Here is a 60,948-nt window from a genome sequence, read left to right on the forward strand (position 1 = left end):
ACTATAAGAAAAGGTACTCCTCACTTCTGCAAGTTTGACTGTTTCTCTATTGTACACCCATCCAAAACAGGGTTGCAGCTCTGTGTTCTCATTTCTATGTTTATATATTAGAATTAGCAAGGATATTTACTACTGTTATGAGCATGCGTGACAAAATTTTTCATTATAATTATGTATAATTAACTTTTAACATTTATATAGGTATATAATTTGTATGTTGTAGTTCATAATTATAGAAATAATATAATTAATTATTAATTATAATTAATACATTTAATGATAACAGGAAGTAATTAGTATTTTATAGAACCATAAATTCCCATATCATATGTGTTTTTTTCTTTTACACATTTTTTGCTTCCTAATTTGTATACTGATTATTTATGTATCTCCTCAACTGTATTATAGGAACTATTAGGTAAGGACTGTAACCTAATTGTAGTCCTAGTTTTTGTGCCACAGTGGTATTTATCCTAGTTACGCTGAGAAGTTGGTAGTCTTTAAATTTTATACCTGAAGTACAGTACGTTTAAAATAGTTTTGAGATACATATCTGAGTTTCTCTATCATAGCAATACCTTCTATTGTTTGTTTTTCTTCCAGGGCCTTGTAAATTGCTTCAGAGAAGGATTTTCAAAACTAGACATTGTACACCTCTTCCATAATTTTTGCCAAATATGTCACTTGTACTATTACCTAACTGAGTAATATTTTCTTCAAATAAACTCACGGCCTTACCTAGAATGCTGTCTACGATGGAACTGTGGAACACTTGCAAGTGGATATCTTGCCTTAAATAAGTATTGGTAAAAATTAATACACTGAAAACAAAATTCTAGCTTTATATTCTTACCCGCCCTTAACTGAACTAAGGGGAGAGAGAGAGAGAGTAGAAATTATTAGAGAAACATGAAATACACACTGGTACTAATATGAGACTTTATCCTTCACATAATTAGATTAATTGAAAGAAAGTTTTAAAGGGCGTAACTTTTAAAATGATCTAATGTGCACTACTTAATATCATTTTGCTTACTATCTATAATATTGCTTACAGCCATGGCCCACTTTGGGAAGCATGCCTTATCCCATGACCCCCAAACAGAACACATATCAAACCTGAGTTTATATTGCCTCTTCTTAACTGTTTGATCTTTGGCAATATACTTAATTCCTTTAAGCCTTGATTCTTCATAAAAGACAGATAATAATATTTACATTTCAAGATCACTTTGAGAATTTATGAGGTAATAATCACACCGTGTCTAGTCCTGTGCCTGGAATTTATTAAAAAACATGAAGACCTACTATATGCCAGTCACTCTACTTGGTACTCACGGTACAGAGGAGCACTTGACCGAGAAGAGTTCTGCTTTTAGCTTCTTTTGAGGGAAAATCAACTATGAACATCTCAATAAACAAGCAGCCATTTCAGATGTGATAAACGCCTCTGAAGTAAATAAAACCAGTCTATATGAAAGAAAGTGACTGCTATTCAAGAAATACTCATTTCCATCCTGACTCTCACCCTTATATGATTGGTATTTAGTACACCGGAAAAAAATGAAGACTGCATTAAGAATATGCTTGCTTATTTATGTCAGGCAGGTGCAAACAGTGAGTGCGAGTAACAATGGCAGCTAAAAACATATATAAATACATGGCCCTAATATTAAGCTTCTGGATTAAGAAATTTAAGATCTTCCTTCTGAAGTTATTTTCTATAGAATGTCTGATCTTCTCTTAGAAAACATTTAATTGTTCATGTCATGCAAATTAAATACAGTTAGAGGTTTATCACCTACTTTTGTCATGGCTGTGTGTGTGTGGGTTTAATCTCTAGAAGCTATTTCATTATGTTTGATGGGTTTGACTTAGGAGAGTTGAGAAATTTTTTTCACGTAATTTGAGCCGCTAACATTCTTTGGAAAAAAACTGATAATTAAAAAATTACCCATATTTTTATTTCTACACAGATTAATTTCACCAGGTAATTTCTCAGAACAAATATTTTTTGACAAAACTTCTAAAAACCTGCAATGTAAGAAATAGTAAGCCACTCATTTTAAACTGAACTAAACTGAACCTTCTATAGGCTGTATAGAAGTAGGAACTTATTGCCGAATTCAACTATCAGAAAAAGAGTCCCTTAATGGTCAGGGCTCAGAGGTCAGGTGTAGGTGATGACAGAACGGGTAACTGAGATGGAATAATTTGCTTTTGTACCTGAGACAAAGGATAGATTTATTTAGATAAAGAGAAACAAGTTCTGGGATGCCAAAGACCTATGATTTGACATGCGGAAGATAAATTAATCAATTCGGGGCATTACACACTAATTTTGGAGGGCCAGGAAAATGGTTATTCTCTTTTAATTTCTTCATTACTTAGCCACTCTAGTCATTTGCAATGATTTTGAGTTTTGTTGCTTTGTTAGCATTCTTCTGATGTCTAAATGGCATAATTATTGGAATTAAGATTTTGAAGAATCAATTAGAAGAGTCTCTAGTTGGATACTCAGTTAACAACTATTGCCAAGGCAGCTACTCAGCTCTCACTGTCTTTCATCTCAGCCATAATTGAATCCTGCTTTCCTCAGATAACAATGAATCTTTTGATCTCTGTACAGAAGGAAAGATCAAGCTGATCCTCAGAATCCACAAATGCATGTCTTTCACCCCCCAAATCTTCTTCAAAGATGCAGTTAAATTTGAGTTGCAGTTATGTTTTCAGTATAATTACGAGGCACAAAAGAAAATTACTTCCTTTATTATCATAACTAAAAAACACATTTCTTTCTTCTTCCAGTTTTTTTTAATGTTACATTTTAAATCAATAGTTTCATGTAAATTTTACTTTTTCTCTGGCAACTTACAATAAAAGCCTTTCAAAGTGATTTCACATGTTGGTTTTGTTTTTTTTTTCCTGTCAGAACTTTTACCTCTAAAACAAGTAGTTCAGTGCCACAGGCCAATAATTTACTTTAGAAACATAGTGTTTTCTGTTCTCCAGAACAGCAATTATGAATGCTTAACAGACCAGATGATATAGTTCTTGTCCTGACCCCAATATTTACTATTTGTTCTTTAGCAAGTGAAATTTGAGTTCTGAACTCCCAGTTTCATATCTGTAAAACAACAATATTTTGTCTATAATGTTATTTGAAAGGAGAATCAAATGTAAATGCACATGTGCTGCTTTTTAAACATTGCAATAAACTCTACAATGTTAGTTTTATTACAATAAAACTTTTTACTATCATGGCTTTAAAAGGACTCAAGCAGCATGCAAGGGTTCATAAAGAGTTGCAATGGTTAACTTCGTTTTTTTATTGCTCACTTTGTGCAGCCACTTACATTTGTATGGCAGCTGGCATTTTGAGAGCTTGAATTTAGTGCTGAAAGCCTCAGTTCTGCTCTAAACAAACCCGTGGAGAGGACCACCGAGATTCCAGAGGTAGGAATTTGGACAGGTCCAGATCTACCCTTACTCATACTCTATCAGGCTTGATGTATGTATCTGACCAATGGACTCCTCAAGAACTTCATGAAAATTTACTTATAGCAATAATGACACAAGGGATACTCCATCCATAATAACATCAATTTAATGACAAATCTGTGTTAATATTATCCTCTTCTGTCGCTCATTACCTCATTCACCAAACCTTTGACAAACAAAGCTACTCTAGAATTTACTCTATGATTTGGTCCAAATGGCTCTCATCTGGAGAGTTCTCCAAAATACAAATCAGAGATTTCAGTTCTGCAGAAAATTGGAGACCCCTTAAACAAATGTCTGAGATCATGTTGCATTTTATTTCATGGAGTAAGCTGAAACTGAGCAGAGCTGATTGAGAAGATGATGTCAGAAAAAGGAGCCTAACAAACAATAAAACACTGCGATGGTAAATTTAATGTGTCAACTTAGCTAGGCCACAGTGCCCAGTTATTTTAGCAAACACTAATCTAGATGTTGCCATGAAGATAATTTTTAGGTGAAATTAACATTTAAATTAGCAGATATTAAGTAAAGCATATTAACCTCCATAATGTGGATGGGCCTCATCCAATCAGGTGAAGGCCTGAAGAGCAAAGACATGTTTTTCAAAGAAGAAGAAATTTGGCCTGAAGACTGGAACATAAAACCTTATCTGAGTTTCTTACCTGTCTGTGAAATTCGGACTCCATACTGCATGATCAACTCTTACTTGAATTTCTAACCTGCTAGCTTGCCTTACAAATTTTATACTTCTCAGCCCCTACAATTTAGTGAGCCTATTCCTTACAATAAACCTTTCTCTCTTTCTCTCTCTCTCCATACATATATATATATATATATATATATATACACACAATTCCTAGAATGCATGGATTTTAGGTGTGTATAATGGATATATGTATAATGGATATATACACATGTATCTCCATCTATGTGTATGTACATATATAAACACATATACACACATGCAGACATGTGCACACACACATTCTCCCACTACATATATATGTATGTATAGTGTGTATACATATATGTGTGTGTACATGTGTGTTCTATTGATTCTGTTTCTCTGGAGAACCCTAACGCAGGTCTGCTGTGATTGTTCTAAGAAAAGACGTTTTCTTCACTTATTTTTATAATCCAACAAAATGAAGTGGAGAAGCAGACAACAGTTTAAATTGTAAATTCACTCACTGAATAGTCCTTTCAAACTCATCTACTTCCAGTTTTCCAACATTTATTTTTTCCATTTCAACTAAATGTCTAACTTGAAATCTTATAGCAGCAGAATTCTGTGTTCAAGAAGCCATAAAAGTTTTCTTTCCTGTCAAATTCTAATGTTATCTCAAAGATAATACCTTGTGATCTTAAATTATAGCCATTTACAAATATCATTAAAACTCATTTGTGTACTTTGGAAAGAAACCTAAAACTTGCTATCTAGAAAGACATAATAGAGCTGTAATTCACATTCATTCTGGAAGGCCCAATACATCATTTTTTAAGAAAATAGAACACAGAAAGGAACTAATATTTAGAGAGTAGCAAATAGTTGTTTGAAAAATTAAGAGAAATGATCACTGTAGATGTAGTCTGCATGTTTGCACACAAACCAATCAGGAACAAGCTGACTCAATTATCTAGTCATAACTGTGCCAGGCCCTTTGGGTGCGGAAGCTGTAATCTAATGAGAGAGACAAAGCTAAAATATTAAGCATTTATGTCAATATTTTCAGGTTCCCAAACCTTTTGTTTAGATCTGGAAATAAAATAATAAAACAAAAATTACCCAAAAAGTTAAGCTGATTGTTCAAAGTCATAGGAATGACCAGAGCGGGCCCCCACTAGTTTATCTCAGTTTTCCACAGCTGAAGCCCTGCTCCTGGAGCTCTAGGAACACCGCCCAAAAACCATCGAAAAGTCAAGATTCCCTATTTCCTCAATTCCTAGAATGCATGGATCATAGGTATGTTATTTATTTAAAAATAAATGGAGCACAGAGAACCACTAAAAAACCTGTGTGTGTGTGAATACATATGTGTGTATACACACACACACAAACACATGTATATGGAAAGAGGGAGACGTACTTGAATTTCAGAAATTTTTAATTTTTAAAAAATGCATGCTTTAAAAACCAAATTTCATAGATAATATGTGTAAAAGGTCATAAGACTATAGAGATGCAAAAGAGAATAGCAACAATGTGACTGAACAAATCGAGATGGATTTCAAAGGGAAGGCGACAGGAAAAGAGGACAAGAGGGGGAATTGTTTGGGAGCGGCAACAGTATGAGCAGAAGTGCTGGAGCAGAAATGACTGATATTGATTTTGGGAAATTGACCAGTGTAGAATGAAGAACCTGGGTACTGAGCAGTGTAGAATGAAGAGCCTGGGTTGTGAGTAGCTGAGATAAATTTAGATTGATTGAGAAGCATTATTGTGGGCAGAACACCTGAAGAGTTTGATCATCTCTGTACATCCAGCGTTTAGAACTGTCCTTGATACATTGGATGTTTACAATTAAATATAAAGTGAAATTTTGGTAGATATAGGAGGTAGTGGGAGGGCAATTTCTTTTTTAAAAAAAATCTGAAAAGTACCTTGTGTTATTTTCTCCCACAGGCCTCATATTTAAACCGTTTATGCAATTACATTCTTAAACAATCCCATACTGATTCAAACTATTGCGTTCACAATATTATAAAATCACATATTCCCCAAAACTCAAAACTTTGTAACAATTATGATGTTACATTGACTAGAACTAAGCAAGCACAGAGACATGTTTTCCAGTAACACGAATCACTTTATTTTGCTGTCATTCAAGTAGTACATCACTGTTTTAATGATACCTGGGATTTGCCTTAATTGGGTATAGTAAGACACACATGCTCAGAAACGACTGTCGTGAAGGAAGAAGTTTGTTACACTCATAGATCCCTAGAAACAGGGGGCTGGCGACCATGCAAGGGGATTGGTCAGAAGGCAGAGGGAGTGGGAGAACATGGGGGTAGAAGTCTTTACTGTGGTTTCCTTGGGAAAGTATAGGCCAGGTAGTGTAAATGGTTTAGAATTGGCTAATTTGAATACTTTCAGCAGACTCTGGGGCATGGGCACTCTCTCTAGTTGTCTGATATCTGGCCCTGGGGTTATTAGGACAAGGGGAGAGTGACCTGAAGTACAAGGGCCTGATAAGGGAGGTGGCTGAGTTATGGGCTCTGGATTGGTTGGTTTGCATTTGAAAGTTGTGCTCAAGGGAGAGTTGCATATCATCTCTAGGAATTGGCTAATCCTGGAAGGAACAGTCCCTCCAAGCTCAGCAAGCCCTGCATGTCAAACGGTCATAATACAGAACATAAAAAGGCATGGTTCAATCACATAGACGCAATAACTTCAATTCAGACGCTGTGGCTATGCGGCACATAGGTCTGGTCTACTAAACATAGCCCAGAATATCCTAAGATGTTATCAACAAACGTGAAAGGAGGCCAAAAAGACCAAAATACTACTTAGGGAACGAATTATGAGGCAAGAAGCAGACTAAGCCTTGAAGCACTGGGACTGACTCCATGACATCCCAACATCTGTGCTGAATGAAACTCAAGCTACTCATACAAAAACCTTTCTTGAGAATAGTAGCTTCAGCGGGGCAGATGGGAGCAGCTGAAAAACATTAGATGGAAAGGATAAGAGCACAGAGAGGGGGAGCTTTAAAAAATTTCCCACTTGAGAAGAGCCAACAAATGAAAATAACAAAATGAGAGATTTGAAGATAGCTGGCCAAAAAATAACTACTCAGGAGATGAATTAATTCCAGATAAAATTTTAAAATGGAGCAACCCTAAAATGAGTTTAAAATAAGTGTTTAAAGTCCTCAGAGAGGCAAAGGAAGGAATGTTCTCTATTAAAAAACAAATTATATGAATAGAAAAATAGTTACTAATCCTAGAAAATATATAGGCATCTAAAAACACTCAAAACTGAAAGGATAACTATAGAATCAGCAAAAGTAAGGAAAGAATTAAGAAACTGGAAGAAAGAACTGAGATCTGGAGAGTCCTTGAGAAACTTATTTAATAGTTTAATAGGATACCAGCAAAGGATAATAGAGGAATGTTGGAACAGCATATTCAAAAAGATAATGACAAAGAAATTATAATATGTATAAATAAAAATTGATAAGGAAGGAAAAGTGTAACCCTTAGTTTACCAATCTAACAAAAATTAGAGGGGAAAAAAGAAGCCAGGAAAAGTCTTTGGTGAAACAAAAGCATGAACCAAGATGATTCATGTAACTCCAAATACATTATAGTACAATAATGTAAATGGATTAAATGACCTTATTAAAAATCTGAAATCATTGGCTTAGGTATAAAAACATCACTTATGAGCTGCTTATGATAGACAATTGTACGTACACGCACACACACACACCAGAAAATGTCAAAATTAAAAAGACTAAGAAATATGCTGGCATATATGAACCAAAAAACTTGATATATCAGTATCAGTCAAAATAGGAAATGAAGGAAAAGCATTAATATGAATAAAGCATATAAACCAAAATCCTTGAAAAGACTATAAAAATTATAAATTTCTATATCTTTAAACAACATGAACTTTAAAACATCAAAAAACTGTAAAACTCAGATTAAAAAATAAATTGACAAACTCACAATTATAATGAAAGAATTTAAGACCTCTCTCAGAAACCATATATTCGGAGAATATGTAGCAGATTTGAGTAACACATATAACATGCTTGGGCTATATATATAGTATAATGTACATACATAGTACATATAGGTACATAGGTACTATATATGTATGTATGCATTAGTATTATATATGTACTCGATATAGTATTGATGAACACATATATAGTACCTATATACTATATAGTACATACATATATAGTTAATACATCATATATAGTACCTATATATACATATGTATATATACATGCTTATATGTACTATATATGTATATTTAATATAAACATTTGTATATATAGATTACATATGTATGTACCATATATATAGTACATATATATGTATATATTTTCCTGCAACAAACAGAGAACCTAAGAAGAATGCATATTCTAAATCATGCATGCAGCATTTTCAAATATTTATAAAATTAAACCATAGGATTTTGGATTTCAAAATGGCGAAATAGAAGCAAACTGGCTTCACACCCCCAGTGTCTGGGGATGTGAGGCTTTCTTCCCTTTTCCAGTGGAATACACGCAGAACATCATACTTCACCATTTTGTCTCTTGGTGCACATGCCCAGGAAGTTTCTTTTTCCTGGTAACTGTATTCAATTAACACTTTAAGGGCCGGGCGCCATGGCTCATGCCTGTAATCCCAGCACTTTGGGAGGCCGAGGCGGGCGGATCACGAGGTCACGAGATCGAGACCATCCTGGCTAACACGGTGAAACCCCGTCTCTACTAAAAATACAAAAAATTAGCCGGGCATGGTGGCGGGCGCCTGTAGTCCCAGCTACTTGGGAGGCTGAGGCAGGAGAATGGCGTGAATCTGGGAGGCGGAGCTTGCAGTGAGCCAAGATCTCGCCACTGCACTCCAGCCTGGGCGAGAGCGAGACTCCATCTCAAAAAAAATAAAATAAAACACTTGAATGTTAGTAGCTGTGGATCATCAGGAGATGATCCCTCCCTGATGCCCTGGCGCCTGTCTGTTATCATTATTAGAGAGGCAGTGTGATCATTGATGAACCTTCACCTGATATTCATAGTGGGAGGTGGGGGATGGTGGGGGAGAGCCCTCTCCTGCCCTCCTCATGCCTATGCAACTATCTGTAACATAGATATTTTCCTGCAACCAACAGAGAACCTAAGAAGAATACATATTCTAGATCATGAATGCAACATTTTCAAATATTTATAAAATTAACCATAGGACTTTGGGTTCCAAAATGGGGGAATAGAAGCAAACTGGCTTCACACTCCTAGATAGAGAACCAAAAACCAAATATAAAGTAAAAGGAAAATTGGTAATATAAAAATATGTCAACTGAGACAACTAAATGTCAAAATGTGTGTGTGAGGGGAATAACATTAAAGTTATTAAATTTTTTTTAGTTTTTCTTTTGTTGGTTCTATTTTTTTTGTGATCTAAGATACGTTGTCATCTCTTTAAGATAACTTGCTCTATCTATAAGATGTTTCTGTAAGCCTTATGGTAACCACAATGCTAAAAACCTATAATAGATACACTAAAAATAATAAGTAAAAAAGTGAGGCCAGGCGGAGCGGCTCATGCCTGTAATCACAGCGCTTTGGGAGGCCAAGGCGGTTGGATCACCTGAGGTCAGAAGTTCAAGACCAGCCTGGCCAACATGGTGAAACCCCGTCTCTATTAAAAATACAAAAAATAAGCCAGGTGTGGTGGTGCACTCCTGTTTTCCCAGCTACTTGGGGAGGCTGAGGCAGGTGAATTGCTTGAACCAGGGAGGCAGAGTTGCAGTGAGCTGAGATCATGCCACTACACCCCAGCCTGGGCGACAGAGTGAGACTCCATCTCAAAAAAAAAAAAAAAGAGGGAAAATCACTTAACCACAAAAGAGGCAGTAAGAAAGAAAAAAGGAAAAGAGGAGTTACAAAGCAAGCAGAAAACAAGCAACAAAATGGCAATATTAAGTCTTTACTTATCAATAGCCTTGAATATAAATTGACTCGATTTGTCAATAAAAAGACATAGAGTGCCTAAAAGGATAAACAAAGAAGACCCAACTAACACAGAAACGGAAACCCAAACACCGCATATTCTCACTCATAAGCAGAAGCTGAACAATGAGGACACATGGAAAGAGGGAGGGGAACAACACACACTGGGGCCTGTCAGGGGTCATGTGGAGGATGGGAGGGAGAAAATCAGGACAAAGAGCTAATGCATGTGGGGCTTAAAACCTAGATGACAGGTTGATAGGTGCAGCAAACCACCATGGCACATGTATACCTAGGTAACAAACCTGCACATTCTGCACATGTATCCCAAAACTTAAAGTAAAATAAAAGTTAAAAAAAAGAAGGCCCAACTAGATGCTGCCTGCAAGAAAAACCTACTTCACTTAAAAAAAAAATACACATAGACTGAAAGTGAAGGAGTGGGAAAAGACATTCTGTGAGATTGGAAGCAAAAACAGAACAGGAATAGGTGTACTTAGTAAAGCAGATTACAATTTAAGGTTGTAAAAATGAGATAAAGGTCACTATATTTGTAGTTCAATATAGTTCATCATATTCAATCCATTATATGATGAAGGGGTTACTTTTACAAGAAGATATAACAATTTTAAATATCTATACACCCAACATTAGAGCTCCCAAATATACAAATAGACCTAAAGTGAGAGTAGACTGTGATGTAGTAACTGTTGAAGACATTAACACCACGATCTCAGTAATGGACATATGATAGACAGAAAATCAACAAAGCAGCGTAAGAATTAAACCACACACTAGACCAAATAGGCCTAACTGACATTTACAGATTAATCTACCCAACTGCTGCAAAATACACATTCTTTTCATCAGCATGTGGAACAGTCTCCAGAATAGACCATATCGGAGGCCACAAAACAAATCTGAATAAATTTTTAAAAGTAGAAATTATATTGTTTATTCTTGACCATAATGGGATAAAACTATAAATCAATAAAAAGGAGAACTTTGGAAACTACAAATACAAGGCAATTAGACAACATGCTTCTGAATGACCAGTGGGTTAATAAATAAGTTGAGAAGGAAGTTTAACAATTTCGTGAAACAAATGAAAGTGGGAATATGACATACCAAAATTTATGAGATAATGTAAAAGCAGTACTAAGAAAGAAATTTATGTCAATAAACACTGATATGAAAAAGTAGAAATACTTCAAATAAACAGTCAGATGATGTACTTCAGGGAAGTAGAACAAACCAAACCCCAAATTAATGCAAAATTAACAATAATAATAATAATAAAGGCCAAAGGAGAAATAAATAAAATTGATACAAAAATATAGAAGACTGACAAAATGAAAAGTTGTTCATTAAAAAGATAAACAAATTAACAAAGCTTTAGCCAAACTAAGAATAAAAGAGGGATGGTCCAAATAAATAAAATTAGAAACAAAAAAGGAGACAACTGAGACCATAAAAATAGAAAGAATAATTAGAGACTATTATGAACAATATATCACAACAAACTGGAAAACCTAGAGGAAATAGATACAGTCCTGAACTCATTAACCTGCCAAGGCTGAAATGTGAAGAAATAGAAAACTTCAACAAACCAATGATGAGTATCGAGATAATAACCATAATAAGAAGTCTTCTATTAAAGGAAAATCCAGGACCTGATGGCATTACTGCTGAATTCTACTAAATACTTAAAGAAGAACTAATACCAATTCTACTTAAAGTCTTTAAAAAAAAAAAAACTGAAGGAAGGGGAATGATTCCAAATTGAATCCATGAGGCAAGCATTACCATGATACGAAAACCAGACATGAATAAAACAAAAAAATAGGTAAATATCACTGATGAATATTGATGTAAATTTTCTCAAAAAATGTTAGTAAATGTAATTCAACAGCACATTAAAAATTATAAGTCACTATGATCGAGTGGAAGTCATCCCAGGAATGTCAGGATTGCTCTACATATCCAAATCAGTAAATGTAATACAACACATTCATAGAATCAAGAACAATATCATATGATTATTTCAATAGATCCTGAAAAAGCATTTGATAAAATTCAACATCCCTTTATGAAAAAATTCTTATCAAACTGCGTATAGAAGGAACATATCTCAAAATAATAGGGAAAATTTTGGCAAAACCACAGCTAACATCATAGTGAACAGAAAAAAAATGGAAAGACTTTGCTTTAAGACCACAAGAAGACACAGGTGCCCACTTTCACCATATTCATTTGACACAGGACTGGAAGTCCTGACTAGAGCAATTAGACAAGGGAAAGAAATAAGGGACATTAAAATTGGGAAGGAAAAAATCAAATTAGCCTTGTATACAGATGACATGATTTTATACTTAAAAAATCATAAACACATGGACAAAGGGGGTCGGGGAAAGGGGATGGAGAACATTAGGACAAACACCTAATGCAAGCAGGGCTTAAAACCTAGATGATGGGTTGGTAGGTGCAGCAAACCACCATGCACATGTATACTCATGTAACAAACCTGCATGTTCTGCACATGTATTCCAGAACTTAAAGTGAAAATAAATTTTAAAAAGTCCTAAAGACTACACACAAAAAACTATTAGAACTGACAAATGAATTTAATTTAGCTGCAGGCTACAAAATCAACATCTAAAAATCGGTAGCATTTATATACACCAATAACGAATAATCTGAAAAGGAAATGAAGAAAGCAATCAGGTTTAGAATACCTACAAAGAAGATAAAATACCTACAATTCAATTTAACCAGATATGTAAGAGATCTATACAATGAAAAGTATAAAACACTCATGAAAGAAATGGAAGAATACATACAAAAAAGTGGAAAGATATTCCATGCTCATGGATTAAAACAATGAATAGTGTTAAAATGACAGTAGTACTCCCAAAATTTACAGAAATGAAATCTCTATTCAAAATACCAATTACTTTTTTCACAGAAACAGAAAAAGAAATTATCCTAGGATTTATATGGAACCACAAAAGAGCCTGAATAGTTAAAGCCAGCCTGAGTAAAAACAACACAGCTGGAGGCATCACTTTACCTGACTTGAAAATTTACTACAAAGCTGCAGTAACGAAACTAGCATGGCACTGGCATGAAAACAGACACATAGGTGAATGGCAGAGAATAGAGGACACAGATAAAAATCCACACATTTTCAGCCAACTCATCTTTGACAAAGGCACCAAAAAGAATACAATAGAGAAAGGACTGTCTCTTCAAGAAATGGTGCTGGGAAAAGTGGGTAACTATATGTAGAAGAGTGAAACTAGACCTTTTTCTCTCACCATACACAAAAATCAAATCAAAATGGATTACAGACTTAAATCTAAGACCTGAAACTCTGAAACTACTGAAAGAATCTTTGGGGAAACACTCCAGGACATTGCTCTGTGCAAAGATTTTTTTTCTAACACCTCAAAAGCACAGGAAACCAAAGTAAAAATAGACAAATGGGATTATATCAAGCTAATTTGGTACAGTAAAGGAATCAACAAATAAAAGATGGGCTACAGAATGACAGAAAATATATGCAAACTACCCATCTGACAGGGTATTAAAAACCAGAATAAATTCAGAGTTCAAACAACTCCATAGCAAAAACAAATAATCTGATTTAAAATTTGGCAAAAGATCTGAATATGGATTTTTACAAAGACATACAACAGCCAACAGGCATATGACATAATGCCCAACATCACTAATCATCAGAGTAATGCAAATAAAAACCATAATGAGATATCCTCTTACCCTAATTAGAATGGTCTTTATTAAAAAGATCAAAAATAACAGATTCTGGGAAGGATGTAGAGAAAGGGGAATTCTTGTCCACTGTGGGTGGGAACATGAATTATTGCAGCCACTGTGGAGAACAGTATGGAGGTTCCTCAGAAAACTGAAAATAGAGCTACAATATGACCCACCGATTCCACTATGGAATATATATCTAAAGGAAAATAAATCAATATATCAATGAGATATCTATACTCCCATGTTGACTGCAGTACTATTCAAAATAGCCAAAATGTGGAAACAACCTAAATGTCCATGAAGGAATGAATGCATAAAGAAAATGTTGGATATCAGAAGAAAAAATATTCAGCCATAAAATAAAGAAATCCTGTCATTTGCAGCAACATGAATAGAAATGGAGATCATTAGGTTTACTGAAATAAGCAAAGCACAGAAAGACAAAAATCACATGTTCTCACTCATACATGGGAGCCAAAAAGTGAATCTTCTGGAGATAGGCAGTAGATTGTTACCAGTAGCTGGAAAGCAGAGTAATAGGTGGGATGATGAAGAGTTGATTAATGGGTACAAATATATGGTTTGATAGAAGATATAAGAGCTAGTGTTAGATAGACCGGTAGGGTGACTATTGCTGACATTATTGTACATTTCAAAATATGTAGAAGAGAATAATTTGAATATTTCTAGCATAAAGAAAAGAAAAATATTTAACATGATAGATATCCCAAGTACACTGATTTGATCTTTACAAATATATGATTGTATCAAATTATCACATATACCCTAAAAAATTAACTGTATATTCAGTCACAATCATAATTATTAAAATGTATTATCTGATCACTAGGCAATTACATTAGAAATTAACTATTACAAATAGTAATAAAAGGGTAACAGTTTAGAAAACAAAGCCCAAACAATAAATGGCTTAAAAAAAAATCCCAAAGAAAACTATAAAATACAATGATTGAATGACTGAAAAATACTAAAATACTAATAACATAAAAAGCAAAATCAAAAATTGTGAGATGCAGCTAAAACAATATCTGGACGTTATTAAAAGTTTCAATATCTTTATTACAAATAAAGTAGTTAAGCATTTAATGCAAGAAGCTAGATGCAATGAAAATAACAGTAAGAAAGTTGAAGATAATTATAAAAACAAAACACATCTTAATAACCGAGAAAATCATTGATGAAAATGATTTTTAAAACAGTTCCTTTGAAAGCTACTTTTCATGCGCGTCCCTGTGAAGAGACCACCAAACAGGCTTTGGGTGAGCAACATGGCTGTTTATTTCACCTGGGTGCAGGCCGGCTGAGTCCAAAAAGAGAGTCAGCGAAAGGAGATAAGGGTGGGGCTGTTTTATAGGATTTGGGTAGGTAAAGGAAAATTACAGTCAAAGGGGAGTTGTTCTCTGGCGGGCAGAATGGGGGTCACAAGGTGTTCAGTGGGGGAGCTTTTGAGCCAGGATGAGCCAGGAGAAGGACTTTCACAAGGTAATGTCATCAGTTAAGGCAAGGACCGGCCATTTACACTTCTTTTGTGGTGGAATGTCATCAGTTAAGGTGGGGCAGGGCATATTCACTTCTTTTGTGATTCTTCAGTTACTTCAGGCCATCTGGGCATATATGTGCATGTCACAGGGGATGCGATGGCTTGGCTTGGGCTCAGAGGCCTGACACTACTAACCTAGGAAAGCCTCTAAGAAGTTTTATTAAAAAAATATATATATACATGCAAAGATTAATGCATTATTCATATAATGGAATACTATTATGCATCAACTAGACTGAGTGACTCATATCTACATGTAGCAATATAGAGAAATCACAAAAACATGTATTAAGAAAAGAAATAAAGTTGCAATTAAAATTTCTGTAGTTGTTGAATTACTAACTGAACAATGTTTTATATGTTTATATGTAGCAATACAGAGAAATCACAAAAACAAGTATTAAGAAAAGAAAGTTGTGATTAAAATTTCTGTAGTTTCCTTCTTTAGTTACTAACTGAACAATGTTTTATATGTTTATATGTATATATATGTGCATACATACATATACATGCATACATATGTATGCTGTAGATATTCATGTAATAAAATTGCCTATAACTTTTTATTAGTAATTGAACCATATGGCATAATGTTAGAATTTTAAAATTTTTTTAAAGTAAGAAAATAATACATATATGCTTGAAGTTTTTTTTTCCATCTCTTTTCCGTCATATTGCCTTTTCCTCCCAACGGAAGTAGCCATTATACTGAGGTCAATATTGTTGTTTATTTTTCTTTTCCAGCTAGTCCTTTATTTTGAGGAAACAAAATCTTTTATTTTGAATGTTATCTGAAACAAAATACTGAGTAATAGCATAGAAAAGTGGGGATTTACCTTCTTTAGAAAGTTTTTAATTTATCCTTTGTAGGGCACAGTATAATATAAAATGTTTAAATTGGGCAATTATCTAGATTATTTAATATGCAATTATTTTTCAAATTAGGAGTACCATAAAGCACGGTTTAATCTTGGCCTAATCTTGATATCACAAAGCAGAAAATATAGCATGCTGATTATTTTTAGGCATCCAATTATACAAGCTTTTTGAGAAAGGTGGGGAACTGGACAAAACTTGCTAATAGTTGAAAGAGTAAGTACTAAATAGTCTTATTCACAAAGAAGCCATAGTATCTAGAAATGACATATAAAATAAGGAGTATTGTACATTTGTATTAGGTATTACTTAATCAAATACTGGGCAATAATCAAATGTTTCACTGCTGGTGCTTTTATGTTTTGTGATATTGGACACTAAGATCAAGTGGGCCGAGATTTAACCTCATTCTTTTTAATCAAGAATTTTTGGAGATCCTTCCCTTACATTCTCAGTTATCATTAGTCTTCTGAAAAAAGATTGTAAATAGAGTAAATTTGTAATTTAGACCATATGCCTTCATTTTCTATACTTTTTCTCATTTTTTGGTCCTTCCTAGATTCCCCAATCCCACTGTGGACAATCCAAATTATTTCAGAACTCCCATGGAGCTCTGCTCTTTGCTGCAGAACTAATAGGGTGATGTTTATTAAGATACTGATAATCACGTATTACCTCCCAAATGGATTTGTAACTTAATGTTTGTGAAAATAACTAACAATATAGTTTCTCTTTTTCTGTTTTAGGAAATTATAACTCTCTTTTGACAATTTTATATTCCAGCATTTTCTTTTACTTGTCCAAGAAGCTATTTTCTTCTTTGAAAGGATTAAAAGCCAGCAAATTAATGCTGGCATTGAGGCCCAAGGCCAAAATGAAATCAGTGTTTTCATAGTACCAATAATATTATGGACAAGTAAAGTATGAAACAGAAATGGAAAATGGAATCACCATTCACTACAGATCTTGAGAGTACTGGCTCATTTGGCAACGTGGAAAGAAGCGTGGAAAGGCAGTGCTCAGCGAAAGTCAGTGCCCAGTGCTTTCTGAACAAAAGGTGGCTTTTTGCACTATTACATACTCCATACCCCAAAGTCTTACACGCTGCTTTTATGTAACTGAGTGTGTGCGCATATATATTCCACTCAATAAATATATCATAGTAATTAATCCCCACCATCGATGAAAATTCGTTTTCTGACACAGGTAGCCTATGAGTGTTTTCCCTCTGGAATAAAATAAGATATCCATTTTATGTACCGTTCCCCTGTTTTTGGAAACCTTTAATCTTAATTACAACAGTACATACAGACTGATTAATGATTACACAATCTTACTCCCAGCTGTGGTAAAGGCCACTATCAGCCAGTCTAATTGCCTTTGACTCACTCTAGATTACACTGTCGGGTCCTTTTACAGTTTATCAGTCCCTAGGATCTTTCTTTAAAATTAACAACTAAATTACCTTTCTCGAGGAAATACTGTGCTTGAATACCCTGAGGAGAAAACTATCATTTACTAAGTACAGTATTTCCATATGGCAAGAATCTCCTCTATGAGTTGCAACTGACAAATCGATGGAGTCTCAGCTTTTCTTTACTTCCTTTTTTTCTATCTCCTTTTCACGTTTCAGAGAATTCTGTATATCTTCCCAACTCAAAAACTCAAAAATATGCAAAGCATATTTTTTGCCTGTTGTATTTTAGATAAGATAGTCTAAAATTCTTTTCACACAAATGCAAAGATATTTAAAAGAATTTTCACAAAAATGCAATTATCCCCAAATATACCACATCAGTATTTCCATTTTTTGGAGGCTGAATACATATATTATATTCCAGTATGTCCCTGTGAATAAATAAAGGCTAAGTCACATTTTTAAAACACATTAAATTAGTCAAATTAATGTATTACCACTCACTGAAATTTTATATATGCTCTTCTACCTCTTCCATTTTAAAGTATACAGACATTACTAATCCATGTAAAATCTCTGCATTCTTAGAATGTGCACATATTTATTAATATATTTTTAGCAGACATTAAGCAAGCCTTTAAAAGTAATATATTTTAAGTAACATCTTAGAACAAAAAGTAAAAATAACATAAAACTAATACAAGATATAGTCATTTACCACAACAACTTTATTGTGCTGGACAATGTATAAACATACTAATATATTCCTAGTGGTACAAAGCAGCATGTAAGCCATTGCTTACTGGGGTAGGGTGCTCATGTGTTCTATGGGAACAATTAATTTGAGCTAGAATGCTCAGGGAAAACATAGTGAAGAGAAGAGCCCAAATAGCTTACCCTGTGTGCGGATATATAGAGACCAAGTGGACTGGAGGATTATAGTTAGAAAATAGAGTAGGTCTTGTTTAGGGAAGAGTAAAGTGTCTGACCTTTACTAAAGCAAAAGATCTACACTGGGAAATAGCAAAGTTAAAATTAGATTAAAAGAGCAGGTTGCATTGTGGAGGATCTTAAAAAGGACATTTTACTGGAAAAAAAAAAGCAGAGATCCATTAGAGGTTTTGAGTTGGTAAATGAAATGGTAAAATCTGTGATTTAAGAAATAAATTTAGAGCAATATTTATTCATGTATGTTCTCAGGAGTAGTAATTAATGGTGTTACTACAAATGTGTCTGCAAGGTCAAATACATGTGAAAATAGAAAATACTGCGAGTTTTCTCTGCAACTTTAAGATGTTAATAGACATTTTGACTCTCCTAAACAAAAATACAGGATTTTGCCAATGTGACCAGGGAACCCTTTCTAGGCAAACCATGCATGGATCAAGGATCCCATATGTAGTGGTACCAATCTAAGTCTATAAACTGAGATATGTAAGAAATGTACTGTTCCACTTTTTAAGTAGCTCATTTAATTTCTACTTGATCCTCCCTTCTCAGATTGTAGAACCTCAAGATTTCTTCTTTTTCCCCATGAGGGTGTGCTCAGGAGTCTAATTGTGCCAAGGAATTAGAGAGTTGTAGAATAGTAGAGTGGCACTTATCTGGTCCTCTCTGTCATCTACATAAGTTGGCATCTGTGAGATGGTCTAACCACTGTCTGGTCCCGAACAATTGGTCTGTACAGCTGTTGCTGAGACATGTCTCATTCAAATCCACTGGCTCTCTTTACGTCCATACTATTCTTGGTCTGATGGAATAATTGTCCTGATTTGTTCTATGATGAGGTATGAGAAACTCCGTATGAATGTGCAGAGCTCCATCTTCCTTAGACATGTCATTTAGCTATTTATTCTATGAAGGCTTCTTGCTTCCTTTAGAAGTCTATTGAGGAAGTGGACACATGTCTCATAAACCTAATGGTTTTCAGCTTTTCCTATGAGGCTTTTACCTAAATCTTTATGCCACAAATAGATTTTATTTTCTTAGGAGACTACATTTTTCAAACTCACAAGCCACAAGAGCTCTTTTCTTCTCATATTTCTGCTATAACTTCTCTTCTCTGAGCTAAGGGCCCGATTACCATAAAGGAAGATGGATGGGGGCAAGAAATACCTGAGAAAAAAGTTTGTTATTATTTTAAAGATATTTCCTTCCACTCAGGGAATACTCTTTAGGAAATGCTAAAGAATGGAGGGTTACAAACTGATCAGTAAAAGGATGTGTGTAGTAGTGATGCTGCCTTGAATTGTGATTATTATATGTGGCAGATTACACTAATAGCTCTCAATAGCAATGAATGACACTTTGTTTTATAGCTTTGTATTTTCTCTTTACATCCCTTGTGCTGTCTCCTGCATCGACTCTAAGCTTGAGCATGTGACTCTGGACATTGATCAACGTGATATTAGCAAATGTGAGGCAAACAGAGGCTTGAACAGCATTTACCCTTTCTTGTTGCTGTATACACTTCTTCTAAGCAAATAAGGCTGAGATGGCTTATTAAAGACATGAGGACCAAATGAGAGCAAACACTGACCAATAGACACATAAGTTAGCCTCAGTGGAGCTGTGAGCTGACTGAAGACGCATGAAGACACAGGTAAGACCAGAAGAAGAACTGCACAGCTGAGCCTCCACCAAAACTCTAATGTAAGTTATGAACAAACAAAATGGTTGCCTAGGATATCGAGTTGCAGAGTAATTTATATTGCTTCAGTAAATACATACACAATACAATACAACAAAATGTAGTACAATAGACTCCTGGTTTAAAAATGCCATGATAGATTCAAGCTGGCTTCACTCTCAGAAACCAAATATGAGAATGCATCAGTTCTCAGAGCCACGAAGAAGTGAAAAACATCTGAGCAAATGGTAAGAATATTGGATTTTCATGTTTGTGATGTCCCTCCGCAACCCCTAATCTACCTGGCATCAAAATACAGAAAATTTCCCCTGAATCATGGTTTCTACACTGAAAAACATGAGATTGAGGTGGACACCAGCTTCCTCACCATCTTGGGTTCCCTGGCAGGAGGCTAGTCTCTGCCTCATCCCACAGGAAGCATTAGGGTGCCTGAGGAAAGAAATATCCCTGAGGACAGTTGCAAACAAAGGGAGGAAGTGGGAGTACTATCCCCAGCCCTAGAAACTCGGCTCTGTGACTTCACCAAAGCAGATGTTAAATCAGAGTCGTGGTTCAGCAGCCCCACATTGTAGGATGTATGTTGCACAGGGGCGCTGGATACAAACACTTAGCCAGTTTTTCCATGCTGCCTTAATATTCCCTTTAGGACTTTCCATGTTCAGGATAGGCAGTGCTCTGATTGTGTGCTAGAGCCAAGACAAACCGGGGCTTAAGGTGCCATCTAGTGCCAAAAAGAAGGCAACAATCTTGTGGGGAAAAAGTGAGAAATTTAACAGTCAAATTACAAAGACTCTCTAGGCAAGCATACTGAATATAAACCAAAACAAGCAAGACAGAGGAGATTAGAATACACAACCAATCCATCAATGCAAAGGCACAGATATACATCCACAAGAAACAGGAGCAAACAGGGAATCATGACCTCTCCAAATGAACAAAGCAAGAAACCAGTGACTGACCCTAATGAGATGGTGATATGTGAGCTTTCTGATCAAAAATGCAAAATAGCAATTTTAAGCAAACTCGGTAATCTCTAAGATAGCACAGAAAAGCTACTTAAAACTTATTAATAACTTTAATGAAGATATTGAAATGATTTAAAAAATGATTTAAAAAATCAAAGAGAAATCCTGAAACATAGAAATACATTTACATTTGCTGAACTGAAAAATTCACCACAGGCTCTCAACAGTGGAATGAATCAAGCAAAGAAAAGAATCAGTGGGCTCAAAGACAGATGACTTGAAATTATGCAGTCAGAGGAGAAAAAAAAAAAAAACAGAATACAAAGGAATGAAAATAGCCTACAAGAGAAAATTACCTCAAAAGATCAAATCTAAGAAATATTGCTGCCCAAGAAGGAGAGAAGCAAAAGTAAGGTGTAAAAAGCCTTAATCAAAGAAATAACAAAAAATTTCCCAAACTTGAGAAAGATCTGAGTATTAGGTACAGGAAAGTGAGAGAACACCAAACATATTTGACCCAAACAAGACAACCCCAAGACACACAATAATTAAACTCTCAAAAGTCAAAGACAAAGAGAGGATGTTAAAAGCAGCAAGAGAAAGGAAGCAAATAACACAGAAAAGAGCTCCAATTTATCTGGCAACAGAGTGACAGTGGAATCCATACAGGCCAGGAGGGAGTGAGAAGACATTTGCGAAGTTCTGAAAGAAAAAAACAACTGAGCTTGAGAACAAGATGACTAATAGCGATGACTTGGAAAAGTAAGAAATTCAACAGCCAAATTACAAAAAAATCTCTTTGCCAATATGAAAGAGAAAAATATCCCTGAAGAGAGAAATGTCAGGGTGTGGCACCCTGAATATCAGTTGTGAGCCCCAGTGATGATGGATATTCCAATTACTTTGATTATATTTTAGGAATGTATCAAATCATCACATAATGAGATAGTTTGAATATTTGTTCACTCCAAATCTCTTTTTGATACCTGATCTGAAATGTGATAGGTGTGGCTAAGTGGGAGGTGTTTGGGTCATGGGGGTGGATCCCTCATGAATGGCTTGGTGCCCTCCCCAAGGTAATGAGCGAGGGCTTGCTCTATTAGTTCACAGGAAAACTGATGGCTTAAAGTGGCTGGCATTTCCTCCCATCTCTCTTGCTTCCTTTCTTGCCATGTGACCCACCCGCTCCCCCTTCACTTTCTGCCATGTGTAAGAGCTTCCTGAGTCCTTCACCAGAAGCAAATGCTGATGCCATGCTTCTTGTAAAATCTGCACAACCTTAAGCCAAATAAAATTCTTTTATTTATAAATGACCGTACCTCAGGTATTGTTTTATAGCAACACAAAACAGACTAATATGCATATACACAATATGTGCATTTATTAATAATAATACTAAAGTAATACAACATGGAAGAAATGGGAAAATAGAAAATCATGTGGGAAGATTTTCTCAAACACAGATGCATGGGATTAGGAAAAGGAAAGTTCAAATGGGAGGAGCTGGGATCTTGGAATGTCCTCATTCAGTGAGCACAGTGAAGGAGGAGCAGATGACCTTCTCAGCAGATGACCTGTGAGCTAACCTTATAAAGAATGAGCAGATGGAGTCCTGGGTCCTGCATCATTGTGCTTGGGGCTTGCCTTGGAATCCAGGACAGCCACTGCCTAAGCATCTCTCATGACTCCTGGCAGCCCTACTCACTGTTTCTCATCAAAACTAGCCAAATTTCTCAAGGTACCTGAAGCATCACTGTTGTCACAAGTCATTGAGCTCTTCTCCAAGAGGGAAGTGATGTCTTCTCCAAATATGCTGAGGCAGTTTTCAATGAGAAATTGTACAATAGAAACCTGTAACACAAAAGGGAAAAATAGGGTGCTCTTTTCATTTGGCATAGCTATAAATCATATTTCATCTATGAATCTTGGAGTGAAAAAACATGAAATTCAGAATTCTAAGAAAAAATCAGAGTAGATGTAGAAAGATATGAACCAGTTTTCTCTAAGAAACAACTATGATCTTTTCAACAGCATTTATGGCACATATCTTAAAATACTTATCAGTGGGCTAAAGTTATAATTTATAGCTTAGCTTAATAGCTAACATTTTATATCAATGGTCACATCCTTAAAAATAGGATAATTTTCAAGCAACTCATATACGATATTTGGGTTAAGGATATATATTCTCTAAATTTATAAAGCACCCAATGGATAAAAACTTGTCAAATTCACTTGTTAAGTATCTTGAACTTGGGAAACAGACATTCTCTGAGGGTCTTTTGTGAAGGAAGGAGGCAGCTGGAGAGAAAATCTCTGCTCGTCCAAGTGCAGTCCCTCTCCACCCATTGCCTGGCCTCAGGATTGCTCTCTGGGTGATCTTGGGAGAGAGCTGGGGTCTTTTTATTAGGTACATTGTAGCTCCATTAGGATATTCTAGAATGTTTTACTAGTTTTCTCATTCCAGCAGCAGAGACAAAATGGTAGCCAAGTAGATCCCTGAATGCCAATTGTGAGCCCCGATTGACAGAGGAAGGCAATATGTGTGGAGCCAAGAGTGTTCATATCATCCAAACCGCCAATGAAGTGTCAGTAATGACCAGAGGAGCTGGGCCTTATCACTACTGCCATTGTTGAGATGAGGAAACCTTGGCTTGGAATCTTTGCCCCAGGTTACACATCCCTCAGTGATGAGACTGAGAATTGAATCTTGGCTTGTCAAACTCCAAAGAACAGATTTTTTTTTCTATTATGTCACACCACTTTCTTATCTCTGTGTGGTATAGTCAATCTAGTGTTTTGTCTCCTAGATGGGAAAGGAGAAGTGACTCACTGCTCTCAATTTCCTATTTGACAACCTACCTTCTCATACACCACCTACCTTCTACAACCCCTAGAATAGTATTAACAAAACTGCCACTTCAGAAGTGTAATTAAACTGTGCGTCTTAAAAAAGCTGGTTCCTTTGAGTTAATATCCTGAATTTCAAGTTCAAAGTGAGGACTTTGCTCCCCAGGGAATAAAAATGAAAGATCTCATTACCTTTTTGGTGACTCATTTACCACTTCTGAGCTACAGGGAGTAGGCAGGAAAATAATGCTTGAGGCTATACACACAGATAAATCATAAGCTGTCATCTGATTGGCTGAGGAATGCTGCTCAATGTTATGTAACACTCCAAAAAGGTATCACAAGAGAACAACATTGGCTTTTGGCAGCTGGTCTAAAAGCCTAAACACAAAAATATGCACTCTCAAAGCCAGAAATTTTACTCAGGAAGTTGTAAATACAGAGAAATGAAACAAGTATTTTTTTTATATAGCATTTACACAACTCAGTGAAAATACAAAAGAATAGAGAAATATGTTCTTCATATGTTGTAAGACAGCATTTTAAAATGTGTCTTAGGAGATATATCAGAAAATATTTCCTTATAACCACTACAGTGTGTTTTAACTTGGGAAAACATTACTAAAATCCAATAGCATATTTAAAACCCCTGTAACATCTCATAGTATGCTCAACAAAAACTTGCTGATAATATGAAACAATTCACTTTAAAGGGCTCCCTTCACTTTTAAAGTAGCAATACAGGAATGCTGTCTCCTGCCCAAAAAAATGATAAGTACCCAAAGCTTATCTGTTATCTAAGACTCATTCCAGGCAGGAATGCATACAAAAATATTTTATTAAATTCAATTCCTGAAGCAGATATTGATTTCTCTGGTTATTTGACTATTTGACAAAGTTAAGATTATACCACTGGTAGACTGGTCCCCTGTTATTTTTCTTGGACCAAAGAATTTCATCTCCTGTCAATGTTATGTATTCAGATGTGCAATGGTCAAAGATTCTATATTAATAATATTAGGAGAAAAGCAAGAATTCAGTGACAGTACTAAGGTATTCATTTATTTTTAAACTAGACTGTATGTGCATGACCCCGTAAACCCCTTTGGCACTGGTCATTTTTTTCAGCGCATAAAACTGAAAAAATACAACAAACCAATATTTTTTAAAGAATATGTTAGCTGGTTTTTTGAGATGTGCCTAGAATACAGTAATTATTGCTTCCTTACCTCTGGATTGCAGTTATTATCTCTTCCTTGTTCTCCTGATCCATAACACCATGCCGCTTATCAAAGAGTTGGGATGAAAATATACTTTCTCAGATGTTTCGAAGAAAATCCTTACATAGATTAAAAATTATTCTTATGGCAAATACATGTCAGAGAAATTACAAAGAAAACACTTAATTGAAAAACTCAGCTTAGTACTCTCTTCCTTCCTGACTTGCACACCCAGAAGCAAGTGCTTGGATTTTTCTCCAACGAAAACCAGCAGCATACAAACAAGCAGAGTGTGGGCAGTGGTGGGAAAGAAGATAAAGTCTCCTCCTATGGTCTGAAACTTCTTTATGCATATTTTAGTAAACTTGCACAAACTGACAGGGCCTGGTGATAAAGCACCCTAAATCCTATCAATTTCTTGAAAAGAAATAAGCATAAAAATGTTGCTTATTTAGACACAGTTTTTTAATTTCTAGCAAGAAAATTTCAGAACCGAATGAACTAAAGTCACACACCCATGTGCTCATGCACACATGTTGAGGACTGGGCCTTCTGACTTGGGCTATCTGTGCTCCTGGGGAGAAAGCTCTCTCAATAGCTTCATTCTCTCTTTAACTGTATAATACGTCACTTCTTTACTTATGAGTAGAAAGTTGCTGGATATATACAGAAATCTCCCGTGAGAAACTACATGTTACTCCTTAAACCTCTGGGCTGGAACAGAAACACCCTCCATAGAAAGGATGCTTAATCAACATTTAGATATATCATAACTTCAGTCCTCTGAGTATTAGTGCTAGATGCATGCCAGTGTAAGCGTCCTAAGTGGTGCATGAAAACGTCTCACATTACCGGGCTGATGAACAAATCTTAATACTATGCAATTGAGCCAATTAAAATTTGTGACGCTTTCATTCATGTGTGTATGCGTGTGTGTGTGTGTGTGTGTGTGTGTGTGTCTGTTAACAATGAGGGAAAGGGAAAATTGTCTTATTACCTTGCTAGCTTCAAAGGCACACCTTGTTTCCACTGCTCTCACTGAATAGCCCAACACTCCTCTTAACGCAACTAGTTCAGGAAATACCTTTAGGCAACTATCATGATTAAAATCCAGTAATTGTTCCTTCATACTAATATTTATTGAGCTGTGGTTTGTGCTAGGCATGCTTTGGAGGACTGAGGACAGAAGAGTAAAAAATGTGAAGTCTTAGTCCCCCTACGCCATCACTATGTACTGTGGTTATGTTATACAGCCATGTCTGGTAGTTATGGCTGTTCACTTCACTTCCTATGGAAGGGTCCCAATATGTTAGGAGGAAGGAAACACTCCAGCTCTGGCTGACTCTAGGAGGCTGAGTTCAGGAACACCTTTGTCTGATGTGTACCACACTTACATGCATTCAGAGCATGTGTCTCTTCTCTGGATTCCTGGACTCTGTGCAGCAGAGTCCATTGATAGGGATGAGTGGTGAAGCTAGAAGAGGAGCCAAGCAGACTATGCCAAGGGTATTTGCTATTTGATCTCTGTCTATAGACAGCACAAAGGCAGGCCCAATGTGGTCCAAGTCATATATTCATTTCTGGCTTAAGCCAACTCTCCAGTTATTTGACATAGTATTATCAAGACTAAGATTGCAAAATCTGCAGATGATAACTCTTAAGTCTTTGTGAAATATTAAATCAATTTCATGTGTGTACCTCAGAGAGGACAGCACCCAACTAGTGATTTCCATACTAGTGTATATCACTATGCTCCTACCATAGTAGCAGTCCTCCATACATCATTACAGAAATGTTGCTATTTATCACATGGCTGAACATTAATGGGGATAACGAATGACCAAAGGTAACTGAGATTCTAAGACAATTTAAAAAACCTGTTTAGTCATTACCACACTACCATAATTTTTTTCAGAGCTGTTAACATGTGCCGAAATGGACTGACTAAATTCCTTATTATTTTCCCTTGTAGAAATGTACCTAGACACTTGTGATTTTGCTGTATCTATTCAAAACTTACCTATTTTTGTAGAAATGGAATTTTCTGAATTCCAAACTAATTCTGGCTGCTGCACCCACATTAAAAGTCAGATTTACAAGAGGCTTGTGGTAAGAATTGGTGACTGCGTGACTATAACTGTGGGTGGTAGGCAATGCATAACAAATATTACCAAAGTGAGTCATAGGTGGTAAAGGTTAAAGAAGGCACCATAGTAGAGGCATTGCTACACCACTTTCAACATCAAGGTCAAAGCATGCCGTGGAGATGTCTTAGGCAGTGGGAAGTCATCAAATGTAGGATGCTTAATTTGGCAAACATTCTCTGTATGTAATTGTGTATTTTAACACGTATTGTATTATGATTACTAATCATTGTTATTATTTGGCACGGAGTGTTCAGGAGTGAAGATGGAAAGGTTGGTGTGTGATGAGAAAGGACAGCATATCTATCATATAAAGTTTTGAAAAACAGAGGAAATCAATCTTCTTAAATTTTGACACTGTCAAGGGTTTTTCAGTTTTTCAGATTCTTGAAAGACTATGCCAATTATTGTTCTCAGGCAGTCAAGATAAGAGAAACCAATCATAAAACTTCAGAGATATCCTGTGCATAGATAATGCTAAAACTTTACCTACCTTAAAGATAGAGGCCACCACGACAACAGACTCGCTGTCCAAGTTTACTTTATCTCCTGAATTGAGTTTCTCCTTCAGGAGTCTACATGAGTTTATGTTACCCAATTTTCTCTATGCATGGCCCTTTTTGATTGACAAAGGAAAGCATATCCTATGGGGAGAAAACGAAAGAAAGGTACAAGGTGTTTCATATTTACAAGCCCAAAGGACAAGCTTGCCTCCTTTCTGCAGCCAGAGCTAAGGGATCTGAGGTTACAGTGCTGGAGCTGGAAGGAGTGAAGTACATTTTGAATTCTTTGTGTGTCTCTGTATTTTCTACCCATTAATCCATTCTATATTAATATACTGAAACCTTTTAAATCCGATTTTCCTTTTCAGTGAATTTACACTAGGAAATCAAACTCCTGTACATCGAAGCCTCTGTGGAATCCTCTCCTTCACCATTCTTTTCTGATTACTCCCTAATATGGGTTCCCCAATTATGGAAATATTTTTGCACACCAATTTCCCACTTGTTTGCTCCCCTTTAAGGGTCCAAATGCCCCATTCCTACTTCCTATATTTTCTGGGCTCTGTTAAATCAGGCTTAAAACCGTCTCCTCCCTGAAGCCTTCTCTGATTACATTTTCTTTTCACCAGTTTCCACATCCTTTTGTTCTATCTTCATGTCCCCTCCTTGCAGCGTAAAAGAAAATAATGTCACAGCAAAATGACTCAAGGAACTTGTGTCTACTATTCCACTTGTTTACTGTGTGACCTTGGACACAGTACTACCAAGCCATTTGAAAATTTTTCATTTGTGAAGTGGGAGTGATGATAATCATAGCCACCCCCTGAATTCTCTGTGAAAAATGCAAGGTCTAGGGTAGTATCTAGCATACACTTAAAATGATTAGTTTCTTCCCATTAACATTCCCTACATCTAGTAGAATACTTGGAAAGATTCTATACACTCAACAAATGTCACCACAGACAATTTCAGACACCAATTTGAAGCAACACAGGCTAAACTCTGTGGCTTTAAGTTGACATATTCTGTTAAGATTAAAGGATTATTATATGCCAAAGGATGAATTTTTATGCTTAAGTACTGGAAATACAAATCAATTTATGGGAGATATTTTGAGTTGTAAGACTGAGTAGTGTAAGATGTAGACATAATTACAGGAGATTTGGGACTAGTGTGGAGTTGAAGGAAGAAGCTGAAACGAGGATGCGAGGGGAAGGGGAAGTCCCAGAGATTCATAACACAGAGCCCATTTTGATTTATCCAAGCCCGTGTACATGGGTCTCGGCTGAAACCATCGAAAGAATATCCTTCCCTACTGTCTTTTCCTTATGATCCTGCAGCATCTAAATCATATTTCTAGTCACTGAAGTAAAATTGACAAATCTTGTCCCTCAAAGCTAGGGTTTGTCATTGTCTAAAGATTTCTCCACTTTGCGATAGATTTGGATGAAAACACTTGACTCCCCGAGAGTTCTCTCTCTTCAGGAGGGCTACCAAAAAGAAGACCAGACAAAATGAGACCTACCAGCAGAGGGGCAGGCAGCTTGTCATTCTCACAAACGTCTGTGAGAGAAGCTCCAAACAGCTGTCCTGGGTTTGGGGCTGGTGGAGCCATGCACAGGTTGTCCTGGCAAGTGCTAGAGGCCCACCAAAAGGCCCAGTTTATCATAGAACATCTTCTTTGAACTCCCTTCTGGTCTGAATACATAAGTAAAAAGTGAGATTATTCGATGTAGTAGTTTAATCCACTTAACTTTGACTATTTCCATTTTACAACACGTTTGTTGTGATGTTGAGAAGAGAGAGAAACAATCATTTGTTGTGTAGATTTTCCCACATTCTGAAATTGGCTAACTGCATACTTGGCATTAATGTGTTATTCTTCCCTATATCCCACAGACTGCAGTTAAACCTGGAGGCTTGATCAGACTTATGTTCCATTCTTCCAGTAGGAATACTTCCTAGACAGTGCTAGTTACCACCTCTTGCATTCTATCGTAAGGTACTTAAGATCTAGTTGTTCAAGTTTACTGATATTAATTGTAATCAGTGGAGTCACATGTCAGATCCACTTTAAAACCTAAAAATAGCCAGCATGGTGGCTCATGCCTGTAATCCCAGCTACTCAAAAGGCTGAGTCAGGAGAATTGCTTGAGCCCAGTAGTTAGAGTCTGCAGGAAGCTGTGATGGCGCCACGACACTTTTGCTTATGTGACAGGGAGACTCAGTCTCTATGAGAAAATAAAAAGTTGAAAATACTGGATATTCAAATAAAATAGAGTTCAGTAATTATCTACTTTTGTAGTATGTCTCCTGCCACTCAGATTTCCAGTTGGACTTTCCGAATCCTCAACCATGGTCAACTCTCTCCCATCAAAAGGATCCTGCCCTTCATGACACAACCTGCCTGACCCCACTTCTCAGTCAGCCTCTGGCTTCTTTGTTTTGGAGGCTGCAACTCTTAGGCATCTCCATGGATAACTTGAGTCCACTTTCTCTAGTCAGTCCTTGGTTCTGTGGTAAGATCCCTGGTGGCCCTGGTCCTTGTGACACCCTGCCCAGCTATCCAGAAATAATTTTTACCTACCCAACGACCTTACCAAAGAAATGCTGAAGAAGAGCTTCTCAAGGAAAAGTGATCAGCAATAAAAGGTTGAGTTGAAGATTCCCACTGCTCAACTATGGGTGTTTTCCTAACAAGGTACTTTAATATTTTTATAAATAACCTCCTTATACCACATACTGAAAAAGTCAACAGAGGAGGCAAGTTGTAGAAGGATAAACAAATGAGCAATATTTCACCATTTCAATGTTTCTTAAACACCCATTCACTTGGCTTCCCTGGGACATCGAGTGCATCTCTCTGTACACGCACACAGTGGCAATACTCTTGCTGACTCAAGAGGTCAGGATGGGCTCCTGGTTCTGCTATGTAGTCAGACAACTTCCTCAGAAGTCTTTGAGCTTCAGTTTGCTCAACTGTAGCATGAATGATGCTACCTACAGCTTACTGGACTGAGTAATAGAATGGACTGCTCAGGACAAACCATGGTTCAGAGCAGTCTTGATAAAAGTAATTTTATCCCTCACTCAGATGGCCTAAGGCAGACTAGACATCAGTCTCCTCCCCCCAGAACAGAACCCACCACCATTCTCCATTTGGTTTAGCAAGGTATGCAGTCACAAAGGCATGCCACCACTCTACCTAACAGTCATGCCCCTGTTATTTTAAAAGAAGGTAAGGAAGAAGCAAAGCCATCCTTCAATCCAGAAGGATATATCTGTATGTCATCATGTGCAAATGTTTATTATAGTACACATTAATATATAGGCTAAGTTGTTGTACATAACCTGGTTTCCCTATTCTTAATTTGATTTTATTGTTTCTAGAACTATCCAAATGTATTCAGTTATTTAGCTTTAATAAGAGAATGTTCTTAGGAAGAATTCTCTAGCCCTTGATGCAAAGCTATATAACTAGCTACTCTCTGAATAAAGGCCAAGAGGAAAGTAGACATTGAATCCTGTACTTTCTCAAAAATATTTTCAGGCTTAGCTGCACCTTTTGTAATGCACATTATTTGGTGCAAGAGTTCCTATCACTTTTTTAAACAATAAAAGTATATGCTATTGCCATGAAAAAGGCAGGATGATTAAGCAAGCTAACTGGCCTTTCTTAAATAGCCCTGGAGGAATTGAGATAGTGGTTTCTGCAGGCTCAAATTAGGATATGTATAAAACTTTTGAAACTTTCTGCCCATAGGCTAACAGTCACAACAATAAAAATGCTTTATTTAGAAATTCCATTCTTGCCAAAATATTTCCCAAATTAATAACACATTTTCTTCAGAGAAAGAAATATGAATGGTAGGATACTGAAATGGTAGTGGGGAAAATGACAGAAAGGGAGATGAAAAAGCCCACAATCATAAATGTTCATGCTAGTTCCAGTCTAAACCTGGATCTGAAGCCGACTTGGAAAGTAAGCATGGTGGTGGGGAGAGAGTAGAATTGAGAGTTTAATTCAGGATAGAACCCAAAGGGCACTTCAGCGCCAGTCCAGAGTAGACTGCAGTTCAATTCTATAACTCTGCTTCTCTCTAACTCTGCCACTCCAGATGTGTTTAAACCATGCCATCATTTGATCACCTCCTGCTTTGGGCTCAGTTCAACAGCAAAACCCCGGGATAGAAAATGCATGAGTTTCCAGGCCTTCAAAAGCCATATTCTCACCAGACACACAGACTGCACACACGTAATTATGTGTACATTGTTCTGAGGATACAGAGAAGAGTGTATCTACCTACTTACACACATGAAAGAAATCTTCCTAGAAGTGAGTTGGGCCTTGATTTCAGACATTTCAGGTTTCTCTAAGCCTGATTCTGGGCAGGTATTGGCTTCCTGCCTATACTGTCCTCCTCCCTCTGCATGGAGAACGTGTCTGTGTCATGGGCTTGGTTTTAGGAATGGAGACGATCTGAGAGAAGGCACTTGCAGGAAAGAAAGGCACTCAATACTCCGCTGCTGGCCTCTGGCTGGCTGCCTGGGTTTCAGAATGAACCTGCCTTCTATGTCTGGGATGGCTGCTCTGGGAAGGGCTCCTGGAGTGTGGAAGAAGAGGTGGAGCTCCCTGGTTCCTGTGGCAGGAGCATAGTGCCTTGAAGGTGGCTCATTTCGGTTCCACAGGGATGTTCATGTCCTGCGTGAAGCAAAATCTAAATACAGGTTCAGGCTGATGGTGATGGGTGTGATCAAACCTACCTATTGTGGGTGAATGCACCCCACTGGTGCCTGCTGTAGTAATCTGGGAGCTTCTAGAATAAGGAAGGCTGCGTCTCCCGAGCAAGCATCGTGTGCACTCTCTCTGGAGAGTCCCCACATAAAGCAGCCATGCCAGGCGAAGAGTTTTTAAAAGTACAGAGAAAAATAAAGTTGGAACATGTTGTGTCACTTGGGATGCATAGATCCATCAGTACATTCCACAATGGTGACTTTTGCTCTGTTTCCATTTGAAGATATTTAAGAACCTCTAGTTTCTGTCTCGACAAATCTAGATATTTACATCTTAGACAAATGACCCCTTTACGCTTACAGTCATCATTTTAAATACTTACCCTTCCTATCATACAGACTTATGAAGATAAAAGTAAATATATTCCTTCACATTGGTGGTTAATATTTATTGAATAACTCCATATATACAATATGTGTTAAATAATTCCATGTCAAGAATAGCTATGATTGCTATTCTCTTACACATGATGTCGGTTTAACGGAGATTTTACTTCCCTTAGTCAGTTTTGTAGCCAGGGCTTCTTAAGAGCAGAGGAGCAGGGTGTTTGCCTCTGACCTTTTCTCCCACTTCTGCCCTAATTGGAGGAAGGAGCTCCTCATAGGTACCAGCCACAGGGAAGGCTGCAGGGTGTTGGGAGTCCAGAAACAATGGGCAAAACAGTTTTTGCAGAATGGAAAACCACACTGCAATCATCAGGAGTTGCCTGCCAAGGGATGTGTTTTCCTCTTTCATGTTTTAAATAGTTTCCTTTCCATAGAATACGTGCTGTAAGGTAATTTTTTAAAATTATATGATCCATTCTTTTATTTAATTAATTATTTTTATTTTTCCATAAGTTATTGGGGTACAGGTGGTATTTGGTTACATGAGTAAGCTCTTTAGTGGTGATTTGTGAGATTTTGGTGCACCCTTCAACTTAGCAGTATAAACTGCACCATATTTGTAGTCTTTTATCTCTCATCCCCCTCCCACCCTTCCCCAAAAGTCCCCAAAGTTCATTGTATCATTCTTATACCTTTACATCCACATAGCTTAGCTCCCACATATCAGTGAGAACATACGATGTTTGGTTTTCCATTCCTGAGTTACTTCACTTAGAATAATAGTCGCCAATCTCATCCAGGTCACTGCAAATGCTGTTAATTCATTCCTTTCTATGGCTGCATAATATTCCATCATATATACATACATATACACAAATATACAAATGTGTGTATATGTGTGTGTATATATATATATATAAAAAAATAGTTTCTTTATCCACTTATTGATTGATGGGCAATTGGGTTGGTTCCACAATTTTGCTATTGTGAATTGTGCTACTATAAACATGTGTGGGCAAGTATCATTTCCTCTGGGTAGATACCCACTAGTGGGACTGCTAGCTCAAATGTAGTTCTACTTTTAGTTCTTTAAGGAATCTCCACATTGTTTTCCATAGTGGCTGTACTAGTTTACATTCCCACCAGTAGTATAGAAGTGTTCCCTGTTCACCACATCCACGCCAACATCTACTGTTTTTTGATTTTTTGATTATGGCCATTCTTGCAGGAGTAAGGTGGTATCGCCTTGTGGTTTTGATTTGCATTTCCCTGATCATTAGCGATGTTGAGCATTTTTTCATATGTTTGTTGGCCATTTGTATATCTTCTTCTGAGAATTGTCTATTCATGTCCTTAGCTCACTTTTTGATGGGATTGTTTGTTTTTTTCTAACTGATTTGTTTGAGTTTGTTGTAGATTATGGGTATTAGCCTTTGTCAGATGTGTAGATTGTGAAGATTTTTCCCCCACTCTATGGGTTGTCTGTTTATTCTGCTGACTGTTCCTTTTGCCATGCAAAAGCTCTTTAGTTTAATTAGGTCCCAGTTATTTATCTCTGTTTTTATTGCATTTGCTTTTGGGTTCTTAGTCATGAAATCCTTGCCTAAGCCAATATCTAGAAGGGTTTTTCCAATGTTATCTTCTAGAATTTTTACAGTTTCAGGTCTTAGGTTTAAGTTCTTAATCCATTTTAAGTTGCTTTTTTGTACAGTTAGAGATGAGGATCCAGTTTCATTCTCCTACATGTGGCTAGCCAATTATCCCAGCACTATTTGTTGAAAAGAGTGTCCTCTCCCCACTTTATGTTTTTGTTTGATTTGTCAAAGATCATTTGGCTGTAAGTATTTGGGTTTATTTCTGGGTTCTCTGTTCTCTTCCATTGGTCTATGTGCCCATTTTTATGCCAGTACCATGTTGTTTTGGTGACTATGGCCTTATAGTATAGTTTGAAATCAGGTAATGTGTTGACTCCAGATTTGTGCTTTTTGCTTAGTCTTACTTTGGCTATGTGGGCTCTTTTTTGGTTCCATATGAATTTTAGATTTGTTTTTTTCTAATTCTGTGAAGAATGATGGTAGTATTTTGATGGGGATTACATTGAATTTGTAGATTGCTTTTGGTAATATGGTCACTTTCACAAAATTGATTCTACCTATCCATGAGCATGGGATGTATTACCATTTGTTTGTGTTATCTATGATTTCTTTCAGCAGTGTTTTGTAGTTTTCCTTGTAGAGGTCTTTCGACTCCTTGGTTAGGTATATTCCTAAGTGTTTTTTTTTTTTTTGTTGCCTTTTTTTTTTTTTTTTTGCAGCTATTGTAAAAGGGGTTGAGTTTTTGATTTTATTCTCCACTTTGTCGCTGTTGGTGTATTGAAGAGCTACCAATTTGTGTACATTAATCTTGTATCCAGAAACTTCGCTGAATTCTTTTATCAGTTCTAGGAGCTTTCTAGAGGAGTCCTTACAGTTTTGAGGGTAAACGATCATATCATCAGCAAACAGGGACAGTTTTACTTCCTCTTTACCAGTTTGAATGGCCTTTATTTCTTTCTCTTGTCCGATTGCTCTGGCTAGGAGTTCCAGTACTATGTTGAAGAGGAGTGGTAAGATTGAGCATCCTTGTCTTATTCCAGTTCTAAGAAGGAATGCTTTCACTTTTTCACCTTTCAATATTATGTTGGCTGTGGGTTTGTCATAAACAACTTTTATTACATTAAGTTATGTCCCTTGTATGTTGATTTTGCTGAAGGGTTTAATTATAAAGGGATGCTAGATTTTGTTGCTTTTTCTGCATCTAATCATGTGATTTTTATTTTTAATTCTGTTTATGTGGTGTGTCACATTTATTGACTGGCATATGTTAAACCATCCCTGCATCCCTGGTATGAAACCCACTTGATCAAGGTGGATTATCTTTTTGATATGTTGTTGGATTCAGTTAGCTAGTATTTTGTTAATGATTTTAGCATCTATGTTCATCAAGGATATTGGTCTGTAGTTTTCTTTTTTGGTTGTGTCCTTTCCTGGTTTTGGTATTAGGGTGATGCTGGCTTCATAGAATGAATTAGTGAGGATTCCTTCTTTCTCTATCTTGTGAAATAGTGCCAAAAGGATTGGTACCAATTCTTCTTTGAATGTCTGGTAGATCTGCTGTGAGTCCATCTGATCCTGGACTTTTTTTGTTGTTGGTAATTTTTAAATTACCATTTCAATCTTGCTGCTTGTTATTGGTCTGCTCAGGGTATCTAATTCTTCCTGATTTAAGCTAGGAGGGTTGTATTTTTCCAGGAATTTATCCATCTCTTCTAGGTTTTCTAGTTTATGTGCGTAAAGATGTTCATAGTAGCCTTGAATGATCATTTGTATTTCAGTGGTGTCAGTTGTAATATCTCCTGTTTCATTTCTTAGTGAGGTTATTTGGATTTTCTTTCTTCTTTTCTTGGTTAATCTTGCTAATGTTCTATCAATTTAATTTTTCTTTACAAAGAACCAGCTTTTTGTTTTATTTACCTTTGTATTTTTTGTTTGTTTGTTTCAGTTTCATTTAGTTCTGCTCTGATCTTGGTAATTTCCTTTCTTCTGCTGGATTTGGGTTTGGTTTGCTTTTGATTCTCTAGTTCCTTGAGGTGTGACCTTAGAATGTCAGTTAGTAATCTTTCAGTCTTTTTGATGTAGGCATTTAGGGCTATGAACTTTCCTCTTAGCACCACCTTAGCTGTATCCCAGAGGTTTAGATAGGTTGTGTCATTGTCATTCAGTTAGAAGAATTTTTAAATTTCCATCTTGATTTTGTTTTTGACCCAATGTTCATTCAGGAGCAGGTTATTTAATTTCCATGTATTTGCAAGGTTCTGAAGGTTCCTTTTGGAGTTGACTTCCAGTTTTATTCTGTTGTGATCTGAGAGAGCACTTGATATAATTTCAATTTTCTGAAATTTTTTGAGGCTCATTTTATGGCCTATCGTATGGTCTATCTTAGAGAAAGTTCCATATGCTGCTGAATAGAATGTGTGTTCTGTGGTTGTTGGATGAAATGTTCTGCATATATTTGTTAAGTCCATTTGTACCAAGGTATAGTTTAAATCCATTGTTCCTTTGTTGACTTTCTGTCTTGATGACCTGTCTAGTGCTGTCAGTGGAGTACTGAAGTCCCCCACTATTATTGTGTTGCTGTCTATCTAATTTCTTCGGTCTATTAGTAATTGTTTTATAAATTTGGGAGCTCCAGTTTTAGGTGTGTATATGTTTAGGATTGTGCTATTTTCCTGTGGGACAAGACCTTCTACTAGCAAATAATGTCCCTCTTTGTCTCTTTTAACTGCTGTTGCTTTAAAATTTGTTTTGTCTGATATAAGAATAGCTACCCCTGCTTGCTTTTGGTGTCCATTTGCGTGAAATGCCTTTTTCCACCCTTTTACTTTAAGTTTATGTGAGTCCTTATGTGTTAGGTGAGTCTCCTGAAGGCAGCAGATAGTTGGTTGGTGAATTCTTATCCATTCTGTGGTTCTGTATCTTTTAAGTGGAGCATTGAAGCCATTTAAATTCAATATTAGTTTTGAAATGTGAGGTGCTATTGCATTCACTGTGTTTTTTGTTGCCTGTGTACTTTGGGTTTTTTTGTTTTTTGCTTTTGCTTTTTAACATGTATTTTTGTTTTATAGGTCCTGTGTGATTTATGCTTTAAAGAGGTTCTGTTTTGATGTGTTTCCAGGATTTGTTTTCAAGATTTAGAGTTCTTTTTAGCAATTCTTGTATTGGTGGCTTGGTAATGGTTAATTCTTTGAGCATTTGTTTGTCTGAAAATTACTATATCTTTCCTTCATATATGATGAATAGTTTCTCTGGATACAAAATTCTTGGCTGATAATTGTTTTGTTTGAAGAGGCTGAAGACAGGGCCCCAATCCCTTCTGGTTTGCAGGGTTTCTGCTGAGAAATCTGCTGTTGATCTGATATGTTTTCCTTTATAGGTAGGTTACCTGGTGTTTCTGTCTCACAGCTCTTATGATTTTTTTTTTTCCTTTTTAAGAATAAAGTTTCCTTTTCTCATTTTTCACTGAATTTATCCTGGTGAGCTCTTGTTTTTTCTTTTTCATCTGGCATTGATAGTATGTCAATACTTTGTTTAGAACATGAATTACAATTTGCATTTTGTAAGGCAAAAGAAGCTTCTATGATAGCTATACAATAGAACCAAATCCTCAGGATAACCAGCAGTTAATCCACAATCAATAATTGAGAACATGTTAAAATATGCATTCAGCATGGCTACTCAGGAGCCATCATGAGTGATAGACTCTTCGGATTTCTTAGTGCTAGCCATGATGAGTGGTGCTGCTCTAGGCCTAAGAGTTATCTGTCATTTAGACACTGTTTTAACTATATTAAAGAATTTTATTTAAATAAATATATTTCCAGTATTCATTTACTTTTTTTAACTTACTTTATTGCTAATATTTTTGCAAAGATGTCAACATTAATTTCAAAAATGAAATGGATGAGTGAATTTTATTCTCAGCTAGGTACTTGGTGACACTGTTTTCTAGATGAGAATGTATATTACATAGAAAACAACTTGGTAGTTTAGATTTTTTGAATCACTTGAGAACATCCTGCATTACACAGTAATGGCCTCACAAGATTCTTGAAAGGATAAAGGAAAAGAGAGAAAGAATGCAGGTAAGAGGGAATACTTTTAGCAGAAATCATCACTATCACGCTATTGCAAGGTCAGCCACAGATCCAATACCCTCCCTCGTTTTAATCACTCTGTTTCTATTAATCACATTTACCAATGTTGGTAATCTAAGAATTATCTTTCATTAGATAAATTATCCTAATAACTGTTTTAGGATAGGTATAATCTACTCATCAATAATCTCAAGAACAAATGCTAGAAAATTCAACCTAAGAAATGGCAAAGTAAAAGTTGGTCAGTCAGGAAAGCTCTTCAGAAGTCTGAATCATGTTTTCATTATCCTGAGAAAAGTTCTGGGCATTAAGCAGGTGTTAAATAAATATTTGTACTTGGATTCAGAGGCATGACTGGATTTTAGAAATTCCTTACAAAGTAGAAGTTACCTAGTAGTTAGGAAATGAAACAGTTTTCACACGGAGAAAAAGAAATTCGAATACATGCTAATTTCATGACAAAAAATAGTTTCTTTCAAGAAAGCTGTTTGTCAAGTAAAAGAGCAGACAGTAAAAAAAAAAACAAAAAACAAACAAACAAACAAACAAAAAACAAATTTTTCTTCCCAATTAGACCATAAGTTGCTGAATGAATAGATGTTATCAGGTACCTGGGATAAAGTGTTTGGCCATTATTTGTTGAATGTATGAATGAATATTGCATAAGATTGTTGCTTTTAAGCTTGTTCAACCTTAAGATCGAGCAATGAACAATCAATACTTGGAGACTTTAGAGTTACAATTTTGAACCCAATCAATCTCATTTTAGATTTTCCTTGACACTTAGGAAAGTGGGGATGGGGACTCTCTTGCCAGAACTTACCCATAACTGGTAATCTTTCTCAGCGCCCTTGGAGACAAAATGAACTACTAAAGCATTACAACAAATCTTTCACAGTAAATATTTGAAGAGTATCACATTTCCTTAGGATTTCTACATTTTCAGAAAGCAAAGGAACTAGGACCAGTCAAAATGCAATTTTATCTATGGGGCTGGCCATGGTTTTTGAGTTAACAGGGCTGATTTCAGTAACCCCTGTTTTCCCCCCAGCTTCTAATAAACTATTCCAGATTCTTGCCTTGTCCCTTTGAAAGGCCATGGATCTGTGAAACCACAGTGCAATCAACCCCTCACTTTCTGAGTGACCCATGGAATACAAAATCACATATACACTCCCTCACTAAGAAAGAAAAGGCTAGCTGGGGAGTCATGCTTTCTGCTATCCAGACTTTTTGGAGAATGTTGAATTTTGCCTTCACATCTTCCCTCCCAGACAAGCCTGATGCACAGACAACCATACATCCACATGGAAGGCATCAGAAGCTCATCAACCCTGAGCACAAAGAGACAAATGCCCAAGAGGTCTTGAGGAGATGTGAGAGTAAAGTTAGGCCTCTGGTTTTCATTCAGATAAGCCCTACTGTGGGGAAAGAAGGGACAAACACTGACCCGGGGACCAGGCCAGATGCAAGGAACAATTACCCACAGCAGAAGTATTGCCCAGCAATACTGGCAATCTTGCCACAAACATATCTAAATTATGTAGACTGCTGAATTATTGTAAATAGTCCTTCAAGAAAGGCTAAAGCGAAAGCATGTTTCAAATGGAGTTATTCTTGATAAGCACTATGATTGCCCTTCATTCCTTAATAAAAATCATGGCTTTGTCCTTATGGAGTGTCCTAGGTAGGGATGTTCTCTGCCTTTCTGTCTCTCTCTTTCTCATGCACACACATGTACACACACACACACAGACAGAGAGAGAGAGAGTATATTTGCTCAAAATTGTATTGCAAATAGGGAGTAAGATCTAATAAAAATCTTTTAATGTAAAGTTTGGAAACGTTCTGTTGAAATCCCTTAAGTCAGGTATATATATCTAGCCAAATAACCTTTTTTTTTTTCAAACAGAGTCTCGCTCTGTCACCCAGGCTGGAGTGCAGTGGTGCGATCTCGGCTCACTGCAGCCTCCGCCTCCCGGGTTCACACTATTCTCCTGCCTCAGCCTCCTGAGTAGCTGGGACTACAGGCGTCCGCCACCACGCCTGGCTAATTTTTTGTATTTTTAGTAGAGAAGGGGTTTTACTGTGTTAGCCAGGATGGTCTCGATCTCCTGACCTCATGATCTGCCCGCCTCGGCCTCCCAAAGTGCTGGGATTACAGGCGTGAGCCAACATGCCCGGCCATAACCTCAATTCTTGATTGCAGTAGGATTCCTTTGTTGTCTAGTGAGACTGGTCATTTTTTAAAAAACAAAAATCACAAACCTGAAATAAATTAACCTGCATTTTATTTTAAATTAATCTCCCCAATCCCACACCTAAAACCACTTGCTGTCTTCAAGACAAGATTACATTCCTCTTTTTTATTCTTTTTTTTTTTTTTTTTTGAGACAGAGTCTTGCTCTGTCGCCCAGGCTGGAGTGCAATGGTGCAGTCTCGGCTCACTGCAACCTCTGCCTCCCAGGTTCAAGCAATTCTCCTGCCTCAGCCTTCCCAGTAGCTGGGATTACAGGTGCCCCCTACCACGCCTGGCTAATTTTTTTTGTATTTTTAGTAGAGGCAGGGTTTCACCATGTTGGCCAGGCTGGTGTCGAACTCCTGACCTCAGGTGATCCACCCACCTCGGCCTCCCAAACTGTTGGGATTACAGGCGTGAGCCACCGTGCCCAGCCCAAGATTACATTCTTATAGGTCACACATATCATATAGGTTAGAAAGCAATGCAGAAGTGTCTGCTTTACTTAGTACATACAAATTCCATTTTGTTTTAAATGTGTTACACAAATCCGCTAGTACAGAAATAATTGATTTCTTATGCGAAATTCTGGTTGTTGTGAGTTTTTAAGGGGCTTTATTATAACACTCAAACAAAACTTAAAATATTCACATCATGTCACCACAACAACATGTTTTCATGTTTATGGGACGTTTTGTATAAGGAGCCACGCTATATAAGTATTTTCTTGTTTCTGTCCATCTGAATGTCACTCTTCAATAAAAGTTCTCAATTATGTGGACTTACCTCTTTCCTCTTATGCAACCCTCATCTTCATCCTCAAATATGTCAACCTCTTCCACTAAAAAAACTCAACAACTTATACTAGCTCCATCAAAACATAAAGAAACAGACACTTGAAAACAAAACAGTCATGCAAACCTGGAGGCCATGGATTTGTGGGCACTGGTGGACACACCACTCTTCCTTTATAAATTCAGGAGAGGCATCAGATACCGAATTCTCAGGATCAGCATCCAGGGGATGTGGTTTCTAGCCAGGTGTTCTTTGTGCCAAACTTACAAAAAAACATATGCTTTAGGACTCTTCATACTGAGATTGAGCCCTTGGGTGATAATCAGAGTGAGTAATAAGTACGAGAGGAGAGGAATCAGGAAAAAAGATATTGAAAGAACAGTGCAGTCGAAGAGTTTGGAACTTTTTATCAAGAATTTTACAAAATTTTATTGTGTATGTGTACCCATCATAAGACAGCTGATTATTATAGATATCAAAGTCATATTTTGTACTCCCACACTTAGGAATTGAAGGCAACAAAGGTATAATGTAATATTAATTTATATATGGGTACACTTCTTGTATTTCCATTTTAAATTTGGTGTGAACTGAAAGTACTAGTGTAATTATATTAGTGCTCTAAAATTGTATGTATATATCAAATTTCAATATATATTTGATTATATAGTTGAATATATATCAAATTTCAATATATACTCAAACATATATTGAAATCAGGCTACAATTTTAGAGCAACAATAACATATATATTTACACATATATGTTAGTGCTCTAAAATTGTAGCCTGATTTCATTATGTTTTCACTTTCAGTTCACACCAAATTTAAAATATACCTTTGTTAGGCCGGGTGTGGTGGCTCATGCCTGTAATCCCAGCACTTTGGGAGGCCAAGGCGGGTGGACCATGAGGTCAAGAGATGGAGACCATCCTGGCCAACATGGTGAAACCCTGTCTCTACTAAAAATACAAAAATTAGCCAGGCGTGGTGGCGGGCGCCTGTAGTCCCAGCTACTTGGGAGGCTGAGGCAGGAGAATCACTTGAGCCTGGGAGGCGGAAGTTGCAGTGAGCCAAGATTGTGCTGCTGCACTCCAGCCTGGCGACAGAGTGATACTCCATCTCAAAAAATAAAAAAAATAAAAAAATACCTTTGTTGCCTTCCATTCCTAAATGAGGGAGTACAAAATATGACTTTGATATCTATGATAGCTGTCTTATCATGGGAGGTGCATTATACAAACACATGTGTGTATGTGTGTTCATATACATATACACATATATAGTTGAATGTATATAAATTCAAAAATCAAAGTTGGTTTTTAACAAAAATAACTTATAGATAACTTCCAGTTATTCCTAGTTTTAGTAGTGAAATGTCAATTTTGTCATTTGTTGCATCTGAATTTGTTATTGCTATGGTTATAGACCATAAAAAAGAAATGAGAAAAATTACTATAAATTTGGAATTTTAATGCATAAGATTAAATAATTATTGTCAAATTATTAGCTCTATTCCAAAGACACAGCTTGTGTCCAGGTAATGACAAAGTTAAGCACATGTAGGGCCTGAATCCTTAATTATAATTTATTTTCATTCCTTTATATAACATGAAGCCAGTACAAAGAATTTCAGTAAAACATATATCTCTCTCTTAAAATAAAGGACTTGTGGCACTTGTGAGATAATAGCACAGTCAAGAAATAGAAAGACTGAGAATTTACAGAGGGCACAGGGGCTGCCCCTCAGCCTTGGGAGGCTACTTCCACAATGGAGAGAACAGTTTAAAAAGGAGGAGCTGGGCCCTTTCTCTCTTCCTGGGTTATGTTTTTATCATATGGCTTATATCTTTGCACAACACAAATGCAGTTCTAGTAAAATCAGAATAAGAACTAGCTATAAAAGACATCTTTTAAACCCCTGTGTGGCAGGTGTTTTCTCTGTGCCGGATATCATGGTTACTAAGAACTTCATTGTTGAAATCTATTGAGGCAATTAAATAAAATTTTAGAAATTTAAGTTCCATTTCCAACTCTGCCAACGAATAGGGTATCTATAATAGCTCTCTACCGCACTTCACATTGAGAAACTGCTCCACAAAAACAGGAAGACAATTTGCAGAAAATAACCCAAAAGGATTAATAGGATTCTGAGATGACAACTATTGCACTCTGAATTTCAAAAGATATTATTTTAAAATAAGGCAATATGTAACTAAGGACATTTACTATGCATATGCATCCATAATGAGGGCTCCTTTCTCTGATAAACAGTGCTTAAAGAAGACTAAAAACATAAGTGGACTCTCATTCACCTTAAAGATGATGTTAAAAACGAAATTAGAGGAAACTCTTTTATAATTCGTTACTATTCTTTTCGTTGTATTTTTCTTTCTTATGGACTAACTGCTTGACAGGACAGATGGTCCTGCAAGTTATTAATTGGATTTTTATGAACAAAGTCATCTTATATTCATCGATTTCAAACTGTGCTGCTTGTAGATCTAAGGATTGTGAAAAAGTGTCTCAGAATCCAACAGCAAGGCTCAGAGCACCCAAACTCAGGGATATCACGGGCTGCCTACACTAAATTGCCTAGGAGGGTGCAAGCTCTGGGCTCTAGTGTGGGATTTAATTAGAAGGAAAGGTTCTACTATTTTTTAAAATGTCTGAAAGTCCTTTCATATAATTTTAAAATTCTACCATGAAATCTTTGGTAAAGTAAAAATCTCTTTTGAAATGACAATATGCATCTCTTATTTAATATGGTTTGTAGGATAATGGGTTTTCATGGCATAAGGAACATATTAAGTCCAAAATAATAATTACAAAGATATGTGTATTTCTTCCTAATGCTGTTCTCCCTGTAGACAAAACAGATAAATTCCAGTAGGTAGTGCTGTTTATAAACAAATATTTTTAAAAAATAAACTATTAAATAATTTCCTAAAAAATTGAAATGTGGCTATTTTCTTCATATGAGCTAAAGTGTTTCTTAACATATGAAAATCTAGGAAAATGTGACCAATTCCACTTGAGGCCAACTTTAAGATGATCTAGATGTTCAAATTATGAAACAAAAGGCAGTTGTTATAATTATGCTCAATTATGTAAAGAAAAATAATTTCACAAGTAACAAAATATAGACAATCTCATCATAGACATAGTATATATTTCAAAACAGACATTTTAAATCTGACAAATACATGAAAATATTTACTCGATGTGCTAAATAGCATAACTGAGATAACAAATGAAAGAATCAGTGAAATTGAAAATAAATCCATAGAAAGTGTCCAATCTGAAGAAAGAGGAAAAAAAAAGGATTAAAAATAAATGAACAGAGCCTAAGGGACCTGTGAACAATATCAACAGGTTCAATAAATGCATTCTGTCACTCATATGTGAAAGCTAAAAGAAACTTGATCTTAAGAAATTAAAAAGGAGAATAGAGGCTACTAGATGCTGGGAAGGGCAGGGGAAATGGAAGGATAAGGAGAGATTTGTTAAAGGACACAAAATTACAGCTAGATAGGAGGGATAACTTCTAGTGTTTTATCACACTGTAGGATGATTATAGTTAACAATAATATACATTTTCAAATATCTAGAAGAGAGAAAATTGAATGTTCACAACACAATGAAAGGGTAAACGTTTGAGATGATGAATATGCTAATTACCTTGATCTGATCATTATACATTGCATGTATTGAAACATCACTATTTACCCCATAAATGTGTATAATTGTGTGTCTAAAAATAAAAATGAAATTTTAAAAAGGTTTACATGGGATGGGTGCAGTAGCTCACACCTGTAATCCTAGAACTTTGGGAGGCCGAGGAGGGCGGATCACTTGAGATCAGGAGTTCAAGACCAGCCTGGCCAACATGGTAAAACTCTGTTTCTACTAAAAATACAAAAATTGCTTGGCATGGTGGTGAGTGCCTGTAATTGCAGCTACTTGGGAGGCTGATGCAGGAGAATTGCTTGAACTCAGGTGGCAGAGGTTGCAGTGAGCTGAGATCACGCCACTGCACTCCAGCCTGGGTGACAGAGTGAGACCCTGTCTCAAAAGAAAAAAAAAAAAGTTTTACATGTAACTGGAATCCCAGAATGACAGAAGAAAGAAAATGGGACAGAAAAAAAATGCTTGAAGTAATAACGGCTAAAAATTTCCCAAATTTGGCAAAACATAAAAATTAACAAAATCAATAACTTCAGAAAATGCCAACTAGAATAAATTCAAAGAAAACTGGGCTTTGACACATCATAGTCAAACTACTCAAGGCCAAAAATAAATAGAAAATATTGAAAGCAGTAAAAATGAGATGAAAAATCAAAGACAGAGGATTGACGTTTAATGATGTTAGACTACTCATCAGAAAGCAAAGAGACCAAAAAACAGTGAAGTAGCTTTAAAGTGTTGAAAGAAAAATATTGCCAAGGAAAATTCTATATCTAATGAGAATATCTTTCAAGAGTGAAGGTGAGATAAAGACTTTTTTAAATTAAAAATTAACTAAGAATATTTGTTGGCACCAGACCTACACTATAAGAAATGGTAAGAAAAGTTTCTATAAAATGAAATGAAACAGTATTAAAGGGAAACTTGGAGCTACAGAAATGAGCGATGAGCATTAGAAATGTTTCTTCCATCTAAATTGTAACTAAATAAAGTTTACTTTTTTAAATTTCAGGGCAATTTTTCATGAAAAATGCTGAATGTTACCATTTGCCGCAATGAAATCAAAGCAGGCAGACAAGAGTGTCCTTCCCCACAGGAGGCCTCTCTAGTCTCAGCTCCCTCAAGCAATGCATCTGGTATTTGGAAATAGGTCAGAACATTCGCATGGCTTTTGTTATTGGCCAGGAAATAACTTTTTTGAAATATCATTTTTCCTCCTACAGATACTATTTTGCATGATCAGAGCTGCTGTAAAGAGTAAGGTGCCATAAAAATATATGAAGAATATCTTGTCATCATTATGAACAACCTGGCTACTGCACTACAACTTCACGTATCAAAACTTACACAATATTTGAAGGTAAAAGTTTGATGTTTTTAAACCAACAGCATAATAGAAATGAGGTAGACACATACTGATCACTTAAAAGTGATGTCCCGCTCAGCTCAGTTCAATCCTGACATTCTTCAGAATGAAAGACTCAAAACTCTGTGTATTTGACATAGCAATTAACTGCATTACCTGTGCTAGAAAGGGAACATTATTTGGGTCAACTGACAAAATCAGAATGTGAATGGGAGATTAAAATATGCGACCAATGTTAAGTTTACTAAAGTTGACAGCTGAATGATGGTTATGAAGAGAATAACCTTATTCTTAGGAAATGCATAAGTATTTAAGAATCAGGGGCCATAGTGTATATAACTGTCCTTTGAAACAGGTGTACACATACACATAAATGGAGAAAAAAGAGAGAGAGACAGAGACAGACAGAGAATAAAAATAAATGGAAAATCAATCTGGTAAACTGGTATGACGCAGGTGAATCTGGGTAAATAGCATAAGGGTGTTCTTTGCATTATTTTGTATTTTTGTGTATGTTTACAATTATTTCCAAGTGAATAACTTTTAAAAATAAAATAAACATTTTTTAAAAACATGGAAACAACCAAAACTACTCTGTCTGTAAGTAGTGACAATTGGAAAAAAAAAATGTTTAATTCCAACAAGAAATTCCTGCTTGCAAAAATCACTTTACTACAACAAACCACTAGAGTCTACAGACATTTAACATGCAATATTCCTTTCAAGCTTAATCACTGTAGTTAAAATGGATCCTCTTGCTTCATATTGCCTAGCACTTCCTTTTTATACATGCAAAAGCATACACGAATATATAAAAATATAGTTTTCCATATGGTACTTTTTAAATACTCTTTCTCTCCTCCCTTTATCTCTCCTTCCCTTCCTCCCCATTCTAGCTCTGTCAAATCTGTCTCTCCCTTTCATTCTGCCTAAGTCTGGAATTTTGAATTTAATTTTTGGTCTTAAAAACACTTATAGAGGAACATTTCTTGATGTCCTCAGTGAAGATTTGAAGGGGAATGTTCTTCGGGTGGTCCTTTTCTTTGGCTAGATTTATGTACCTAATGTAATAATAAATTACATCTAATAATATTAAATCTAATAATAAATTAGATTTATCTAATAAATAAAATAAATCTAATAATAAATTAGATTTAATAATAACGCCAGAGTAGCATAAATTAGCTAAGAGCTTATTATTGAATCAATCTTTGTTGCTAATATTTTTAGTATACCTGATGTTATTTTTTAAAATGTACGACTAGACTAAACAAGATCAAATTGTGGGTTGGGAAAATACACAGAATATTTCAGGAAAATAAGACATGTCCCAGAAAAGAACAGGTTGCTCTGTAATAAAATATATGGGCAGCAGAACCAATCTCATTCTCATGCACTCCTGCCTAGATTGGAAGGCCTACCATCTTTCTGGGTTCAAGAGTAGAAAATAGCAGCTGCTTTGAGAATCACTCAGTAGAGTAACCTACATTTACGAAAATTTTTTCTTTCATTATTTTTTAATTTTTATTTTAATGTAGAGATGGGGGTCTCACTATTGGCCAGGATGGTCTTGAACTCCTGGCCTAGAGCAATCATCCTGCCTCAGCCTCTGGAGTAGCTGGGATTATAGGCACAAGCCACCATTCCTGGCTTGGAAATGTACTATATGTCTTAAGAATAGGCTGGGCGTGGTGGCTCACACCTGTAATCCCAGCCCTTTGGGAGGCCGAGGCGGGTGGGTTGCTTGAGCCCAGGAGTTTGAGATCAACTTTGGCAAGATGGTCTAACTCTTCCTCTACAAAAAGATACAAAAAATTAGCTAGGCATAATGGTGTACACCTGTAATCCGGAGGCTGACGTGAGAGGATCAGCTGAGCACAGGGAGGTTGAGGCTGCAGTGAGCCATGATCCCGACACTGCCCTCCAGCTTGGGCAACAGAGTGAGACTCTGTCTCAAAAATAAATAAGAGAATAATGTTATCTCCTATCTATAGTGGGGAGAGAAGAGAAAGATGAGAGTGGTAATCAGCACTTCCTCAAAAATAAAAATTTAAAAAATATGCAGGTAAATGAGAGAACATTATTTACAAGGCAGCCAGGATAAATTGTTTGAGGATAGTCTAAAAATTTCTATTATAAAAAGAGGAATGTGAATAGAGATTTGCATTTTTATCACAAGTTAAATATTTAAAATACGTATACTGACAGAATAAAATGCCTTTCTAGGAAAGAGCACCAGCATTCCTTTAGTTCTGAAGAACTACAATTTTTAAAAATGGGAGAAAAAATTAAACTACATAAAATATTTATAACAACATATTAAGACTGTCATTCTAGATAAAAATGTCGGCAGCTGGTTGTTACGATGTGGGTACATGTGTAAATTGTAACTTCCTCATAACTAGGCCTTGATGGGCCCTGCTCTTTCACAGGCAGTATTACAGTGATGGGAAGTAGATCCACCCAGAGTGGAAGACAGGTTGGTTTGGAAGTTAAACACTTAGTTATAACTATGTGATGCAAGCTATGTCATCACAAGCAAGTCACTTAACTGCTCTGAGCTCCGGTTTCCACAACTGAAAAGCGGGTTAATTAAACCTCCAATTGTTCTTATAGCTTGAAGTGCTATTCAAACATAAAGAATATTATTTTTCAGGTTAAATCAGACAAGAAATTTGGCATTTGGATGGAACACTCTTGGCCAAGAAACAATACATTTTTTAGAGAAAAAACAAAATATTTTATTTCTTTACAAGATAAATAAATTGCACTAGGTTAATTGTTTCCTAGAAAACTTACTCCTCATTCCTGCAATTCTCTGATTGAGATCAGTTCACCTGTTGCTTACTAATGATTAATATTTTCTCCACTATTTCACTGCAGTGTTCCATATCCAAATTGAGAATATTTTAAGGCTCATTCATGTAAGGACTTATAAACCTCTAGCTTTTTTTTTTTTAAAAGTAGCAAATTGCATATAGCATACAATTATCCATTAGTGACATTTAGTACATTCACAATATTTTGAAACCAGCTACACCTTCTAGTTTCAGAACATTTTCATTACCGCTAAAGCACACCCTATGCCTGTTAAGCAGTCACTCACCCCTCATTCCCCACTGCCCTCAGCACCTGTACCACATTTTGTGTATCTATTCATCAGCTGATGAATATTTGTTTGTTTCCACTTCTTGGCAATTATATATTAATACAATACTGCTATAAACATTTGTGCCAAAGTTTTGTGTAGATGTATGTTTTTTATTTTTATTAGGTCTATACTTAGGAATAAATTGCCAAGTCAAATGGTAATTCTGTGTTTAACTTATTTTGCAACCATCAAACTTTTCCGCAGGGTCTGCCACATTTTATATATCCACTAGCAACAGCTCTCCCACTCCCAGTTGCCACTGCCCACTGCCCCCAATCTGCATACCTACATGGATACAGTGTCTTATTACTCAGGCCAAACTGTAGAAGAGTAATAACAGCAAATAGCAAAAGAACTAGTTGCCAGGCATTGTTGTAATTGCCTTTTACATATCCATATGGCTTTATAGCCAATATGACATTTGTAAACCTGGTTTCCACATTTCCTCCATCATTAAAAATAGTTTCTTGGAAATCTTCTAATGAAAGGCTTCTCTTTGATTAAAAGGTATTTAAACTGCTTGCTTCTACCTGCAACATGGAGAAGGCATTAAGCAATAGAAACTAATCACCTTTACGGAAATCTGTCATGGAAAACAAGATATGCAGGGAATGAAGCAAACATGTATTTGTTCCCAGTAAGCTTTGGAAATGTTTTCCTTAAGTAAATAGGTGAATTATAGAATTTAGTATATTAAGAACTTGGAAACATTTTAGTTGTTTCAGCTTTATGATGATGCATGAGATTTTGGTGGAGTGGAGTGAGGAGGAAAGAAGAGTGTTGAGTGCATGCGTTGAACCCTTGCTGTGTAAAACAAGTATGACACTTGGTGTGTGGTTGCTCAGAGCAGGAGATACATGTTGCATGATCCCTGTGAACCCGAACCCGATGTCAACGAAAGGATATCCAGGGTAGGAAGCCACGTTACCCATCCTCATACCAGACTAAGAATGCATATTGGAAAACTAGCCTACGCTCCATTAATCAAACTATTCTTTTAGGTTGTTATCTCTCTATGGATACCAAATACAATAATCTGCTACATAACAATTCAGGTAACCCAGTATTTGGTGATGTCATTAATTTTATTTGTATGTATATACTTTTTTTTAAGATGGGGTCTTGCTATGTTGCCCAGACTGGTCTCAAACTCCTAACCTCAAGTGATCCTCTCACCTCGCCTCCCAAAATGCTAGGATTACAAGCATAAGACACTGCACCAGGTCTATTTGTATCATTAAATACTATTTATTTGAGAAATCAATTCAGGAGTATAAAAGCATTTTTTCAAACTTAAATGGACTATTGAATAATACTCAGTGAAGAATGATCTATTCTAGAAGTTTAAAAACACAGATAAGACTGGGCATAATGGAAGGAGGATGTTGGAGAGGGAGGCCGAGAGCCTTGTTCCCTCAACTCTCCACAGCCCTGAACACTCACTCCCCAAGTACTCAAAGAGCACTGTCAAAAAACAACTGACCAAAGCCGAAGAAAATTGTTCCAATGGTTCCACAATTTAACGACCATTTACATATATCTGCACATAAAAACCTCTTTGGGGAAAGTACAAAGCATATAAGTGTCATAGAGGAGGTCAAAAGTGAGTTACTGGCTTAATAGACATCATATTATAATGTTATGCATTTCAAGAAAGTTCAGAGAAAATTTTAATTACATTTTTCTACCTGTCCTAGACATTATGAAGTTGACTGTGTTCTTTCATAGCTAACTCCTATAAACACAGGGCCAAGCTGGGGTCTTACCAGCAGCTGGGGTCTTACCGGAAGGTGGCCACGAAGTTCACCATGGGCCAGCCCAAGAGAAGGCACCCCTTGGCACAGGTGTGGCCTTTCCCAACTTTGTCCACACAGTCAGCTGCCCACAGCTTGTTCAGAGGTATTTTATTTTTTATCAGAAAAATTTCTATACCTGGAAAGACAATCAAGCAAGATCTCTGTTTGTTTCTTAAATGTTGTAGGAGCAGCTCTGCTTATGGGAAGACACCAGTTCTCCCTACTCCAGGGCAAAGCATGCCTCTCATTCATCTCTATTACTGGACACATGCCATGGAATAGCCAGATGGGCATTTACAAAGTGTGTCCTGAGAGAAGCCTGGCCACACAATTTATGGAGGGTAGAAAACAGCTATGGACCATACTTTATCTTATAAAGATACTACTTTTTTATAGAACCATTAATTCATTTATTATCTATGTCTTGCTTCAAAAAATTTAGGTTCTCAACAAAAATTTAAAAGTACACGATTTTTAAAAATATTTATAAAAGTTGTACTTAAATAGAGAGACTAAAAAATATAACCTTGGATTACAGGGATGTAAAATACATTTTAACTTTGATTTTTGTAATACTTTCTAGCCTTTAAAGCATAGGTTATTTTAAATTTCCTTTCCTAAGATTTTGTTCATACCACTTTTTTATAGATTCTGATTAAAACTGAAAAACTATAGCCTACAGACTGAATCTAACTTAGAAAACAAAACCAAACAAACCCCAACCAGAGGCCAGCAGGTCTTCTGTGTAAGTGATGGACCCACTTCCCATTTATCTATGGAGAGTAAGAAGGTGATCAACTTTGTCAGCGGTGAAATTGCTTTTTGACCTTTTCTGCCTAATCCACCTTAGACCTCTAACATAGAAACCACCATATCTCCTGGGTTAATTTACAAATTTAATGCTCAGGTGGACCTGCGTTTTAAATAGTTATAAGCCTGATGAAGGATTCGCAGGCACTGTGGGCACAGCACTCGGGGACTTTCCACTAGTCAGAAGTACTTTTGGAAACACTAAAGCTACAAGATCAAAGACATCTCATGTGGAAATCTCCCTGTGACTTCATTCATTCATGGGACACTTAACGTTAAAACTCTTCAATGGAATTTACGAAATGGAAATAACTTTGCTGGAAGCGCACATGAAGAATAATCTAGATGCAAAGCTTAGGGCACATTGATTATAAGAATACAGGATAGAAAAGTGTCTTGTGATAAAAGGGGGCATCTTTCTATATTTTTCAACATTTTTTACCCTATGTTTGTGTAATTGAAGATTTTTATGAAACAATAAATTATCAGATAAAATTATTTTTCTAGGTAGCTCTAAAGGTACTAATCAAACTAAAAATGTATGTTCTACTCAGAATACAGGCACACACTTGCTTGTTTTTACAGATTTTTAAATTTTCTAATGTAGGTATCTATCTGTACAAATAGCTAACATTCTGTATGGAAACTTCCATATATATTGACCTGAATAACTTGAGTACTTTTCCCTTTAGTTCAATAAAATGCTAAGATTATCCACTTCCTTGAAACCAAACCAAGGAGTTATCAAAGTCCAGAACATAGTTTCCATTCTCCTACAATATTTATTAAGCATCTACCATGTGCTAATTGCTCTTCTAAATATTTTATGCACATTATTTTATTTACTCCTCAAATAGCTACATGAAATAGTCACTATTAGCCCCATTTTATAGATGAAGAAACTCATGGAGAGGTTAAGTAAATTGCCCACGTTATAATGCAGACGACCTAACTTGCAAGCCTATCCTCAAAATTACTTAACATCTGCGGGTGTTGACCCACCTTCTAAAGCTCTTGCATGGAAGAATAGTCCCTTCATCATTCTTACCCTCGCCCTTCTTTTCCCCAGAGTCATCAGGTTTGCTGATGGAATTGTTCTTTGAGAATGAGGGGATAAATCTTATGACATTATATCAACAAAGCTAGATACCTTGGAAATGTTTAAAATGTATTACAACATAGCTTTGTGTTCAAATGGATTCTCGTAGGGTCCCTCTGTTTCTTCAATCACTGACACTGTTAATACTATTTCAGTAGAAATGAGAAAGTATGAATCTAACATAAACTGGCTCATAGGAGGAGGAGGAAGATGAGGAAGAGTAGGAGTAGCAGCAAAAGAAGGGAAAGAGGGAGAAGAAGTAAGAGAAGAGGGAGAAAAAGGAGGAGGAGGAGGAAGAGAAGGAGAAGTAGGATGAAAGAGGAGAAAGAAGAAGAAAAAGGAGAAGGAGGAGGATGAGGAGGAGATCTACCTGTCTTTATACTGGAGTAGAAGCCCCAGTGAACCATGAAAATTTACAGGATTCTAAGGATATTTCCCCAGTTCTAAGATAGAGATGTTCCCTTAGAGGCTTCTGAGTGAGGGTCGTGGCATATTCCATAAGTATCTGTTTGTAATTCCATTGATAATAAGTCAATAGTCATCTTCATTTTTGACCTAAACAAAATTCATTTTTCATTCTCTATTCTTTAAATAAGATGGCAGTGGTGGCTAAAGAGGGTGTGAGCTAAGTACAGCCTCTTTCTTTTTGTAAATTCTTCATGGACCTCCACTAGTATTAATACCTTAATATTTATAAAGCACGTTCTGTCTTAAAAAATAAAAGTCATAATTTTATTGGAAAAAGAACTTTCTATTTATCATTCTAATGAATATAAAGAGTAATCACGAAGTCCTCATCTGACTTTAATATTTGAGAGCAGAATTTTCTAATGTAAAAATTATGGTAAAAACTTGTACAAGGTGGTAGCATTCAGTGCTGATAGCCACTTTCTCAAAAAATCTGTTTTCTCTATCTCAAAGACCTTGGGCTTACAAACCAATTTCAGATGTTTTAGATGACTTACACTTTCTAATAATCCCAATGAATGTAGAATGTATATAAAAATGATCTTTCAGGAACAGCATATCTTAAACAAGGATATTATTAACTAACTATATCTATTTCATCACATCATGAAAACATTTGCATGGATACAAAGAACTATCTCAAAGCAGTATTTGAAAAATGAAAAATGTTGCACACATCTGTAATAATGAGCCAAGCAAAATAAAAATTCAGCTCTTAAATATATGAAATTTTCTAGCAGAAAGGGAACGTTGTCTTTATAGGAAATGTCTTTAGCAAAATACTACAGGTTCTATAAAACCCATTAACGGGTTATCAGTGTCTAGGACATAAATGGCTTCTGGTAAGAAAATTAAGGTCTACTCTCTCTAAAGATACTATCATAATTACAAAGGTTAAGAACAAAGAAGTAAAGTAAAACATGTGTCCCTTAAAGATCAAACATGAGTGGTCACAAGGTCCTAAGAAGCAGAGAATGAGAACTCCAGTTGCTTGTTTATCTCTCAGGCTGAGCACGGTTGGTTACAATGAGGGGTAGCAGGAAGAGCACAGCCTTGGACTCCAGTCCAAGGAACTCCAGTCTCTCCTGCGATTTCCCAGTGTTTGACCTTGGGCCACTTACTGTTCCTTTCTCAGCCTCCATTTTCATATCTAAAACCTGGAGATGATAATACCTGCCTTGGAAGGCACTTTGGAAAACTAGGTGAGCCCTCGGTGATGTTTCTAGTATGGTCCTGTGAATCTCTCCAGTAAATTTTAGTTTCCTGTATGTACTTACTTGGGTTAAATACAGAGAATGGTAACTAATCTAAAAATATTTCTCAATAGTAACTTACCTTCTATCAGTGGCTCTTTCAGGGCACTTTGCTCGGACCTCACGCCCAGACCTAGACAATCTTCTGTTCTCTTTATGACCTCACCAGCTTGACAGTTACATATTTAGGAAATTGCCCTCATCCAAAATATATTTTATTATCTTCATTTTTGTCTCTGACTTTTTTTCACAGCTGGACTTCTCATTCATTTCTCCAGTCACTGTGCAATCTGCTCCATTTTTTACTGCATACCAAGCAGATGCAAGTTGGTCTTTTACTCACCGCAAGGGAAAGGTTGATTTTGCTGGTAAGAGAAAAACCAAATAGTTGTGGAATCTTCCATAAAATCCAAAAGAAAAGAAATAAAGAATAGAGGCAGGAGCACTACATGTTGGGTAAAAGCCTGTGCTTTGAAATAAACAGATCGAATTTCAAATGTGAACTCCACTAACTAATAACGTGGTGACCTGGGGGAAGCATTAGACCTCTGAGCTTCAAGGTCTTCTGTAAAACACGGAAAACAGCCCCATCTCAGTCTCACAAGAGCAGCTGTAAGGATTAGACAAGATTGGGCACATAAAGTCCTTAGCATAAGACCTGACATATAATCTGCCCCTGATAAATCATACCTATCATTACTGTCACCCTGGTTAAATATGGCATTTAAAAAAATTATCACTTGATCTTGCATATCTTATCTATGACACAGATTAATTGGAAACCAGGATGAGGGCAGCAGAGAAAAGGTGTTTCTTTCTTTCTTTCTTTCTTTTTTTTTCCACCCTGGTGATTACAAAGCTTTGTGATGAGATTTTATGTGTTGAAATATTATTTGTTTTCATAATATTTTATAAATATTGAAAACAGAAATGTAGCAGGTAAACAGATAGCCATCCATTCAGTTCTTTCCATCTCCCTGATGTCAGATATTTATTGAGAAATCACCATTTTTCTAGTATTGCATTTGTGTTCCGTGTGGAGAGGAAAGTACATGCAGTTGGTTCTGCCTCCAGCATAGATTCTAAATCTGCCTTCTGCATCATTCGTTTCTATTGTTGCTCCCAACATAGAGCCATAGTCATCATTTTTCAGAATGATTGCCTCCCTAACTAGTCTCCCTGCTTCCACTTTTCCTTGCCCTCCAGTCCATTATCTACCAACAGCCAGAACAATATACGAAAAATATTTACCAGATTTGGTCATTCCCCTACTGACCTTTCAGAATAATATTCCAACCCCTCACTATGCCCTATGAAGAGCCGTGTGACCACGCTCGTGTCTGACATCATGTCTCCAGGCATTTGTTCCCAGTCACATCAGCCTTCCTGCAGCCTCTCCCTCCAAAGGACCAAGCTGCACCCACCATAAGCCTGTTGTCCCCTCAGCCTAGAAGGTTAAGCCACCTGGTCTAGGAATGCTGCTGCTTCTCATCCCAGAGCTCAGGTTTAAATGTCATTACCTCACAGAGGCCCTCTTGGATGACACCTCTCTAACCCTGTGACATCTTCTCCACATGGTACCCTGTCTATCTTCTTCTTAGAATCACTATTCACAATCTGCAATTTCCCCTCTCTTAGTTTTATCATCTGTCATTAAGTCCCAGGCAAAAGGGACCCTGCCTGTCACATTCTTGATGATATTCTCTACAGGGGTGCTGCACACAACAGGACCTCCAAGAATACCTGTTGAGTAAATGAAGGATCAAGGCATTTGCAAAAGCAGAAGAAAAAATTATATTTTCGTATAGTAAGGATTGGTGAAAATGCAATTTGTTAGTGAAAATGCAATTTGTTAGTAAAAATGCATTTTATGATAATCAGGAGAGCATGTCGTTTATATGTACTTGCTATTAGACACAAGCAACAAATTGTTAAACAGAAAGAGGTGCCACTTCTGCCTCCTCCAGCCTCTTTTGAGTTCTACAGAGCCATGGATTAGCAGGGTACAGTTGGCACCCTTCTCACTGTAGGTGTCCGTCTCAGAAAAAGAGCTTTTCCTGCAACACATTGCACACAACAAAACAAAGAGTCAGTAGTCAAACATATGATAGAGTTTTATGCCAAATTTCAAGGGTGATACAATGCTAAAAATTATGGTCAATCTATCATTGCTGGCAGGAGCCACAAGGAAAGCATGAAAAGAAATACCGCCACACCCTAGGAACAAACCCCAGCCCTGGGTGACAGCTCGCAAGGAAGGGGGACCTCAGTACACAACCTCAAGTAAATGAATTTACCCCAAAATTTGATTGAGCTAATCAGAAGCAATTTCTTCTGGAGAGCCTTCAATAAGAAATGCAGCCCTGACAACACCTTGATCAGTCTTATGGGACCCCAATCAGAGGACCCAGTCAAGTCCACAAAATCTTCTGATGTACACAACTGCAACATAATACATTCTTGTTGCTTTAAGCAACTAAATGTATGGTAATTGGTTATAATGGCTAAAAAACAAATATAGATTGTGATACTTGAAAGTGAGGTGCTACTGTAATAAACACTTAAAATGCAGAAGCAACATTGGAATCAGCAGTAAGTGGACGTTGGAAGAATTTTGAGGAGCATGATGGAAAAAACTATCTAGATTGTCTTGAACAGACTGCTGGCAAAAATATGGACAGTAAAGATTCTGCCAGTAAGAGTTCAGAAGATACTGAGAAGTATTATAGAGAAAAATCTAACTTGCCTTAGAGACTACTTACATCACCCCAAACAAACAACTGTTGGTGGAAATACGGATTTTAAAGGCACTGCTGCTGAGGGCTCAGAAGAAACATGTTATTGAAAAGTGGAGAGGGGAGATCCTTGTTATAAGCAGGCAAAACACTTAGTAAAATAGTGCCCTCTAGTTATGTGGAAAGTGGACTTTTTAAATGATGAGCTTGGATCTTTAGGTAAATAGATTTTCAAGCAGATAGTTGAAAGAAGTGGCTTTTTGTTTTTTCTTGCTACTTATAGTAACATGTGAGAAGAGAAAGATAAGTTGAAAGAGAAATTGTTAAACAAAAGATAACCCAAACTTGTTCAATGAAAGAGAACCCACACTTGATGAGTTGGGAGATTCTCACCCTATACAGACGCCAAAGACAGCAAAATTAAGAGGATGCTTCAGAAAATGTAGCATAAAAAATACAGAGTGTGATTGTACAATCTGTTACTAAACCTTCATAAAGATCAAATGATGATGGTACTCAGGCACAGAAAAAGCTCTTTGAAGAGATTAGGGATGTGGATCATAGATCCCCTCAATATAACCAGAAGGACTCAAAAAGCTTAGGGGCATTGTCTTGCAGCCATCTAGGCAGCAGACAAAAACACAAAGGGATTATGTCAGAGAACTTGGTACACCTAACTTCTAGCTAATGAAGTGATGAGTAGGAATGGTAACCATGGAGACCCATGAAGTTCTTGAGAATTTTATATTAGCAGAAGCACCATCAGGTTGGCTTGAAAAAGACAGAAAGAGTACAGAATAACAGAAGGCTGTCAGACTCACAAATCCTATTGGCAGAAAACAGACAGACAAAACTACTCAGCTGCAAACAAGTGCTACTTTTCATGAACATGTAAACATGACACAGAAAGCAGTGTCCAAAGTCTGGAGGGAAAACCAAGGACCCAGAGGGTGGAGCCAAGAGCCACAGAGGATTATGTTTGAAGCGTCCTCGGAGAGACTTTTAAAGTTAATAGTATAATATACACTATGCCTATCATATGTAATATATGTCAAAAGACCATTAAAACAATTTAAATTACCAGGTCTCTAATCTGGCAAAATGTCAATGATAGTAATAAAATAGAACATATAATCTGGAAAAATAGTATCTTCATAGGGTTATAATGAGACTTAAAATGAAGTAAGCTGTGAAAAGCATTCTTAAACTGTAAAGCTCTCCATAAATATTTATTACTAGTTAATTCTGAATAAAAGTCACAGATATGTCACCCTTAGAGATAGGGTTTCACTGTATTTTTAAAAATATAATCACATTTCCCTAATGTTTTAAACCAATTTATATTTTTTAGAAGTATCTTTTCACTGAATCACCTAACATTTACTCTACCTAAGCCACTATGCTGCACTGTGCAAAAAAAGACTCAGATGGATCTGATATTTTTTGCATACCAAGCATTTACTAATAAAAATAAAAACAAGCACACAGACACAAGACATCCCAACATATACAAAACAAAATTATATAGAGGCTTGCAAACAAGTAATTAAAATTTGGCTCCTCATCAGCATGAAAATTTAGGTAACTGAGGATCCTGGAAAATTGACTCCCATCTTACTGAAATAAATATTGAAATTTTGGTAAAAAAAATTGCTAAAGAACACCAAATAATACTGGAAACATCAAAAACTTGCTAAACTGAACAAAGTGCTTAAATATTATTTGGCTGAGCTATAATCAAGCTCCAACAGTACTCTGTGGTCATAATAGGCAATACCAGCTAGATTGAATAGAGCATAAAAACTCTTAAAAATAGGGCAGACATTTTCGTAGACCTACAGAAAATTGTCTCCTATAGAGCCAAGAAAGTATCTTCCCTGAGAATACAAAGACACCTCTCTTGAGCTCAGCAGCACTAAATCTCATGAACATGACTAACTCCACGAAACCAGTTCTAAAGTTAAGAATAAGTTCATATGTTTTAGAGGAAACAAGACAGAAAACTTTTTTGATGATCAAAAATTATATATTAAAAGAATATCTTGTGCAATGAAGCTTTAAATGAACACCTTTTTGATTGATGTGAACATCCTTCATTCTTCCATTCTTGGTACTGAAAATCAGTCATGTCTGTAGCACCTCACAGAGCACTACAGGCAAATCTTTGAAGCCCAAGGATTCCTCAGTAGTCAGGATCACTCACCATTATGATGTCAAGGTTCTAAGGCTCATCCAATAACTGACAAACTGACATACTTCTTTCCCAGATTGCGCTCATCTTTTAACTTTTTAAATCTAAGCTTTTTATTGTTAGATCATTGTATAATAGATTCACATGTGGTTGCAAGAAATAATACAGAAAGATTCCATTAACCTTTCATCCAGTTTCCTTTAATGATAATATCTTCCAAATCTATAGTGCAATAACATAACCAGGATATTAACATTGATGCAATCAAGATAATAGACATTTCCATTACCACAAGGATCTTCTATATTTCCCTTTTACAGCCACACCAACTTCCTTCCCATCTCCACCACGTTTAATCCCTGGTAACCTCTAATCTGTTCTCCA

The 60,948-nt window shown here is 36.4% G+C and overlaps 1 long non-coding RNA gene across 2 annotated transcripts; it reads right to left on the minus strand.

The window, feature by feature from the left end:
- Positions 1–22,804: 22,804 nt before the first annotated feature.
- Positions 22,805–60,546, minus strand: LOC129035031 (uncharacterized). 2 transcript variants are annotated; one of them, XR_008502074.1, is made up of 8 exons: positions 60,443–60,527; positions 55,721–56,003; positions 42,136–42,271; positions 29,688–29,860; positions 28,153–28,303; positions 25,525–25,634; positions 24,488–24,676; positions 22,805–23,296 (listed from the first exon to the last, which is right to left on the minus strand). It is a non-coding gene; the product is annotated as an uncharacterized LOC129035031 (long non-coding RNA). The 2 variants fall into 2 exon arrangements; XR_008502073.1 differs by lacking the exon at positions 42,136–42,271 and having other exon boundaries at positions 60,443–60,546.
- Positions 60,547–60,948: the final 402 nt, after the last annotated feature.

The sequence above is a fragment of the Pongo pygmaeus genome, chromosome 3 (assembly GCF_028885625.2).
Source record: "Pongo pygmaeus isolate AG05252 chromosome 3, NHGRI_mPonPyg2-v2.0_pri, whole genome shotgun sequence".
Lineage (NCBI taxonomy): Eukaryota > Metazoa > Chordata > Mammalia > Primates > Hominidae > Pongo > Pongo pygmaeus.